Genomic DNA, 72,089 nt, shown 5'->3' with positions numbered 1-72,089 from the left:
TTGGGTATTCTTTTTACAGGAAAAATCTCAAACCCAAGAGACCTTAAAAGGATTCTTGAGACGGGCTCAAAATGAGTTCGGCTTAAGGATCAAGAAAATAAGAAGCGACAACGGAACGGAGTTCAAGAACTCTCAAATTGAAGGCTTTCTTGAGGAGGAGGGCATCAAGCATGAGTTCTCTTCTCCCTACACCCCTCAACAAAATGGTGTAGTGGAGAGGAAGAATCGAACTCTATTGGACATGGCAAGGACCATGCTTGATGAGTACAAGACTTCGGATCGGTTTTGGGCCGTGGCAGTCAACACCGCCTGCTACGCCATCAACCGGTTATATCTTCACCGAATCCTCAAGAAGACTTCCTATGAACTCCTAACCGGTAAAAAGCCAAACATTTCATATTTTAGAGTTTTTGGTAGCAAATGCTTTATTCTTGTTAAAAGAGGTAGAAGATCTAAATTTACTCCTAAAACTGTAGAAGGCTTTTTACTTGGTTATGACTCAAACACAAGGGCATATAGGGTCTTTAACAAGTCCACTGGACTAGTTGAAGTCTCATGTGACGTTGTGTTTGATGAAACTAACGGCTCTCAAGTAGAGCAAGTTGATCTTGATGAGATAGGTATTGAAGAGGCTCCGTGCATCGCGCTAAGGAACATGTCCATTGGGGATGTGTGTCCTAAGGAATCCAAAGAGCCTCCAAATGCACAAGATCAACCATCCTCCTCCACTCAAGCATCTCCACCAACTCAAAATGAGGATGAAGCTCAAGTTGATGAAGTAGAAGATCAAGCAAATGAGCCACCTCAAGATGACGGCAATGATCAAGGGGGAGATGCAAATGATCAAGACAAGGAGGATGAAGAGCAAAGGCCGCCACACCCAAGAGTCCACCAAGCAATACAACGAGATCACCCCGTCGACACCATCCTCGGCGACATTCATAAGGGGGTAACTACTAGATCTCGTGTTGCACATTTTTGTGAGCATTACTCGTTTGTTTCCTCTATTGAGCCACACAGGGTAGAGGAAGCACTACAAGATTCGGATTGGGTGGTGGCGATGCAAGAGGAGCTCAACAACTTCACTAGAAATGAGGTATGGCATTTAGTTCCACGTCCTAACCAAAATGTTGTAGGAACCAAATGGGTCTTCCGCAACAAGCAAGACGAGCATGGTGTGGTGACAAGGAACAAAGCTCGACTCGTGGCCAAGGGTTATTCACAAGTCGAAGGTTTGGATTTTGGTGAAACCTATGCACCCGTAGCTAGGCTTGAATCAATTCGCATACTATTAGCCTATGCTCTTACCATGGCTTCAAGCTTTATCAAATGGACGTGAAAAGTGCCTTCCTCAATGGACCAATCAAGGAAGAGGTCTATGTTGAGCAACCTCCCGGCTTTGAAGATAGTGAGTACCCTAACCATGTCTATAAGCTCTCTAAGGCGCTTTATGGGCTCAAGCAAGCCCCAAGAGCATGGTATGAATGCCTTAGAGATTTCCTTATCGCTAATGGCTTCAAAGTCGGAAAAGCCGATCCTACTCTATTCACTAAAACTCTTGACAATGATTTGTTTGTATGCCAAATTTATGTTGATGATATCATATTTGGGTCTACTAACGAATCTACTTGTGAGGAATTTAGCAGGATCATGACACAGAAATTCGAGATGTCTATGATGGGGGAGTTGAAGTATTTTCTAGGATTTCAAGTCAAGCAACTCCAAGAGGGCACCTTCATTTGTCAAACGAAGTACACTCAAGACATTCTAACCAAGTTTGGAATGAAGGATGCCAAGCCCATCAAGACTCCCATGGGAACAAATGGGCATCTCGACCTCGACACGGGAGGTAAGTCCGTGGATCAAAAGGTATACCGGTCGATGATTGGTTCATTGCTTTATTTATGTGCATCTCGACCGGACATTATGCTTTCCGTTTGCATGTGTGCAAGATTCCAATCCGACCCTAAGGAATCCCACCTTACGGCCGTAAAACGAATCTTGAGATATCTGGCTTATACTCCTAAGTTTGGGCTTTGGTACCCTCGGGGATCCACATTTGATTTGATTGGTTATTCGGATGCCGATTGGGCGGGGTGTAAAATCACTAGGAAGAGCACATCGGGGACTTGCCAGTTCTTGGGAAGATCCTTGGTGTCTTGGGCTTCAAAGAAGCAAAATTTGGTCGCTCTTTCCACCGCCGAAGCCGAGTACATTGCCGCAGGCCATTGTTGCGCGCAATTGCTTTGGATGAGGCAAACCCTGCGGGACTACGGTTACAAATTAACCAAAGTCCCTTTGCTATGTGATAATGAGAGTGCAATCAAAATGGCCGACAATCCTGTCGAGCATAGCCGCACTAAACACATAGCCATCCGGTATCATTTTCTTAGGGATCACCAACAAAAGGGGGATATCGAGATTTCTTACATTAACACTAAAGATCAATTAGCCGATATCTTTACCAAGCCTCTTGATGAACAAACTTTTACCAAACTTAGGCATGAGCTCAATATTCTTGATTCACGCAACTTCTTTTGCTAGATTGCACACATAGCTCATTTATATACTTTTGATCATATCTCTCTTATATGCTATGACTAATGTGTTTTCAAGTGTATTTCAAACCAAGTCATAAGGTATATTGAAAGGAAACTGGAGTCTTCGGCGAAGACAAAGGCTTCCACTCCACTCTTCTACTCATCCTTCGCCGTCACTCCGAGCATCTCTCCAACTTTGGTATAACCTTCACTCATTTATTTTATGACCAAAGGAGGAGAAAGTACTTTAGAGGGCTCTAATGATTCCGTTTTTTGGCGATTAATGCCAAAGGGGGAGAAAGTAAGAGCCCAAAGCAAAAGGACCGCACCACCACCAATTTCAAAAACTTAGTGTTTTCCAAGAGTATTTATCAATTGGTATCCTATTGTGTTCAAAAGGGGGAGAAAGTAGTATTTCAAAAATGAAATATCAAAACCCTCTTGAACACTAAGAGGAGGATCTCTTTTAGGGGGAGTCTTGTTTAGTCAAAGGAAAAGCATTTGAAACCGGGGGAGTAAATTTCAAATCTTGAAAATGCTTCTTAAAAACGTATTCATTTGCCTTTGACTATTTGCAAAAGAACCTTGAAAAGATTTACAAAAGATTTTTGCAAAAACAAAACATTTGGTGCAAGCGTGGTCCAAAATGTTAAAAATGAAAGAAACAATCCATGCATATCTTGTAAGTATTTATATTGGCTCAATTCCAAGCAACCTCTGCACTTACATTATGCAAACTAGTTCAATTATGCTCTCTATACTTGCTTTGGTTTGTGTTGGCATCAATCACCAAAAAGGGGGAGATTGAAAGGGAATTAGGCTTACACCTAGTTCCTAAATAATTTTGGTGGTTGAATTGCCCAACACAAATAATTGGACTAACTAGTTTGTTCTAGTGTTTAAGTTATACAGGTGCTAAAGGTTCACACTTAGCCAATAAAAAGATCAAGAGTTGGGTTCAACAAAAGAGCAAAGGGCCAACAGAAGGCACCTCTGGTCTGGCACACCGGACTGTCCGGTGTGCCACCGGACAGTGTCCGGTGCACCACCGAACATGTCCGGTGCACCAGAGGACTCCAACTCGAACTCGCCACCTTCGGGAATTTCCAGAGGCACTCACGCTATAATTCACCGGACTGTCCGGTGTACACCGGACAGTGTTCGGTGCGCCAAGGAAGAGCGGCCTCAGGAACTCGCCAGCTTCGGGAATCGCCAACGGCTAGCCCGCTATAATTCACCGGACATGTCCGGTGTGCACCGGACTGTCCGGTGCAACTCCGGAGCAACGGATACTTCGCGCCAACGGTCACCTGCAGGCGCATTCAATGCGCGCCAGAAGCGCGCAGAAGTCAGGCACGCCCATACTGGCGCACCGGACATTGAACAGTACATGTCCGGTGTGCACCGGACATCCAGGCAGGCCCACAAGTCAGAAGCTCCAACGGTCGGAATCCAACGGAACTGGTGACGTGGCTGGGGCACCGGACTGTCCGGTGCGCCATCGAACAGACAGCTCCACCAACGGTCAAGTTTGGTGGTTGGGGCTATAAATACCCCAACCACCCCACCATTCATTGCATCCAAGTTTCCCACTTCTCAACCACTTACAAGAGCTAGGCATTCAATTCTAGACACATACAAAGAGATCAAATCCTCTCCAATTCCACACAAGGCTTTAGTGATTAGCGAGAGAGATTTGCCGTGTTCTTTTGAGCTCTTGCGCTTGGATTGCTTCTTTTCTTTCTCACTTGTTCTTGTGATCAAAACTCCATTGTAATCAAGGCAAGAGGCACCAATTGTGTGGTGGCCCTTGCGGGGAAGTTTTGTTCCCGGCTTTGATTTGAGAAGAGAAGCTCACTCGGTCCGAGGGACCGTTTGAGAGAGAGGGAAGGGTTGAAAGAGACCCGGCCTTTGTGGCCTCCTCAACGGGGAGTAGGTTTACGAGAACCGAACCTCGGTAAAACAAATCCGCGTGTCACACTCTTCATTTGCTTGTGATTTGTTTTGCACCCTCTCTCCCGGACTCGATTATATTTCTAACGCTAACCCGGCTTGTAGTTGTGTTTATATTTGTAAATTTCAGTTTCGCCCTATTCACCCCCCCTCTAGGCGATTATCAGGGAGAGAGGGAAAGGGTTGAAAAAGACCCGTCCTTAAGTGGACTCCTCAACGGGGACTAGGCCTTCGAGGGCCGAACCTCGGTAAAACAAATCACCCGTGTCCATTGTGTTTATTGCTTGTGATTTGTTTGTTTTCCCTCGCTCTAAGTTTTCTTGCACCATTATTTGCTAATATCATTTGGTGTTGCTTCAAGTTAAATTCCCATTTAGTGAAGCAACACGTTGCAAGAAAGAACTTGTCCTAGTGCTCTTCTCATCTCAGGCTTCTTGCTTTGTTATTCTATAACTTATTAGTTGTATTGATTTATCTCTCCCGCATTATTTAGCAATACTCTTTTCAAGCAAGAACTTAGTTTGTATACTCCTATATCTGTATATCTTGTTCTAACCACTAATCAAGGGATCTAGTTGGGGGATAACGTTTTTAATTTTCAGGTTTCGCCTATCCACTCCCCCTCTAGGCGACTTTCAATTGGTATCAGAGCTAGGCACTTCATCTTGAGTCTAACAACTCGAAGTGATGGCTCGTAGAAGATCCCAAAAGAACAAGGAAACCCAGGAGAACAAGGAGGTAACTCTTGAGATATTACTTTCCAATTGTTCTAATTATGGTTCATGGTCTACTAAAGTGATAAATGCTTTTAGAGCGATAGACCCTCAATTAGAACAAATTTTAGACAAGAGTATTATTCCTCCTAACTATACTAGGGAAAATGCCTCCGAAGAAGATTTAAGATGTATACGCTTAAACTATCTAGCTTATGACATCTTAAGTAAATCCCTTAGCAAAGAAGATTATCATGCCTTCATAATAAAATATGACAAACCCATTTGTGATATGCATGATATTTGGACTAGAATTAAAAGCAAATTTATTAAGTCCAAACATGATAGTTCATTTTGTGCTTCTACTTCCTTTAGTATTTGTGATACTAACCCTTGCAAGGAAGAAGAAGAAAATGAACGGTGGAGACCAAACGATGAATCCACCTCTCCAAAAGGTTTGTCTTCCCATTTTGATTCCCACATGTGTTGTGTGGCTAATGCAAATGATAGCGGAAGCACAAATGAGGATGAGGAGGAAGAAAGAAGCTTTGTGCAACTCTACGCTCGCCTAAGCCAAGAATATAAGGCGGTCATGCTCAAACTTCTAGAAAGAGCGAGAGAGCAAGGCGAAGCTCGTCAAAGGCTAGAGAGTATTCTCTCAATGAAGATGCAATGCTTTGACAAGTTGACTAAAGAACATGAGAAGCTAAAATGCTCTCATGTTAATTTGGTCCAAAGGTATGAAACTATTTCAATTGAGCAAGATAACACTTTACATTGTATTGCTCAATTAGTAAATAGGAATACCTTGCTTAAGGACCAAGTAGAAAAGCTAAAAGTTGAAAATCTAGCTTTTCAAGAAAAATATGATATGCTTCTATGTTCTCATGAAAATCTTATGGATGATCATATCATATTGAATTTGACTCATGAGGTTGTGATAGAAAACTTAAAATCCCAACAACCTCACTCATGCACATGTATTCAAATTGATACTATATTACCATGTGCTAATACTTGTTGTCCGTCAACAAGCATATCTTCTTTTGAGCTAGAACTTGCAGGAACAAAAGATGATACATATCAAAAGCTCAAAGAAGAGAATGTGAGGCTAAAGATGAGCTTGACACAACTAAAAGGGAAATGCATTGCCCAACCTTCTCAAGATAACCGTGATCACATGGTGAAGAAGCTTGAGACGAGAACAACCGTGGCATGCACTACATCCCTTGAAGAAAATGTCAAGGATTTGAGGATTGCCAAGAGGAAGAAACAAAAGATGAAATTCAACACCTCCTCCAAAAGCCTCAACCATGCCTCCACAAAAGGTAACATCCAAGGTAATGATCAAGCCACACTTCACATTAAGAGGTGTAGTGAATGCTTTGAAGAGGGGCACTTGATTAGGTCATGTCCCTACATTAAAAATGGCTTGATTATTAACAAGGATGATAGACTTTGTTTTAAATGCTCCAATAAGGGACACCTGCTTAGATCTTGTCCCCATTTAAAACAAAAAGGCATAGGGTTAGAAAAGAAAGTTTTTACTAACCATGTAGCAGGCAACAAACAAGGAAAGAAGAAAACTTCAAAACTTGAAAAACGCCTATGCTACACATGCCGAAAGAAGGGACATCAATGCAAGGATTGTCCCATTGGTAACAATTCCACTCCTAGCTTGTCAATTAATTCTTATGTAACTAGGCAACCTAAAATTGCAACTTGTGCTAGAAAGGTAATGAGTTTACCTAATGCTAACACAAAGGACTTTTGGGTTCCTAGATTTTTGTTGACTAACCGTGATGGACCCATCAAGCGATGAGTACCAAAATATGCTTGACAAGCTTTGTAGGAAAAGGAGATGATATGAAGCCTTGGGGTGCTTGAGAGAGTCCATTCAATTTTTATCAACTCAAGCTATCAATCTTCAATGATCTATATTCGTGATTGACCCAAGGTTATTTTTCAAATTGCTATGTCTTAAAATCATATCATCTCGAGGAAGACATTATATGTTGTAGGAAATGAAGAAATATCATATGCGAAAAATCAAGGCCTACAACATGGAGGAAAACCAAAGGATGGTAATACTCATCTTTTAAGTACAAGTATTTTAGAATATCATTTCTTATGTGTCTTGTGTAGTCACATAGAAAAATTGAAGCACTTCAACGCCTTTAAATTTATATTACCATTCTTTGAAGAATTTCCTATCATATGGTAGATTGCATACTCATCATTTCCATCCTATGGCAATCTACATGCTTTAAATTGTTGAAAGTACCACATGGCATGTTTTTCGCTAAGTTATTCTATTATTGCCATGATTCTAGATATAGAGAGATATTTCAAGAATAAGGTGTCATGTAAGGAATTCAAATCCTTAGGACACTTTTAAAAGGAAAACTCTCTCTATAACTAGAATAGTGAGACTAATGATTTTATCTAAGTAATCCAAGTAGTCTCACTTGTAGAGAATAAGTTTCTCTTTGGAAGCGTGTAATCTAACATGAAAAGTAAAATCAATCCAGTGTTTTATGATGTATTTCTACTTGCTCAAACTGGATTTGATTCTTTCACATTTATCGCTTTCCATATCATGAATTAGATTTATTCCTATAAACTTAAAGGTTCATTTATGCTTGTTTTATGAGATAAAATTGAGCATAACATCATCTATAGGATAATCTAGTTCATGCTATGAAGTTTCCATGTTTTAGTAATCCATCCTTTCATTCCTTATCAAAATGGTTACAAAAATGGAAACTAGTGCTTGTGTTACTAACAAAGCATCTCTTGAGCTTACTTTTGAATATCTACAAAAGAAAGTGCACAAGCCTCATGGGTTGCTCTTCACCCAAAAGAAGAAAGGTAAAAAGCAAAGGTATGGGAACTCATCTCTTTAATATAGTTCCCATCAATGATTGTTTACTCTAAATTATGTCTTTGTGAAGAAATAGATTCTTTATTAAATTTAATTTGGCTAAGTTGTGCATTCAATCTCATTCTCATTAATGCACTTATTCATTAGAATCTATTCATACCTTTGCAATAAATGTTCTCATATTGACTTGTTTATGTAATAATTATTAAAGATCAATATGAAGAAGTAAATTCCTATGATTGATCAAATTTCAAAAATAGTGCATGTTCCTCTTTTCAAGTAAAAGTGCACTAATGTTAAGGATTTTACTTCATGTCTGTGTGACTTATGGGTGATGAATTGTGCTTATTTCCTATCTAAAAGAAATCATCCTTCATTATATACTCCCTTGTGCTATTAACATCTTTCTTGAGTATTTTCAATAAGTTTGAAAGGAAAAAGAAAACAACTACAAAGGGAGGACTCTCAAATGAAAGAGGAGGACATCAAGAACAACAACACCTACTTGGACAATAAGGTCTACAAAACAATCAATGGTGTGGTTGTGAGTATTCTAAATACTTTCATTATGAGAATACTAGGCTTAAGTTGTTTATTGCAAAATTTATGAGCCTTGATCAAGATGTATAATGCTTCTCCCTATTTGTCTTTATAATAAATACATCCATTCAACTCAAATACTCAATGCATATCTTTAGGGGGAGTCTATTCTTATATCTTGATTTTGTTGAGACTATTGCTTTATCTCAGTAATTTCATATAGTCTCTTGCATAAGAATAAGTTTCTCATGAAGTATGCTACTGTTTTTAAATTCTTGTCTTTCACTCTAAAGTAGCATATTTGCTAGATTCTCCTACTCTAAGCTTAATTGATAATCTAATGTGTATGTTGTTCTTTTGATCACATCTGTTATTTGTTTGATCATTGAATGACTTCAATCAACAATCATGCTTCTTGGTGCCGTATATACTATCAATCAATATCTCTTGATATGCACTAAGTTAAAAGGAGAATTCATGATACATTTATGCAACTTGTGATCCATTTGATATATGCTAACTATAACTTGAAAAGATCACTAGTTGTAGAACTCTCTCTTGTGCAAAATATTTCCATATATTGTCATTAAAAATAGGTCTTAAGCATCTAAGACTAAGGACAAAGCACAATGAAGAGAGCGTCCCTATGTAAAGGTACAAAAAGGTAAAACTACCTCCTTTCATTTAAACTTGTACCTAAATCTTCCTTTTCTATACTCTCTTTACATATCTTGTTTAAAAGGAAGAGAAAGCATGTCCATGCATATCCCTGCTTCATATCTAGTTTAACTTCTCAAAAATTCATTCATGCTTTAATGCATCTTTGTTGAAACTAGATGAAGTGATTTAATTGTCAAAGAGCTTAAAGCTTAATCTTGTAACGAGGATAAGCTGCCTTTATTCCAAAGGTGGATGGTCCTTAAGCCTCTTTGAAATCCTTAAGGGAAAATGCTTGAAATGTTTACAACATGCTTTCATAAGTGCATAAACTGTCATGAGCATCACACTTATAATATGACACAATGCACTTCACATTTCGTTTAATATAGATATGTTCTCATTAACCTAATTGTGTGCAATTGGCATTTAAGGCCAAAATATATGTTCCTCTTCATGCACATATTTAGGGGGAGCAATCTATGTTATATAGAATTATGATCATGCTTAATTTAACATATCCTTTTGATCATATCTCTTTTATGTCTATGACTAATGTGTTTTCAAGTATATTCTCATGCTTAGTCATAGGATTGAAAGGGAAATGGAGTATTCGGCAAAAACGACGCTTCCACTCAACTCCATCGTTGAATATTTCAATTGTTTGCCAAAGGGGAGAGGAAGAAAAGGGCCTATATTTCATTCCAAGTATCCGTTTTTGGCGATTCATGCCAAAGGGGGAGAAAGTATTGGCCCAAAGCAAAAGGACCGCACCACCACCCTAATTTTAAAAATTAATGATTTTCAATTGGTAAATTTCAAATTGATATCTCTCTGTGTTCTAAAGGGGAAGCAAGTAGTATTTTTAAAACTTGATATCTTAAAACCCTCTTGAACACTAAGAGGAGAATTTATTTGAGGTGGAGTTTTTGTTTAGTCAAAGGATAAGCATTTGGATCAAGGGGAGAATTTCAAATCTTAAAAATGCTTCTCAAATCTTATTCATTTGCCTTTGACTATCTTGCAAAAGGATTTTGAAAAGAATTTACAAAAGAGTTTGCAAAAACAAAAATTGTGGTGCAAGCGTGGTCCAAAATGTTAAAAACAAAGAAACAATCCATGCACATCATGTAAGTATTTAAATTGGCTCAATTCCAAGCAACCTTTGCACTTACATTATGCAAACTAGTTCAATCATGCACTTTTATATTTGCTTTGGTTTGTGTTGGCATCAATCACCAAAAAGGGGGAGATTGAAAGGGAATTAGGCTTACACCTAGTCCCTAATTAATTTTGGTGGTTGAATTACTCAACACAAATATTTGGACTAACTAGTTTGATCTAGTGTATAAGTTATACAGGTGCCAAAGGTTCACACTTAGCCAATCAAAAGACCAAGTATTGGGTTCAAACAAAGGAGCACGAGCCAACCGAAGGCACCTCTGGTCTGGCGCACCGGACTGTCCGGTGTGCCACCGGACATGTCCGGTGCATCAGAGGACTCGGACTTCAAACTCTTCGCCTTCGGGAATTCTCGGAAGCCGGCGCGCTATAATTCACCGGACTGTACGGTGTACACCGGACATGTCCGGTGCTCCAAGGAAGAGCGGCCTCCGGAACTCGCCAGCCTCGGGATTTCATTGAAGCAGCTCCGCTATAATTCACCGGTCTGTCCGGTGTACACCAGACTGTCCGGTGTAACAGTGGGGTAACGGCTATTTCGGCGCCAACGGCTACCTGCGACGCATTAAATGCGCGCGCTGCGCGCGCAGAGGTCAGGCACGCCCATGCTGGCGCACCGGACAATCTACAGTGCATGTCCGGTGCGCCACCGGACATCCAGGCGGGCCCAGAAGTCAGAGCTCCAACGGTCGGAACCCAACGGCTTTGGTGACGTGGCTGTCGCACCGGACTGTCCGGTGCACACCGGACTGTCCGGTGCACCATCGAACAGACAGCCTCCACCAAACGGCTAGTTTTTGGATGGTGGCTATAAATACCACCCCAACCGGCCACTTCAAAAGGAGGGAGCCCAAGCAACATTCCAAGTCATCTAGTTGACATACTCAAGCCCTCCCAACCACATATATTCATTGATCCATCCTATACACAAGATTTAGTCCACTACAACCAACACAAGTGCCACAAAAGAGAGAGCAAGCAATTGAGAGCTACTCAATTGAGTTTAGCCCTAGCGCCTTGTGAGATTCATTGAGAGATAGTGTGTGCCACATCTTTGTGTTCATTTGCGTGTGGAGTTTTGACTCCCATTCGAACTTCCTCCAAAGTGTTGGAGGCTTGTAAAAGCTAGCAAGAGACACCAAAGAGTGTGGTGGTCCTTGTGGGATCGAGAGTGATCCTTGAGAAGAAGAAGAGCTCGCCAATCCTTGTGTGATCGGGGGAGAGAGGGAAAGGGTTGAAAAAGACTCGTCCTTAAGTGGACTCCTCAACGGGGACTAGGCCTTCGAGGGCCGAACCTCGGTAAAACAAATCACCCGTGTCCATTGTGTTTATTGCTTGTGATTTGTTTGTTTTCCCTCGCTCTAAGTTTTCTTGCACCATTATTTGCTAATATCATTTGGTGTTGCTTCAAGTTAAATTCCCATTTAGTGAAGCAACACATTGCATGAAAGAACTTGTCCTAGTGCTCTTCTCATCTCAGGCTTCTTGCTTTGTTATTCTATAACTTATTAGTTGTATTGATTTATCTCTCCCGCATTATTTAGCAATACTCTTTTCAAGCAAGAACTTAGTTTGTATACTCTTATATCTGTATATCTTGTTCTAACCACTAATCAAGGGATCTAGTTGGGGGATAAATTTTTTAATTTTCAGGTTTCGCCTATCCACCCCCCCTCTAGGCGACTTTCAGATATTCCAGAACAATCATATCTAATCGCTCTTTCGCATGCTCTATATGTATTCTTTTAGGGAGGGCAACCATCTTTAGAGTAGCAATTAGCTGAACCTACCAAAAAATCTTTTTGTTAGCCCTGATTTGGGAGGATTTCCCCAAACCAGCCAATAATATTATATTGGTAAAATTAAAATAAAGTGGACAAGGAAAGGCGCCTTGTCAAGCAAAGAGAAGAGCTGAAGATAGGATTAGCTTCTATCTATATTGCAGAGTTTGCTGGTACCAGGAAACACAAAAGAAATACAATACTCCTATCTAGCACCTGTCTAGATCTCCTTCCAGAAAGAAACCATAGGCTGAATGGTGGGGCCACCAGCATAGCATGAGTATACAATGAAAGCAGATCATAACCACCAGCATTATAGCTGATTTTAAAAAGTAAGTGTTACTCTGAAAGTTTCTCCTTTTCAGGGTCACAAATGATTGGATTTTTTTGGTTATATACCATTTGTTTGCTTGTATTATAGTTGCTTTTTTGTGGTTTGAATCTAACATGATTTTCCTACTTTTGTTGTATTGTTTATTTTTTAGAAAAAAACACAGTAAAAATACGGGCCTCCAGTTTATAAACACTCGGCATGTAGACTAGCGAGATAGTATATAGATTAAACAACAGTCAATAAATGATATTAGGAAGAAGCTTGTGTAACATCGGTGGCCCTATGGGGGCATGCTATGTCAACAATGCATCAGTGGCCTTGTTAGCTTTATTTTGACCCCCTCAAGGCCTTGCAACCATTTCCCAAGCCACAGTATCCAAGAGATGGCAGTGTCACTCAAAGAAGCAGCTGTTCTTAGTATGTGATTTAGGAATTCAATGAATTATATCTATGTATGGTTACACAAGTCCTATGCTGACAATCTGTAACATGTGTATGCTTGTATTTGAACCTGAAACCTGTGTAGGCTGGTGTGAGATCTGTTTGTGGTGTTTTTGGTAACCTGAAACCTATTTTCTATGCTGTGTATGTTGCTTTTTGGTAACCTGAAACCTGTTGTGTATGGTGTGCATACTACTTCGTAGAAACCTGAAATCTGTTTTGTATACAGCAGCTTCTATGCTGGTATGAGATTGAAACCATAGAAGGTGTTGTTTTGTATGCTGCTTGCATGCCCAAGGTCCCACAAAGCTTCTATGGTTCAGACTAAAGAACCTACTGTTTTATATGGCACATGGTTCCACAAAGTTACCAAAGAAGTTGATGTTTTGTATGTTTAACCTGAAACCTGTGTTTGCACAAGGTTCCGACAGCATATTCCATGGTTCAGACAACAACTTCTGCATCAAATAGTTTTGTTCAGATTTAACATAGATTTATTCAAACTAAAAACTTTTTTCAACACAAATTCTGCGTTGTCCTAATATGGCGCCCGTAAGGGCGCCTCGAGTTCTAGTAGGGTTGGTTTCAGTCCCGTTCGTTTCAGGCATGATGGGTTTCAGGCAGGAAACAAATCAAGTAGCGTCCTTGTTTGACTTCAGCAACCTGATGTAAACACTTGTTTGACTTGTCAACAAACCAAGATCACATGTTTGACATCAAATAAAGGTCATTTCTTAAAAGCAACTTGACAGTATGCATTATTACCAGCTTGTTTGACAGTAAATATTTATCTACATGCATGAAAAGCATGGGACTGAATTGTCCAAAAAGTCTAAAACGGTAAAAAACTAGCTTGTGAAAAAGCTTAAGGTCTCGTTTGTTTCGGCTTGAACCAACCGTTCCATGTCTCTTTCCAGGTGGAAAAATTATCTAGTTTGGAATCTGGCCTGAGCTGTTCGTTTCAACCCGAAATAAAAACGAAAGCGGCCCGATTTGAAGTTTCCCCTTCCTCCACGGCCCGGTTCGAATCCTGACCCCTTACCATCTAGATCAAATCCTGGGCTAGATTGAGTGGTCCACTGTTTCCTGGCCTAGAACCGTTTCTGTCCTGGAAGCCTTCCCAGGCAATCGAACGAGGTCTAAGTTGTGCCAAACATGACAATGTGTGTCGCTTGGCGTAGCAACGTGTATCGAATACAACTAGCTAAGTGCCCGTGTGTTGCGACGGTATCTGTACACTTAAGATAGACCTTACTCAAATGGAATTAATGTTATCTGACTACGCGGGTGCAACACTGGTGTACGAGTATAAATGTCTAAATAAACTAGGCTTGATGAGTGGCATGTGGCCCGACAAAGTTTTGGTCGGCCCGAGCACGACATAACTTGGCTCTATTTTATTATTTCGTTGTTTTTCTATAAAATCTCTATATTAAATTTGAATATAGAGTATAAATCATAAAAACATGTGTTCTAGTGACTATGTGGATGTGAACGTGGGTTTAGAGCAACAATTGTGCATAATTTTTCTTATTTTTACCATTTGAACCCCACATCCGTATGAAAAGTTGTAGATGAGTCCGAGAATTTATCCATATTGCCAGTACATGGCTACGGTTGTTTCTATATATCATGTGTGATTATATTTTAAATTTTCTAATTATTAGTTCATATATTAACGATATCGACCTCTCTTAATTTTATTGCAATTATACAAGTGTTGCTATGGTAGAGGGCATTGGTTCGATCTCTACTCTCACTTAATATTTTTGTTGCATGTCTTGAATTTTGATGTAGACGCAAACACGCGTGGGGAGGCCTAGGATGCTCGCGCGGGAGTGCATTGACGCACGAAGAAATCGACAAATCTCATGTATTATATAATAGTAAAGATAAATATTTTTCTGTTAAGGAGCGGCGATCGTAGAACCAGCGGCTAGCAGGGCTGTTACGCCCCGCATGGGTAGGGGCGGGCGCGATATCGAGGGAAAGGGCATGCATGGTTGGATGACATGGGGCGATAGAACGGACGCTGCAGATGTGTGGATGGCAGAACGTTGAGTTCATTCCAAAAGATATAAGGGATTTTTTTTTGCAAAAAAACGACACGTGACGACCGTTGAAACTGATGCTTTAATATAGTAGAGATAGAGACAGAGAATTTAGGCTAGTTTCATTACGCAGATATGCTTAAATATAAAGCATGGGTACCCTTAGTATATACTACCTCCATTTTTTATTTGACGTTGGATAGTTTAATTTTATACTAACGACGACAAATAAAAAAATCGGAGGGAGTATATCCTTACCAGCTATTTTATTTATGGATTTTGTAGAAAAGATAAACTATTCTTAATTAATTTTGTATAAAAACATTTAAATAGGCAAAAAAATTATAAACACAAATACTGAGATATATGTATGGGATCTAAGAGAATATGTTTCCAAGTCTAATACTTATTTTTCATGAATTAAATCAATATACTCACTACCACAACCAACTTTCAGTAACTATTATTTATTACTTCCGCCCCGAAAGAATGTCGTTTGATTTTTTTAGAACAAGTTTGACCAGTTTGTCTTATTCAAAATATTTGTAAAAATATAGAAAAATTAGTTTGTAGTTATAGTAAATGATATGATAAAATAAACCAGAATGAAAATAAACAATAATTATAATTTTCTTGAATAAAATGAGCCGTTCAAACTTGCTTTTAGAAAAGTCAAACGACATTCTTTTTGAAGATGTAGTAACAACTTAATTATTAAGTAAAGAATCTAAATGAGAGACATAGATAGATTATAGTCCTCTAAGCTGAAGAATGCATATTTACGTATGTTATAATTGATATTGCTAAAAATATATCACGACTAATTTACCAAATACCGTGTCTATGAAGATAACAATATTATTAATAACTATAGCAAAAAAAAAACAATAGCACAACAGTTGACCTTTTGAAAAACTATACATCAAAGCTATAAAAAGCTATTGGTGCATCAGGAGTTATGAAACACTTAGGCCTCCTTTGGAATTGTAGGGAATTTCAACAAAAACTAGTTCATTTTTATAAAAAAAATGCAGAAAATAGGGGAAAATGCATTCCAAAGGGAGCTTTAACCGCTTTCACGAAAGAAGGAAAGCCCAGTCATAATTTGTGCAACAAATGGGCCATTACGGCGAGAATTACGGCCCATTAGGGTTCACTTCCAAACTCGGCATCTATAAACACTTCTCTCACGCCCCGCCGCCGCCTCCGCTCGCCACCGTCGTCTAAGTTAGGCTAGGGTTCGACCAGCTAGCGGAAATGGTGGCCTTCAGGGTGAGTCTTCTCTCGCTTCGTCTCTCGGACTTCGGTGATTAGAATTTGATCCATGGGTTTGATTCGCTGCCTGCTCTCGCACGTGTGCAGTTCCATCAGTACCAGGTGGTGGGGCGCGCGCTGCCGACGCCCGGCGATGAGCACCCCAAGATCTACCGCATGAAGCTCTGGGCCACCAACGAGGTCCGCGCCAAGAGCAAGTTCTGGTGAGCGCCGCCATCTATATGTGCGATTCCTTCAGGTTTCCTTGTTGAAGGATTATTTTCCCCCCATTTTCGATGCGGGTCGTCGATTAACGTACTGTTGTTGTGAGTGCGCAGGTACTTCTTGAGGAAGTTGAAGAAGGTTAAGAAGAGCAACGGCCAGGTCCTGGCCATCAACGAGGTACGTCTGTTTCTTCGATACTGCACTTCTTTTTAGCAGCACATCGAGCTGCTGCTACATGTGAACCTTGCCATCCCTGAGCTCTCTGCCGGTCGCCCAATCTCTGTGTCAATATCGACTTTTAATGTTACTAAGAGCGATTTCTATATGGAAATGAGTGTGAGGTTATTGAAGGCAGCTCATCGTCGCTGTTGTGCTGTTATATACTCTTTGCTGGGATTGGCAAACTAGTGGCATACCTTTTCACCAAATGTTTGGCCCGGTTGTGTTTTATGCAGCTCCAGCTAGTTGTGTACCGTGATACGATGCGAATAGTATTTCTGATCATTGCTTTATTCCTAAGAACAGTTTGTCTATTTGCGACAATCAGTTTAAAATTTTGTAGGGATATCAGAAAATGATTTCGTTTTCCTCAACTACTTCCAGCTTTGCTGTCTTCCTCGGTTGCTTATACCTGACCTCTGCCTGTCATAGTTCTGTACCGTTTTTTGTTCTCATTTGCAAGAATCATTTGTGTTCTTATCCGTACAAGTTCTGTATGCTGTATCAGATCTTTGAGCGTAACCCGACGACAATCAAGAACTACGGCATCTGGCTGCGCTACCAGAGCAGAACCGGCTACCACAACATGTACAAGGAGTACCGCGACACAACCCTGAATGGCGCTGTGGAGCAGATGTACAACGAGATGGCCTCTCGCCACCGCGTGAGGTCCCCCTGCATCCAGATCATCAAGACTGCGACGGTGCACTTCAAGCTCTGCAAGAGGGACAACACTAAGCAGTTCCACAACAGTGAGATCAAGTTCCCGCTCGTGCACCGCAAGGTCAGGCCGCCGACCAGGAAGCTGAGGACCACGTTCAAGGCTTCGAGGCCCAACCTGTTCATGTGATTTAGCTGTGGTCAGTGTATGCGATCATAAGAGTCACAAGTGTTTCTGTTTTTTTTTAAGTTTTGACTTCCTAATAGTAATACTTAATCGGTTTGATGATTCAACTCGTTTTGAAGCGAGCTTGGTGAACCAATCGACGTGTTGCGGGTTGTTCGCTCTCGGCATACTTGAAGTGGTAATGTTGATCTATTCGGATTCCTTACCTCAACTATAGCTTTTCCGTTACTGAATGAACAAACGGTACAGTCTCATGGAAAGAAGTTCCAAAAATCGTAAGGTCCATGGAGATCCAAAATTCCTCGAGGTGAGCGCTAGCTGATTCCACGGTAGATAAGCACAGGGCGCCGTTTAGTGAGAAATTTAATTTAAATTTTAAAATATATAAATTGGGAGAGATCCATGCACACTCACGAAAATTATTGCTAGCTAAATTCAGCTAAAAGCCCCCACGAGAAGTTTAAAACAAAAGTTACTCGAGGTGCTGTAGTACCACCGCATGTCTGGTGTAGGGATGAAATCGGTCGGAAAACACTAAAATCATTATCATTTTCATTTTTTATCGGAAACGGTAACTCCGAAAGAGAAACGATACGAAAAATACATCAGTATTGGTCGGAACCTAAAATACAATCGGTAACTATATCAATATGGAAATATCTCAATAAAAATTCACAATACAATAAAATTTACAAAGACCACAAGTTCACAATTCACAATATAACAAGTTGATCATTGAGATCATAAGTTCATAATATAACAAGTTGATCACACAGATCACAAGTTCACAATTCACAATATAACAAGTTGATCATTGAGATCATAAGTTCATAATATAACAAGTTGATCACACAGATCACAAGTTCACAATATAACAAGTTGACCACAAAGATCACAATATAACAAGTTGACCACAAAGATCACAAGTTCACAACATAAAAAGTTGATCACAAGTTCACAATATAACAAGTCCCAAGTTGGCAATAAGTACAGTAAGAAACATTCAAAGCATTCATGTCGCATTATCATCATCTAGGTCATCATCAACAAGCTTACAACGATGCCTCACGTCCATCATCATGATCATCATCTAGGTCTTCATCCTACATTTTGTTAAAGGAATATATGGTTAAATCATAGCTAATGTTTTATGCCAAAAATAGAATACAAAATAAAGGTAAATTAATCTCAAGTGAAAGATTTCTAGCAAGAGTCTCAAGTTCCTCCATTTCACAAACCATATTGGGAATAGCAACACTCTTTTAGCCTTGGAACATGGGAATACAAAGATCCATTAGTGCATTAGTAAAAATATAATGACTAATTAAATTGTAAATAAATATAAGTTACTTCTATATAACCTTTTCTTGCTCTAGTTATCCAATCTTTGGTGCAAACAAGTGCTTCTACCATGGTAGGGTCAAGGCGAGTACGAAATGGATCAAGTACACGATCACCAGCACTAAAAGCAGATTCTAAAGCTATCGTAGACACTTGCATAGCTAAGACATCACGAGCAAGCTGGCCCAAGATAGGATATTCTTCTTTGTGTGCTTTCCACCATGCTAATATGTCAAAAGTGTGATGATTACTTTTACCAACCTTGAATATTGGATCTGCCAAATATTTTTCTAAGTCACTTGTGTCAATACAATCATCATGACCATGACCTTGTCCATCAAATATGTAGCTATCAAGCTCATGTGACGTTGAGGGTGTAGTAGATGCATAACATTGATACATCTTTTTCATGACATCATTGAATTTATCCAGTTCACTTTGATATGTATATGGGTACACCTTCTTCAAGTAAAATTCTACAATTTTCCTCTTATATCTAGGATCAAGGACACTAGCCACGATAAGAGCAATATTTGACTTATTCCAGTACTTGTCAAACTTGACCATCATAGTGTTTGCCATGTTACTAATAGTGGAATGGATGCTATCACACCAATCAACAAGTAAAAACTTAATCTCACAAAACCCTCTAAAAGCAAGTTGGTAGTGGGATATAATGTACTGTAAAATAACGCAGTCAAGTCAAAGAATTTTCTCAAACATGGTAAGAGTCTTTGCCAAATCCCATTCTTCAAAGGAAGGTGCAATTTTCTCATACCTGTGACGTTCATATGACATAAGCCTTTCAAAGGCAGCCCTGTTATGTAGTGCATCCCTCAACATGCAATATGTTGAATTACACCTAGTAGCAACATCAATAGAGAGTCCAACCTTTGTGTCCACACCACATTCAGTAGCACATTTTTGAAACTCCTCCCATTGCAATGGATACCCCTTAACAGCTAGCACAAATGCTCTAATATTCTTAAAATTACTGCTAAACATCTGAAGTGGACTTCTTTGATTGCTTTTCCTTTGAAGAATCATCCCCATCAACATTACTTCCACCTTCTAGATTTTCACCTTGTTCATGAGAAGCTCTGGCAGCGGCAGGTGTGGGTCGTGGCTGATGATGCGGACACACCAACATTTTGGCTCACATTTGCACCTTCTTCATCACAAGGCAACTCCAACAACATATGCTTCCGTGAAGGTGAAGCATCACCATCGCTAGCCATTGTATTAGATCCCAGTGTGCAACTGTAAATAAAAATACGATATTCATTAATTAGTGACACATGAGCATATTCATCAATGATCAATTCACAGCCTAGTCATAGACTCATAGCCAAATATGGAATTTTGACACATGAGCATATTCGACCAAGTGCTATGCTTGTTGTTCATAGCCGAATACGGAATTGTATTTATATAATAGTAGTGTTTGTCTTATTCTCTCTCTATGGTTGATTCTTTACTTTTTGCCCATGAAGTTTGATGCTCTTCTCCGGCTTGCTGTTCAAAACTAGTAGCTGATAGAATGTGTGGAGTCAGTGTCGACTGTATGCTCGGTAATAATATTACAATTCTTGCGGAATAGCGCAATATATGGATTCCACCAAGTGCCCTACACATGTGCTTGGATACTCTTTTAGCCAACTACCTTGGCTCCTTGTCACTACCGAGCAGAGCAGGCTGGACGGACGATCCTTGGCTCCTTGCCACTGCTGAGCAGAGCAGGCCAGATGGACCAGCAGATGAGCAGAGCAGGTAGGCCAGACGGACGAGTTACCGCGATTTATCTTAAGACAACGGCGACTAACGTACTAAGCCATGAGCCATGGAGGACCGGATGAGGGAGAAGAAGCTGGGAATCAAGGTGATACATGGCCGGAAAAGGGGATGTGTCGCCGGCATTCCAGCTGCAGCTGCCGCCCCGCCACAAACCCTAGGAAGCCTGCCCTTTCCCTCTCACGGCGCCCACGGGCCACACGGAGTCTACGGCCTGGCTCTTGGCTGTGGGCAGTGTCGCAGTGGGCCTCCTCTCAAGGGCTCAAGGGCTCACTCGGTCACATCGGCCCACATGGTCATGGGCTAAGGACACAGACGACTGGGTTGTGTGGGCTGGAATGTGCTTTGGTATTTTCAGAAATTCTGACGGTTGAATCCGATAAAATTCCGATTAGAATCGATAACCGATGGAAACGGTCGGTAAAACGTCGTACCGTTTTCGATACCGATTCTGAATCCAAATTATGACAACTGATACCATTTCCGAAAAATACCGATACCAATAAATCTGATCGAGAAAACCGGAAATGGTTTCCGGAATTCTAAAAATTTCCGGAACTGATTTCATCCCTAGTCTGGTGGGTATCAAATTTGGGCCATCGAACAAGAGTGTCCAATTACGTTTGAGTGTAGCACTGATATATCTAATGTGCACTAGACAGGACACCTAGAGATCTTGTAGAGTTGGTCTTAGACACTTGTATTCACCGGGCGTATCCGATGTACTATGGGACATGTGAAAGGGAAATAAGGTCAAACCTTTTCCTAAATAATTTTGGTGGTTGAATTGCTCAACACAAATAATTAGACTAACTAGTTTGCTCTAGATTATGCATTCTACAGGTGCCAAAGGTTCAACACAAACCAATAAAAAGAACAAGTTAGGGTTCAAAAGAAAGGAGCAAAAAGGAAACCGAAGTGCTCGGACAGTGTCCGGTGCACCAGGGGCCATACACTCCAAACTCTTCAGCTTCGGGTTTCCAGGCGCAGCTCCGCTATAATTCACCGGACTGCCCGGTGCACCAGCGGAGCAACGGCTATCTGCGCGCAACGGTCGACTCTGACGGATGAACAGTGTAGCACAGTAACACAGCAGAAGTCAGAGCAGCAGGTCAGAGGGGCACCGGACTGTCCGTTGCCACATGAGAACAAAGCCTCCAATGGTCGACCAGCTCCAAGCCCTAACGACAGGGTGACGTGGCGGCGCACCGGACTGTCCGGCGCGCCCATCGCCAGCAGCCTTCTCCAACGGCTACAATTTGGTTGGTGGCTATAAATACCACCCCAACCGGCCACTTCAAGGTGTGGGAGCCCAAGCAACATTCCAAGTCATATAGTTGACATATCCAAGCCTTCCCAACCACCTATATTCATTGATCCATCCTATACATAAGATTTAGACCACTTCAACCTACACAAGTGCCACAAAAGAGAGAGCAAGCAAAAGAAAGCTTCTCGTGTGAGTTTAGCAATAGTGCCTTGTGAGATTCATCGAGAGAAAGTGTGTGCTACATCTTGTGTTCATTTGTGCGTGAAGTTTTGACTCCCATTGAACTTCCTTCAAAGTTTTGGAGGCTTATAAAGCTAGCAAGAGACACCTAAGAGTGTGGTGATCCTTGCGGGGTCTTAAGTGATCCTTGAGAAGAAGAAGAGCTCGCCGGTCTTGGTGATCGGTGGAGAGAGGGAAAGGGTTGAAAGAGACCCGTCCTTAGTGGACTCCTCAACGGGGACTAGGCCTTCGAGGGCCGAACCTCGGTAAAACAAATCACTCATGTCTCTTGTGTTTATTGCTTGTGATTTGTTTGTTCTCTCTCTTTCTAAGTTCTCTTGCGCTACTCCTTGCTAATATTATTTTGTGTTGCTTCAAGTTAAATTCTCATTTAGAGAAGCAACTCCTTGCAAGAAAGAACTTATGTTTATCTTCTTCTTATCTAAGCCCTCTTGCGTTATTCTCCACTACTATTTCTCGTAGTATTGCTATTGATTAAATTTCGCACTCTTTGAAAACAATACTCGTTGCAAGCAAAGGACTTAGTTTTATACTCCGATAATTGTGAATCTTGTTCTAACCACTAATCAAGGGATCTAGTTTGGATTTAGAATTATAATTTTCAGGTTTCGCCTATCCACCCCCCTCTAGGCGACTTTCAATTGGTATCAGAACTAGACACTTCATATTGAGTCTAACAACTCGAAGTGATGGCTCGTAAAAGATCCCAAAAGAACAAGAAGACACCTCCGAAGGAAAACAATGAGGTAACTCTTGAGATATTACTTTCCGATTGTTCTAATTATGACTCATGGTCTACTAGGGTGATAAATGCTTTTAGAACCGTAGATCCACAATTAGAACAAATTATAGACAAGAATATCATACCCTCTAGCTATAATAGAAAAAATATTTCCGAGGAAGATCAAAGATGTATACGCTTAAACTACCTAGCTTATGACATCTTAAGTAATTCTCTTAACAAAGAAGATTATCGTGCCTTCATAATGAATTATAATGAATCTATTCGTGATGTGCATGCTATTTGGACTAGAATTAAAAATAAATTTGATGAGTCCAAACATGATGGTTCATTTTGTGCTTTTACTTCCTTTGGTCCTTGTGAAACTAACCCTTTGAAGGAAGAAGAAGAAAATGAACGATGGAGACCAAACGATGAATCCACCTCTCCAAAAGGTTTGTCTTCCAATTTCGATTCTCACATATGTTGTGTGGCTAATGAAAATGATAGTGGAAGCACAAATGAGGATGAGGAGGATGAAAGAAGCTTCATGCGACTCTACGCTCATCTAAGCCTAGAAGATAAGACGGCCATGCTCAAACTTCTAAAAAGAGCAAGAGAGCAAAGCGAAGCTCGTCAAATGCTAGAAGATATTCTCTCCATGAAAATGCTAAGCTTTGACGAGTTGACTAAAGAACATAAGGAGCTAAAGTGCTCTCATGTTGATTTGGTCCAAAGGTATGAAACTATTTCAATTGAGCAAGATAACTCTTTACATTGTATCGCTCAATTAGTAAATAGGAATGCCTTGCTTAAGGACCAAGTAGAAAAGCTAAAAGTTGAAAATCTAGCTTTTCAAGAAAAATATGATATGCTTCTATATTCTCATGAAAATCTTATGGATGATCATATCATGTTAAATATTGCTCATGAGGTTATGATAGAAAACTTAAAATCCCAACAACCTCACTCATGCACATGTATTCAAATTGAAACTATTTTACCATGTGCTAATGCTTGTTGTCCGTCGACAAGCAAATCCTCCTTTGAGCTAGAATTTCCAGGAACAAAAGATAATACATGTCAAGAGCTCAAAGAAGAAAATGAGAGGCTAAAGATGAGCTTGACACAACTAAAAGGGAAGTAAATTGCTCAACCTTCTCAAGATAACCGTGATCACATGGTGAAGAAGCTTGAGACGGGAACAACCATGGCAAGCACTAAATCCCTTGAAGAAAATGTCAAGGACTTGAGGATTGTCAAGAGGAAGGAACAAAAGAAGAAAATCAATACCTCTGCCAAAAGCCTCAACCATGCCTCCATGCAGGGTAACATCCAAGGTAATAATCAAGTCACACTTCACACTAAGAGAAGTAAGAAGTGTAGTGAATGCTTTGAAAAGGGACACTCGATTAGGTCATGTCCCTATATTAAAAATGACTTGATTATTAACAAGGATGATAAACTTTGTTTTAAATGCTCAAAGAAGGGACACTTAATTAAGTCTTGTCCTTATTTGAAACAAAAATGCATAGTGTTAGAAAAGAAAATATTAACTAACCATGTAGCAAGCACGAAACAAGGAAAGAAGAAATCCTCAAAACTTGAAGATCGCCTTTGCTACATATGCCGAAAGAAGGGACATCAATGCAAGGATTGTCCCATTGATAATTATCCCACTTCTAGCTTGTCAATTATTTCACATGTAACTAGGCAACCCAAAATTGCAACTTGTGCTAGAAAGGTAATGAGTTTACCAAGTGCTAACACAAAGGACTTTTGGGTTTCTAGATCTTTGTTGACTAACCTTGATGGACCCATCAAGTGATGGGTACCAAAATATGCTTGACAAAGCTTTGCAGGAGAAGGAGATGATATGAAGCTTTAGGGTGCTTTTGAGAGTCAATTCAATTCTTATTAACTCAAGCTATCAATCTTCAATGATCTAAATATCCAAGATTGACCCAAAGTTGTTTTAAATTATTATGTCTAAAACTCATATCATCTCGGGGAAGATATTGATATTGTAGGAAATAAAGAATTATCCTGTGCGGAAAAATCAAGGCCTACAACATGGAGGAAAGCCAAAGGATGGTAACATTCATGCCTTTAAGTGCAAGTATCTTAAATTATCATTTCTTATGTGTCTTGTGTAGTCACATAGAAAGCACTTCAAATATTTGTAAATTATGTCACCATTCTTTAAAGAAATTCCTCTCATATGGTAGATTGCATATTCATCATTTCTATACTATGGCAATCTACATGCTTGAAATTATTGCAAAAACCTCATGGCATGCTTTACACTAATTATCATAGTATTGCCATGTTCTAGATATAAAGAGGTATTCCACGTTCTTAAAAAGAATAAGGTGTCATGTAAGGAATCTAAATCCTTAGGACACGTATAAAGGGAATCCCTCTTTATAACTAGAATAGTGAGACTAATGTTTTTTTAATCTAAGTAGTCTCACATGTAGAGATTAAGTTTCTCTATGGAGATGCGTAATCTAACATAAAACAAAAAGTCAATCCAATGATTTATGTTGATTTGCCTCTTGCTTAAATTGGATATGATTCTTCTACATTCATCGCTCTCCATGTTATGAATTAGATTTATTCCCATAATCTTAAAGAATTAACTATGCTTGTTTTATAAATTAAAATTGAGCATACATCATGGAATAATCTAGTTCATATTATAAAGTTTCCATGCTTTAGTAATCCACTGTTCACTCCTTATCAAAATGATTACAAAAAGAGAAACTAGTGCTTGTGTTACTAATGACATATCGCTTGAGCTTACTTATGAAAATCTACAAAAGAGTAAGTGCAAGCCACAAGCCTCAAGGGTTGCTCTTCGCCCAAAGGAAGAAAGGTAAAAGCAAAGGTATGGGAACCCATCTTCTTAAACAAATATAGTTCCCATCAATGGTTATTTACTCTAACTTATCATATTCTACCTATGTGAAGAATAAATTCTTTATTGGACTTAAATCAACTAGACGTGCATTCAATCTCGTTCTCATAAATGCACTTGTCCATTAGAATCTAATTCATGCTTTTGCTATATCTGTTCTCATATTGATATACTTTTAAGTTACGATAATAGATTCAATATGAAGAAGTAAATTTCCTATGATTGATCAAAATGTTTAAAGGTGCATATTCCTCTTTTCTAATAATATGCACTAATGTTAAGGATTTTACTTCATGTCTGTATAACTTATGGATGATGAATTGTTTATATTTCTTATCTAAATGAAATCATCCTTCATCTTATACTCCATTGAGCTATTAACATCTCTCTTGAGTATTTTCAATAAGATTGGAAGGAAAAAGAGACAACTACATAGGGAGGACACTCAAATGAAAAAGGAAGACATCAAGAATAACAACACCAACTTGGATAATAAGATCTTCAAAACAATCAATGGTGTGGTTGTAAGCATTCTAAATCTTTTTCATTGTGAGAATACTAGGCATAAGTTGTTTATTGCAAATTTTATAAGCCTTGATCAAGATGAATAATGCTTCTTCCTATTTGTCTTAAAAGTGAGTGCATCTATCCAATTCATTCAATTTCTTGATGCATATCTTTAGGGGGAGCCTATTTCTATATCTTGATTATACTAAGACTAATATTTTATCTTAGTAATCTCACATAGTCTCAAGTATGAGAATAAGTTTCTCATGAAGTATGCTACTACATTTCAATCCAACTTGGTAAAGTAATATCATCTTTATCAAAGATTGTAACTGTCACTGTTAAAGTAGCGTATTTAATGGATTCTCCTGGTTTAAGCTTATTTGATAATCTAATGCATAGGTTGTTCTTTTGATCGCATCTATTATTTATTTGATCATTGAATAACTTCAATTAACACTTATGTTTCTTAGTACCACATATAATTTCAACCGATATCTCTCTTGATATGCACTAAGTTAAAAGGAGAATTCACGATACATTTATGCAATTTGTGATCTACTTGATATACAATAACGATGTCTTAGAAAAGGATCACTAGTTGTAGAACCCTCTCTTGTGCAAAATATTTCCATACACTGTCTTGAATATATGTCTTAAGTAACTAAGACTAAGGACAGAGCATCTCTATGTGAAGGTACAAAAAGGGTAAAATTGCTTGGTATGCATATCCCTGCTTCATACCTAGTTTAAACTCTCAAAAATTTCATTCCTGCATTTATGCATTTTTGTTAAAACTAGGTGAAGTGATTTTATTGTCAAAGAGTTTAAAGCTTAACCTTGTAACGAGGATAAGCTACCTTTGTTTCAAAGGTGGAGGGTCCTTAAGTCTCTCTGAAATCTTTAAGGATAATTGCTTAAAATATTTCCAACATGCTTTCATAAGTGCATAGTCTGTCGTGAGCATCACATCTTTATTATGACACATTGCACTTCATAGTTTCTATGATATAGATATGTTCTCATTAACCTAATCATGTGGACTTGGCATGTAAGGCCAAAATATGTATTCCTCTCAAGGCACATATTTAGGGGGAGCAATCTATATTATATAGAACTGTTCAAGCTTAATTGATATATCCTTCTAACCATGTCTCTTTCCTTTGGTACATTTGCATATTTCCTATCTCTCTTGTGCCAAGGCTAAGACTAATATGTTTCCATAAGTATCTTGTGTATTAAGTCTTAGATTGAAAGGGAAATGGAGTATTCGGCAAAGACATCGCTTCCACTCTACACCATCGGTATTATCTATCCTTTGCCGGTATTCCGCCATCTCTCAAAATTGGTATAATCTTTCACTCATATTCATTTGTACCATTGGGGAGAAAGTAAAAAGGGCTCTAAAAACTCCGTTTTTGGCGATTAATGCTAAAGGGGGAGAGAGTATTAGCCCAAAGCAAAAGGACCGCACCACCACGCCAATTTCCAAATTTTTCGGAAAGTTGTTTTCAATTGGTATCTTTTAAATTAGTATTCCTCTAAGAAATTCTATCTCAATTGGTATATTTTAAGGAGGGATTTTTCAAAAATTGGGATCTAAAATATTTGACATTCTTTCAGTTGATAAAACCCTCTTGAACACTAAGAGGAGAATTTCATTAAGGGGGAGTTTTGTTTAGTCAAAGGAAAAGCATTTGAAACAGGAGGAGAAAATTTCAAATCTTGAAAGTGCTTCTCAAAATCTTATTTATATACCTTTGACTATTTGCAAAAAACTTTGAAAAAGAATTTCCAAAACATTTGCAAAAACAAAACAAGTGGTGCAAGCGTGGTCCAAAATGTTAAAAGAAAGAAAGCAATCCATGCATATCTTATGAAAGTTAAATTGGTTTAATTCTAAGCAACCTTTGCACTTACCTTATGCAAACTAGTTCAATTCTGCAATTTTATATTTGCTTTGGTTTGTGTTGGCATCAATCACCAAAAAGGGGGAGATTGAAAGGGAAATAGGGTCAAACTTTTTCCTAAATAATTTTGGTGGTTGAATTGCTCAACACAAATAATTGGACTAACTAGTTTGCTCTAGATTATGCATTCTACAGGTGCCAAAGGTTCAACAGAAACCAATAAAAAGAACAAGTTAGGGTTCAAAAGAAAGGAGCAAAAATGAAACCGAAGTGCTCCCTGGTCTGGCGCACCGGATTGTCCGGTGTGCCACCGGATAGTGTCCGGTGCACCAGGGGCCATACACTCCAAACTCTTCAACTTCGAGTTTCCAGGCGCAGCTCCGCTATAATTCACCGGACTGTCCGGAGCACCACCGGACTGTCCGGTACACCAGCGGAGCAACGACTATCTGCGCGCAACGGTCGACTCTGACGAATGAACAGTGTAGCACAGTAACACGACAGAAGTCAGAGCAGCAGGTCAGAGGGTCACTGGACTGTCCGGTGTGACACCGGACTGTCTGGTGCCACATGAGGACAAAGCCTCTAACGGTCGACCAGCTCCAAGCCCTAACGACAAGGTGACGTGGCGGCGCACCAGACACTGTCCGGTGGCGCACTGGACTGTCCGGTGCGCCCATCGCCAGCAGCCTTCTCCAACGGCTACAATTTGGTTGGTGGCTATAAATACCACCCCAACCGGCCACTTCAAGGTGTGGGAGCCCAAGCAACATTCCAAGTCATATAGTTGACATATCCAAGCCTTCCCAACCACCTCTATTCATTGATCCATCCTATACATAAGATTTAGACCACTTCAACCTACACAAGTGCCACAAAAGAGAGAGCAAGCAAAAGAAAGCTTCTCGTGTGAGTTTAGCAATAGTGCCTTGTGAGATTCATCGAGAGAAAGTGTGTGCTACATCTTGTGTTCATTTGTGCGTGGAGTTTTGACTCCCATTGAACTTCCTTCAAAGTTTTGGAGGCTTGTAAAGCTAGCAAGAGACACCTAAGAGTGTGGTGATCCTTGCGGGGTCTTAAGTGATCCTTGAGAAGAAGAAGAGCTCGCCGGTCTTGGTGATCGGTGGAGAGAGGGAAAGGGTTGAAAGAGACTCATCCTTAGTGGACTCCTCAACGGGGACTAGGCCTTCGAGGGCCGAACCTCGGTAAAACAAATCACTCGTGTCTCTTGTGTTTATTGCTTGTGATTTGTTTGTTCTCTCTCTTTCTAAGTTCTCTTGCGCTACTCCTTGCTAATATTATTTTGTGTTGCTTCAAGTTAAATTCTCATTTAGAGAAGCAACTCCTTGCAAGAAAGAACTTATGTTTATCTTCTTCTTATCTAAGCCCTCTTGCGTTATTCTCCACTAATATTTCTCGTAGTATTGCTATTGATTAAATTCCGCACTCTTTGAAAACAATACTCGTTGCAAGCAAAGGACTTAGTTTTATACTCCGATAATTGTGAATCTTGTTCTAACCACTAATCAAGGGATCTAGTTTGGATTTAGAATTATAATTTTCAGGTTTCGCCTATCCACCCCCCCTCTAGGCGACTTTCAACATGGCATCAGACTTGATACTTATAGAAGTTGTAAACTGTGTCTAAAATGCCGAGTACTCACAAGAGGTGTCCGCTGTAGATGGCTGCGCTTACCAAACATATCCGGTGTGGCACTAGTGTAAGTACCGGATACCAATATAGTAATAACTGGTTTAAAAACTAGTCGTTGAGAGAGCTTGAACATGTCCGGTACAGAGACTTGGTGCGCACCGAATATGTTCAATGCATCAGACTATGTTGAGTTGGATTGTAACTACTAGTTCCTTTTTGGAGGCTATTTATACCTCCATCTCGACCAAATGAGATCTCGTTCCCATTTTAGCCGCTGAAGGAACCATTTGAGAATCAGGAAGAGCCTTTGCCTAATGAGGGATTTAAGAGTTTATAATCATGTGATTAGCGACCTCATCTCGACGAAATGCTCGCCTACTAGCGAGCACATGCCACACCACCCACCAGCTCGCCTGCTCACGCTCACGCTCTACCGCTGCCTACCCCATATTTGCTTATGCCTGCTTGTGTCCCTGTGCTCGCCTATCACTTCACAATGCTCCTAGACAACACCAGCAACCATACCCTATTTTCCAAACCCTAATCTTTAAACTTCGACAAACCATAGAAATTCCATTCACTGAGCTCCATGATACCCAGTTCCTCGCAATTCTCCAAAACCCTTAATGTCTGCCATATTTTGTGATTCCCACCACTCAATCGGCCTTTCAACATTGTTACTTAGTGAGTGTCCCTCCCTTTTTCCTATCGATGTTTGTAATAATCCTTCATTTGTGAATTAATAAACTAATTTGCTCACTCTCATTTGTCTTGCACTTTCAGTTGCTGATCTGGTCCATGTGACTCGACCATTTTGCTTTCGAGTGCTTGTCGGTCGATTCAGATGTAGCAAAGCCCTTGTGATTCCATACTTATCTGATGTATTTGCTCTCGTACGACTTACTTATCTCTAGTGATATGTTTCTTATATACTCTTTCTGCTTCTATCTCATACGACTTACCTCTAGTGATATGTTTCTTATATACTCTTTATGCTTGTATCATGCACTGTGTCAGTGACTACTGAACTCGAGGCCAAGCCCACAAGTAAGGATTGATGCCAAGCCTCGAGATGTGTCAGTGACAGTGACTACATAACTCAAGGCCAAGCCCACGAGTAAGGACAGATGTCAAGCCTCGAGAGGTTCTATTCAAAGAATCAAGGGGAGTTTAGTGAATTGGTTCTCTTTAGAACAAAACATAAATGACTAGGACCAAGAGGTTAGGTCCACCCCGATCGGGTGAGGACGATGGCTAAGAGACATATCACCCGGCCAGGCCTGATAAGGGCAAAGCAGTGATAATCGAGCAACAACACAAGCGAGATTGAGGGTGTGTTTGGTTTAGCTGTGAGTTGTGTGCTGTGAAAAAGCTACTGTGAGAAAAAAAAGCTAAAAGTTGTTTGGTTCAAACTACTATGAGTTGTCCACTGTGAACGATCTGTATATTGTTTATATATAATATGTTTAACTATGGGTCTGTTTGATTGGGTTGTGGCTGTGAAAAAAGCTGTTGTGAGCTGTGGGAAAAACTGATGTGGGTTGTGAGCTATTAAAAAGCTAAAAACTGTTTGGTCGAAACCACTAAAAATCATTAAAAGTTCTTCGATATATGTTTTCAGAGTTCCATTTAGAAGACACTAAAAGTAGGTCCAAGAGTGCTTTAATTTTTGCACTGCAAGAAAGTCAGCTTTTAGAAAAAAAAAACTGCTTCCTGGATTCAGCCCTTTGGTTGGGCTTTTGGTTTTTAGGGGATAAAAGTCAAAGCCAAAAGTCAAACCAAACACACCTTGTATCTCTTATTCAATATATCTAATTAGAAAAATAGATTTACATTTGTCCTAGTATTTTTACAAATAAATCATTTCTTATTTCCATTTGTAATATTTTTTTATAAAAAAAAAATATTTAGTTCATTATTATAATACTTAATTATTTTAATCCTATTTTAGTTTTAATTTACTGTATCTTTATTAATATAACGATCTTCGATAAGTAGCAAAAACAGGATTCATTTTACTTTCAAATTTGTACCCAAAAAAAGCTACTTTTTTTTAAAGTAACTACAGAAAATTTAAACCTCTTCAGTTTAGGGTAGAAGCAGGTTTCACAAATAGAACCAAACATACCCCAGCCGTGCAAAGTGACTAGATTGAGATCAGCATGATGATAGCTATCGCAAAAGCACGCTAGTGAGAGGGATGGGAGAGGAGGTTCTATTCAGATGCACCTCCCACTCAAGCACCACAGACAGAGCTACTCCACTTCGTGTCCCCATATACCCTAGAAATCCAAAATGTCACAGGTGAACCACACGTGCACTGGCTGCACAGTTCTGTGACCGTAAATTTCCATGGACATGTATTCACACTGAGGTTAATTCTTCATACATACAACAGAGCAGAAAACAAATAAATAAATAAATTGCCGGTCTGTTCAAAACATCGAGGTGCACATCCGGGCCTACGACAAAATCACGTTGATCAATATGCTCCTTGAAAGGATAGCCGATCCCGCAATGTATCGAAAATGGAGGCGGCAGCACTGCTCTGTGCAAGTGTAATCTTTAGGCGGCCAAATAGCTCATCACTATCTTTAGCTTGTGAGGCTGCATCTTGGGCCTCCTTCGCCATGCCCATCCGAGCATATGCCTACACAAACAATCACAACGTTGTTACTGGTTCTCAACTCCACTTTCTGAAATCGGAAGTCATGTTAATCAAATATCTGGTTATGCCTTGGTTTAAAAAAAACATTTGGTTTCATCCGTCAACTAAAGTAAGAGACTGTGTTACATATTGGGCATCATCCATTTCATTTATCAGGAATCAAAATTTTATCATAGAAATCCTTGTGCAGTATGTATCCTGCACCTGATTTATATTTGTAATGCAGTTTATCAATATCAATGTTGTTGAACAGCTTTGCATTCTCGTAGGCATGTTCTTAGGTTTTTACACAGAACAAGCAAGCATATAGTTCTACTTCCACATAGTATTACCAAGTAGCAACCAAATACATAAATAGCAAAAGCTAAATATGTAGAAAAGATAAAATGTCTTATAATTTGAAGGGGAGGGAGTACTTGCTCTCTCTCTCTCTCGTTTTCCACTCAGACCCCGTTTGGATCCTTGGAATTTAATTACATTCTAATAATTGTTAATTTGGTATAGATCAATTAAGCCAATATAGTTTTATACAGAATATATTTGTTGGCTATATGGGAGAGATATTTATATGCTATATTGTTACTATAGAAGAGCGAGACAAAGAGCGTGTTATAAGTTGCAGAGTAGAAACATAGACTTATGATATATAAAATCAATCTCCACTCGTCATCCTATGAATTTAGGATAAGCTTATATCTAAATGGAAAGTGATGGATTATCAAATTCCAAGCCAAATCTCTACTATTCTATATGAGTCTAACGAGGGCGTCCACCATGCCCCCGCCCCGACTGTCGAGTCCTGCAATTTCAGCCGTGTAGGTCCTGCCGCGTCTCGCGATCCCAGCTACCCCACCAAGCCTGTCCTGGGTTTCTGCCGCCGGCTGCCATCACGCGATGGATCCCCTCTCCCTCCTGCAGCTCCCTCGTGCCTCGCGCCCACCGCTGCCCCTGGCCGCGGCCGCCGCGCCATTGGTCTCCGCGAGGCTAAGCATAAGCGGCGGGGTGCGCCCCGTTCGGAGGTGGCGGCGGCGCTACGCCGCTCGGCTGTCGGTGTCCTCCGTGGCGACCGAGACGCCGAGGAGCAGCAGTCGTCGCCGTCCGGGGAGGAGCGGTTCGACTGGCTGGACAAGTGGTACCCGCTGGCGCCCGTGTGCGACCTCGACCCGCACGTGCCGCACGGCAAGACGGTGCTGGGGCTCAGCATCGTGGACTGGTACGACCGTGGCGCCGGCGAGGGGCGCGTCTTCGACGACGCCTGCCTGCACTGCCTAGCGTCGCTCTCCGAGGGCCGGATCGACGACAGGGGGCGCCTCCAGTGCGTATACCACGACTGGTGTTTCGACGGTGCCGGCACCTGCAAGTTCATCCCCCAGGCACCGCCCCTCGGCCCACCGATGCACACGAGCAGCAGGGCGTGTGTGGCGTCATACCCCTGCGTGGTGCAGAACAACATCCTGTGGTTCTACCAGAGGGCTGACCCTAGAGTACAGGGACGTGCTGCAAAGGAAGCGCCCGCCGCTCATTCCGGAAATTGACGACCCGGACTTCGTCACCGTGTATGGCATCAGAGACCTTCCTTACGGGTAAAGGATCCATGGTTTTTTCTTATGAGTTTTGATCCTCGGATCTATCCAATATCCAGTCGCATGCCTGCAGTGCACATTTGGACATTCGCAGTTCAGTCATGATTTGTGGCATTGTTGCATTGTATTGCAGGTATGATATTTTGGTTGAGAATCTCATGGACCCTGCTCATGCCCCGTATGCACACAAGGGGATCATGCGGGGCATCCGCAAGAAGGAAGATCCTGGAAGATTCTCATGGACCCTGCTCATGTCCCGTACTGTTCCCAAATTCACTGGTAAATTCTCTTTTGGCGAGCCTTACATGGATGTTCGTACGCCACAATGCAGGCGCACAAAAGAGTTGTCGATAAACCAATTACTGAAGTCAGAGAAGCGGAAATATGCATGAGTGAAAATTCTTTCTATGTAGACACAGTGCGTAGGTCAGTCCAATGCTTACTATATCCATATTCCTCTTTATTTTTGATAGCATAGACATATGAGTATATGACATTGGTTGTCAATACGTCTACATGGTAGTTTTTCATGGAGCAAACTGCAGCTCTGTTTTTTACTAATGATTTAGTCATTTAAATGGACATGCTCTAAATTATTCCCTTAATTTGATAATCTAGATTTCGTGATAGAAGATATGAATACAAAGGTCTTAACGAAACATGGAAAGGAAAACTCGCAGAAGCGAAAGCCAGTGGAAATTCTATGAAAATTCAGAAAGCGCAGGTTTGATTGTGCGCTACACATAACACAGCCTCATTTCATGTTTCAGGCATCTGAATTATTTTCCTTCTCTAACTTTTCTTTTGCAGGATATGCTTGTTCTATATGATTCTTTGCAACTTGCTCACAAGTGCATATTGAATTTTTTTATGGATATGTTATGCGCAAGTATGTGAAATTTAAAGATAGCATGGTTTTCATTTGTATTCATCCGATATGATTAGCTATGTAATAGTCTCATACTTTTTTTTTGATTTAGGGGAGCAAGATGGTACTCTATGGAAATGGCTGGTGTTGTAACATATACTGGTGCAAAGATTATCCAAAATGCCCGATTACTTGTAGAAAAATTGGAAGGCCACTGGAACTGGATACAGATGGCATTTGGTGTGTTTTGCCTGGCTCTTTTCCAGAAAACTTTACTTTCAAGACAAAGTGAGTAAACTACATCAATGAGAAGTAATTTTCAAACAAGTTGTCAGTTGTCTTGTTTTATTACTGTGAAACTCTCCTATAGTTGCTGCCACTAATTCAAGGCTGGATTGTCTGCCTAGACATTTATGTTGAAATGATTGCCTGAGTTGGGTCTTGAGAGTAGTATTTGCTAGATTGCTTTTAATCCTTGTGGTTTCTAGCTTTTCAGTATGTGCTATTACTTGTGATTTGATCAAGGATTTTGAGCATTAAATAAATGCAAACCCAGCATAATTCCATAAGTAATTGCCGTTTTTACTGTACATTGAAGATTCTAAAGGCACAAGGCAGAATTTTGATTACTAATTCTCATCACAATAGTTAAGAAAAATCAATAAGACGACATAAGAGTGATGCCATGAAAGAAGTTTTTTGTGCTTCCGCTACTTTTATTGATGGCCAAAGCGGATGTTGTGTATATTCGAATCATAGTGCTTGTGTTTTGGGCTGGACATAGCACAAAATATCTACTGAAACTATCTATTATCAAGTGATTCATTTGCAGTTTTTTCAATCTGACACTCACTGGTTATATTTCAGAGCTGGGAAGAAGCTAACGATATCTTATCCATGTGTCATGCTTAATGCTGACGTTGCAAGGAACAACACTAATGATCAATATCAAGTAAGAGTAGTAGAGTACATGTCCTTCTGAAAGTTATACTTCAAATCATTATTCAAGTTCTATGTTGTCATGGTTGATCCTAATGTTATTGATTGCTTGGTTTATTTGTTCTATTAGACATTGAAAGACCCAGTAAACAAGACATATACAACACAGTGAGCGTTCCATTGAGTTTGAGGTTGATGGACCTTACAAGGTGAGTACTTAAATGGTATTACTGTTTACTTTACTCTCTTTTTGTAGTAATTATGTTCCTTGGTCCGAATATTTACTATAAAATACCGACCAATCCTACTTAGTTAACCTTGCAATACATCTTAACATAACAGGCCATGATCTTGCATGCCTCTAAAGAGGAAGGGATTCTGATAAAGAAGAGGTATGCTGTCTTCAATGAAGATGGCACTTTGGCAGAACTTAAAGGTTTTGAAATCAAGCGTAGAGGTGAGCTGAAGCTCATAAAAGTTTTTCAGGTATATGCTTCCTTTCAACTTTTCAAGTTTCAACACCGGTTACGTCAACATTCACTTTATCTCTATACTACACCATAAATGCAGATGTGCAGTTGCATGTTGGTAGACTTTAACTAACTTTTATTGAATCTGGAACATGTCATGTTTTTCTTCTCTCCTGAATTTGTTTATCTGCATAACGGCAACAAGACGCTGACCCAGCACTGAGTCTCTTGCTAATAAGGCAACATATAATTGAGGAAGTTGTGGTCACAACTGTACTTAGCGACAACATATTTTGAAGTATTTTGCCGAAACAATCCACACAAATCTATGTGCAGTAGCATTTTTTCTAGATCTTTGTTTCCTTGTTTGTCCTGTTTGCTTCAATAAAAAAGTTGTTGATGCACCAGGTTTCACCTTTAATCCCAGAGCAGTAGCTTTCAAGATCCAAAAGGTATTATCTAAATCCAAATTTAGAGCTAAAACTTTGATTCCACGGTGCAACCAGAGTTAACTTTATTTCTTACTTTAAATGGGTCGCTTTGTTTTCGTTGAATCAATACTATTGTCTCCTGTCGTTCCATTATCAGGGAATATATGAAGAAGGACAGTGTATTGATGTCAATCTATCCACTTATATCACTGAAAATTCCCATCACCTTTCATACTACATGTGAAATGCTCATCGTCAAGGTTAGGTCTGTTTAGTTTGGGCAGAAGGGCGTCCTGTACTTGAACATGCCCCACTCCGCTCTGGCCCGCGTGCTTTCTCTCCCCGCTCTAGCGGATGACGGTGGTGCTAGCAGCCGGTGGCGGCATCGGTAACATCCTCGCTACCAGCGATAGGGACTTTTCGTGCAGTCCCTCGGCGGCACCATCGTGCCCGATAGCATCAGTTCGGACGAGGTATAGCGATGCCACGCTCGACCACGCTCGCCACTGCAGTGCATCCATCGATCCGATCCAATCTCACCATGCCCACCTGAATCCTACCTGATTTGGACACCCGCCTCTCTGCTCTACAGGACCTGGAGGACGAGCTTGGCGCGACAAGAAGGTCGGCGGCGCCAGGCGCCAAGCGCAGCTGCACCACCGAGGTGCACAACCTATCAAAGTTTATGTTATTTCTATTCTTGTTCAGTAGTTGTAGTTACAAATCAAGATTCTGAACATTTTCCTTTTTTGCTCTCTGTTCAAAACAACCTTCTTTTTGTTTCACGTATAAAAATATTGGTAGCAAGGTTAGACAGTAGAACTGCATAAGATCATATAATTGTATATGAGCATTGCAGTTCTAATGGATCTTTGTTTTCCCTTTCCATCTTCTGAAAAAATGCTTGTTTTGTTTTTCCTTTCGGCCAACCAATAGCAGTGTCGAGTGTGTGTGACTACCAATTCCCATTTTTACCATGTTTCAGCTTGGGGTAGTCCTAGGCAAAATTTTCATACGCAATACGGTAAAATTCACTAAAATAAAGGTAACCAAACAATTATTCAGTAGCTTGTCACTCATATTTGTTTCTCACATTATTCTTCACTAGACAATGCAAAGAGTACTGTTGATCTGACAGCAATTTACTAAAGAATCAGAGACCGGTGAATTCTCTATTGAGGTACTACCAAATTTTAGAAACATATTTCTTTTTTCAGGACAATTATTGTTGAATGCAAACAAAACATTGAGAAATCTGTATATGTAGCATGCTCTTGATATTCATTTTATTTTGATCTTAGATATACAAACAAATGAGTGCTTAGATAAAAATGGTGGCTGTTGGCAAGATAAGGCTGCTAAAATCACTACAATATTTATTTTGTACATCCTACAATACTTGTTCGGTTTATATACAGGATTCATGGAAGAGTTTGTGAGTGTCCAATTGCGATTTGTGAAGGTACATACAAAGCATTAGGAGATTCATCTTCTAGCATTTTCTTTGATCAGGTGTTAATAAAGCCTTATGGATTATAACGTGTATTTTTAGCTTCTGGATCTGCACGATGTGAAATTAACAGTTGAGGATGCTGGAAAGATACCAAGAATTGTGGGGCATACTCTACTTGTCTTTAAGTGTTAGTTGAGGTTTTGCTGTCCTTAAAAATGCCCTATTATCAGGAGGATCCTGTCCAACTTTTTATTAAGGAGTTCTTTAAAATTTGATATTTTGTTTATGAGTCTGCTATATGCTGGATGATGGTTGCAAATACCTAGATGGATTCAAGGGTGGCAGTAGGCACAAATGTGAAGGTAAAGCACATTTCCGAGGCCTGTCTTTCTAGAAGTGCTTGCATGTCCTCCGCAACTTTTGATGTAATGTTCTTCAGAGTTGTATTTCTCTCTTGAGCCATATTATATATCATTGGGCTTGTCACACTTCTCTTTTGTGAATGTAAATGTGAAACATGTTGTGACAGATATTGATGAATGTAAGGAAAGGATTGTGTCAATGCAAAGAATCCAAATGCAAAAACACATGGGGAAGCTATGAGTATGGCTGCAGTGAAGGCTTGCTTTACATGAAGGAGCATGATACATGCATAAGTATGTGTAACCCTCATACAGGTACACTATCAGCTTATTATTGAGTCACTCTTTTTTCATGTTGAATTAGTTAACCTTAGAGGTGGTAAGTTAGCAGAAGTTGCTAGCTCTACCTCACAACCCATTCAAGGCACATGAGTCATGATTTTGGATTTTTGCTCTAGCAACTTAACATTTCATATCTCAGAAGTAGCAACTATGTTGAACGTAGGCATGACCTTGACACTCAAGTGTTGCTAATTGGGCACTTATTGTACTCAGGCAAAAGTGGAGCATCATAATCTGGCTGGGGCTTCTTGTGGGTCATCTTCTTCAGTCTTGTCGCAACAGGAATTACAGGATATGCACCGTACAAGTATAGGGCCCGGGTAAGAAATAGTATATGCTGACACTTTTATGTTCATTACCTTCTGATAACTTGGGTGCATCTAATTTTGTTCTTGCATTGCATATGCCTACAGAGGTACATGGATTCAGAGATATGTGCCATCATGGCTCACTACATGAGCTGTACAACCAAGGAGAGATCCAAATCCATTCTCATCACATTGAGATGTGACGCAGTAGGACACAGACTTTGACGAAGGGAGACTAGGACTTGATCTATATTAAGTAATAGATCACTTACATCAGTTCTATTGTATTCTATTTTTATGTATGCTTTTTCATACACACTGTATGCTTTTCGTACGATGCAAGTGCATCGGTCCCTATTTCACACATACACTCTCTCATCGCTTCTTTTCATACTTCTCCTTTGGATGTACCATTGTAATATTTAGTGTTACAGTGATATTATGCTACACGGATTTTACATAACATAGTGATGTTTATCGTCCCGTATCTATGTTTTATACTAAGATTTTACTTCCGTGGCAACGTACGGGCACACACCTAGTAACATACTATATTAAGTAAATTTCAATTCCTTCAAAATGAAGGGACCCAATGTCCAAACAGCCCCTTAGACTTGTTTGGGAGCAAAGGGTTTGGAGGGGATTCATAGGGCTAGAATCCCTTACTATTTAAATTTGAAAAGTAAGAGATTCTAACCCCCCCCCCCAATCCCCTCCAAACCCCTTGTTCCCAAACAAGCCCTTAATGATGTGTTTGGTTTGAGGTCAAAGTAAGATGAGGCGGGGCGACACCGTCTTCTCGATTTTTTGGATCACCTCGCCATCAAAAATTGCCCTGGTGTTTATTTCGCCCCTGCGTGACTCTCATTCAAACACTATAAAAAATGTGGTCACCCATTTCCATCCTTTCTTGTCCATCCAACCAAACACACCCTAAGTAATAGCAATGTCTGTCAAGCTAGGTCTACACAAACATGATAGGGGTATAGGAGCAGCAACAGTTTCTCCAACAAATTTTATACTAACTCTTGTATATCTACAAGCAAATAACATACCTCAGATCTTTCACGAGGATCTGTTAACTTTGGAATATATTTGACAGCTTCATTTTTTTGACCAGCATCAATGCATGCTTCCACAAAAGGTTTATAGCCTGTACGTTGAAACAGAAACTTAATAGTTCACAATATTATTATCAATCTATCATTATAATGAAACATTATATTCTTAGAGTTCAAATTTAGCGAATGAAGATAACCCAATGCTGAGAACTGAGAAGTTTGCGTTTACTTCATTGCTGAAGGGTTCAGTTAGGTTTCAACTAATCAAACTTTTAAGCAGAAAGAAGAGAGCACACAAATGCTACTTTCCAAGGATAAGAAAATCTTCAGTGTAATGATTAACACGGCTCACTCACATAGAAGCATGGAATTAAACATCCATTCAGTATAAACTCAACTTTTCATGCAACGAATTCAAATCTACAAACTCACCTCCCGGTGGCCTTTTCTCCCTTGAAAATTTTTCCAAACCATCCCAGTTTCCAACTGTGGCTAAAGCGCACGTTTTAAGCCAGTACCACCTCTTATCAGGAACCTGTGTAGAAACAGGACCATCAGAAAGACTAAAATACAACATTGACTGAACAGGTCCACATGTTTCGAGGTCATTTGAATACCTTGAATTCGGACTTCACTCTGAGTGCAGCACGCTCGTTTCCCATTGCAATACAGGTTTTTATTGTATCACTAACACTAGAACCCACAAATATTGGCTGCTTTGTGGAAACTTCAAGTTCATGCTGTGATCTGGAATGAAGAAACAGAGTGCTGAGAGCAGCCATAGCATCGCGAGGTTTGAAACAACATTTTTTTCTCGAATACGTAGGAGAGCTGTGCATCATTATATTAAAAGAAGAGGGGAAAAGGCCTGGAGCCTGGAACAAACAAGATAAACACAACACACACCGGACGCATACACACCATACACACACCGGATGCACACACCACTCCAACACCACAACAAACAAAGAGGCTAAAACCTTCCTCTAACTAGGATCAAAAAGAGTACGCATGTTCTTGGCACCTTCCAAAAACCAAAGCTGCAGCTCATCTCTGAATCCATCCTCTAAGATAGTAAGGCAGGGCCGAGCTCCAATCAAAGACACCTATTTCTAAGCTTCCAAAGGCTCCAAGCTCCAAGGATGACAACACTATTAAAGCCCTTTCTTTTGCTTTTAGGAATCCTAGACGAAGCTTTCCTCCACCATTCAGCAAAACAGGAATCTCTTCTCTTAGGAACCACAATAGAAAGACCAATTGGAGCTAAAGATATGCTGCACAGTTTCATCTTTTTGGTTACAAAGAACACAATTTTCAGGATAATCAAGTCGTCTCTTTTGTAGTCAGCGAATTTGCAGAGATCAGTTCATAGTGAGAAGATTAGGAATTCCAAGGCTTCCCAAATCAATAGTCCTAGTGACTTTATCCCAAGCTATAAGACAATTGTCTCCTCTAGCCTCCTTTCTTCCTTTAGACAAAAAAAATCATTCTGATTTTGTCAATGGCTTTGATAACCCATTTAGGAACATTGAGAGCAATAAGCAGGTAAACTGGGATGGCAGAGAGGACAGATTTAATTAGAGTAATTCTCCCAGATAAGTTTAAAAATCAACTTTCCATCCTGGAAGTGCAACAGACAACTAGACTGTTTCATCAACAAAGATTATCTCGGTTGCTCCTCAAGCTTGACATCACCAAGGCCTTTGACTCGGTCTCCTGGCCCTTTTTAATTGATGTCATGCAGCAGATTGGGTTTGGACAGATCTGGAGGGACATGGTTTGTGGTCTTCTTGCTTCATCCACCACACAAGTCATGCTCAACGGGTTTCCTGGTCAACAAATTCAGCATAGAAGGGGGCTTAGACAAGGGGATCCACTGTCACCAATGCTGTTCATATTGGTCATGGATGTTCTTGGACACTTATTTATAAAGGCAGAAGAGGCAGGTTTATTGCAGCAGCTTGCAGCAAGAAGACAACTTCACAGAGTATCCATTTATGCAGATGATGTAGCCCTCTTCTTACACCCTACGGTGGATGAAATCTCCATCACTCTTGATATCTTGCAGCTTTTTGGCAGTGCCTCTGGTCTCAAAACTAATGTGCAGATATCCAATGTCTACCCCATACAGTGTTCAGAAGAAACTATCTTGGAAGTCCAAAGTATGCTACCGTGTGAGGTCGCAGTTTTTCCTTGCAAGTACTTGGGACTTCCTCTTTCCTTGCACAAGCTGTCCAAGCAACAGTTCCAGCCGTATGTTGATAAATTTGCTGACCAACTACCTAATTGGAAAGCTGATTTGATGACCAGAGCAGGCAGGAGAATACTAGTGCAACATGTGCTCACAGGTATGACTGTGTACCTGGCTATGGCAATTGATATACCCCACTGGGCAGTTGATGCTATAGATAAAATAAGAAAGGGTTTTCTTTGGAGAGGAAGAAAAGAAGCTAAAGGGGGCCATTGTTTGGTGGCTTGGGGCAAGGTGTGTCGCCCACTTCAGCTTGGTGGACTGGGTATCTCGAGTCTACCGGAACTTGGATGGGCCCTCAGGATGCGATGGCTGTGGCTACATAAAACTGACTCTAGAAGACCTTGGACAGGGCTTCCTATTCAGGTCCCAAGTAAAGCCAGAGCGTTCTTCAGTAAAGTCCTTATCTCGGTGGTAGGTAATGGACATAATACCCTCTTCTGGTCTGATAACTGGTTGCAAGGCAAAAGCATCTCGACCATTGCCCCGAGCCTATTTTCTGTAATCCCAAAGAAGATAGCTAAGAGTAGAACGGTCTATGAGGCCTTGTCAAACAACAGATGGATTTATGATATTCGAGGTGGTCTAACTGTGGGAGTTCTGGCAGATTATTTCAAGCTCTGGGACTGTCTCTCTGGTTTGGAGCTGCACCCCCTCATTGAAGACAGACACATATTTAGCATAGCCCCAGATGGAAAGTATTCAGCAAAGGCAGCTTACAAGGGTCTCTTCCTGGGATCATGTGCATTTGGACACTACAAGAGGGTTTGGAAATCTTGGGCTCCATCTAAATGCCATTTCTTCCTCTGGCTGGTGGCCCAAAACAGGTGCTGGACTGCTGACAGATTAGCAAAAAGGGGGCTCAATCATCCTAGCAGTTGTCCATTGTGTGATCAGGAACCTGAAACTATTAATCACCTGCTGGTCTCATGTGTGTTTGCAAGACTTTTCTGGTATAATCTGCTCAGAAAGTTCGGGTTGGATATCTTGGCCCCCCAGCCGGGCCTGACTTCCTTCCTGGATTGGTGGGAGATGATTTCTGAAACTGTTCAGGGAATGGTCCAGAAAGGTCTGAATTCACTGATCTCTTTGGGGGCCTGGATGATCTGGAACCACCGTAACAAATGCGTTTTTGATGGACAAACTCCCTGTCTCCCCTCTATCCTTCGGCAGGCTGATGATGAGAGAAGACTGTGGGCATTAGCTGGGGCCAAGGGCCTTTCTTTTTTGGCAGCTTCCTTAACAAATGGCTGAATCCTGCTGTTTCTATTTTAGTAGTTTTTTGAGTCTGGCTTTATTGGACTCTTTCACTTATAGGAGGTTCTGGCCTCCGTAAGGAGCTTATTGTTTGTAACCTGGTCTATTTTAGACCTTTTTTCCTCTTCTTAATATATTTTAAGGCGCAGTTCCCCTGCGCTTTCGAGAAAAAAAAAAAAGCTTATCAGCAGTTTTCTTAATCCAAGGTGACATCCCAAAGTTTGGACAGCCAACTCAAGAATTTCATTGTCACACACACCGAATTGGGTAGGAAAAACTTTTATGCAAATTAGCTTGGATACCAGAGGCAACACCAAAACCCCTCAAAATTTCTCTGACCACCTCTAAGTCTTCAGTATCTGTCTTGACAAAGACAGCAACACCATCCGTGAACATTGAGAGAAAGCTGGAGTGGTTGACCTTAAAACCCTAAACCCTGGACCGGCACATGATAGCCCCGCCATCACCAAGTTTTTCAGAAAAATCTGCAAGAGGTCTGATGCTCTACTACCAACTCCAAGACCCCCCCCCCTGGTGGCTACATCCAAGCCTGGAGTGCAGGCCCCCAGACGCAGCAGGCGTATTGCTGGTATTGGAGTCGAGTTTGACTTGCACAAAGAGAAATCCAAGCCTGCCAGGAGAGCTATGGTGGCCCTTAAATGCATATCAGAAAATGAAGAAATCAGCAATGTAACCTTACATGAATATGCTGCATTATTCAATCGTTGTCTGAACCAGGTCCAGGTGGAGGCCCTCTCTGCCTTGTTCGGCTGGACACTCCCTGCCGACCTGAAGAGTTAGTGCTCAGGTGACATCTTTTGATTGTGGTTGTTTGCTGGGGTTGTTTGATGGATCCTTCTAAAATTCTGATATGGAATGTTAGAGGACTGAATTCCTCTATTAGACAAGATGCTGTAAAGAGACCTTTTAGATTCCTTTCATGTGGATGTAGTCTGTTGCCAAGAAACAAAAATGCAGCAGATTACTCGTAGAGATATCCTCTCCATTCTGGGAGTTGAGTTTTCGGACTTTGTTTTCCTGCCTTCGATGGGTGCCAGTGGAGGATTTCTTGTAGCTTGGAAGAGGAATGTTGGTCACACAGGGTTAACAAGAATAGATGATCATTGTGTTTCTGTTCAATTCTGTAAAAATGATGGCACATCCTGGTGGTTAACTTGTGTTTATGGGCCTCAGTCAGATGCAGATAAAATTCTTTTCCTCCAGGAGATTAAGGAAATCAGAGTTGCTTGTGCTGGACCTTGGGTCATTGCTGGAGACTTCAACCTTATTTATAATGCTTCAGATAAAAACAACACAAATCTGAACATGGCAATGATGTCTAGATTCAGGTCAGCTATTAATGATCTGGCATTAAAGGAAATCCAATTGCATGCAGGAAATATACTTGGTCAAATCAGCATGCTAATCCTGTGTTGGTCAAGCTGGACAGAGTTTTTTGCTCTTCTGATTGGGAGGCTATTTTCCCAAATGTGTTGCTTCAAAGTTCTGCTTCTCAGGCTTCTGACCACTGCCCCCTACTCTTGGGGCTCCATGATAATTCATTTGGGAAAAACGGTTCCACTTTGAAGCATTTTGGCCAAAAATTGATGGGTTTCTTGATACTGTACAGTCTGCCTGGGACTCTGTGGGTAGTTCGCCTTGCCCCTTTGTGACCTTGGATAGAAAGCTCAAAGAGACCTCAAGAAGGCTGCACAGCTGGAGTGATAAGAAAGTGGGTCATGTTGCCTCTCAGTTGGCACTTGCAAAGGAGCTCCTCCATAAATTTGAAACTGCCCAAGATCACATAATGCTTTCACCGGCTGAGAATTGGCTCAAAAATAAGCTCAAGATGCAATCCTTGCTGCTGGCCTCCTTTAAAAGAACTATGGACAGGCTGAGATCAAGAATAAGTTGGCTGAAGGAAGGAGATGCTAATACCAAATACTTTCATATGCATGCAAGGCATAGAAAGAGGAAAAATTTGGTGACTAAACTTAAGGATGGGGATAACATCTTGACCAGTCATCATGAGAAAGCTGGAGTGGTTGACCTTTTTTACTCAAAACTTATTGGTCATGAGGTTGAAAGGGATAGATCCATCAACCTTGAAGCTCTCGAGCTTCCGGTGCATGACCTTGCTGATCTAGAGCTACCTGTTTCTGAACTGGAAATCTGGGAAACCATCAAGACCATACCTTCTGACAAGGCCACAGGTCCTGATGGTTTCACTGGAAGGTTCTATAAAGTTTGTTGGAATATCATTAAACAAGAGGTGATGAATGTTGTGGCAGCTTTATGGAACAGAAACTCCTTAAATTTGAGCAAACTTAATAGTGCTTATATCACTATGGTTCCTAAAGTGGAGGGGGCTGATCAGGTCAAGGATTTCAGACCAATTAGTCTGGTTCACATCTTTGCCAAATTAGTCACCAAAATTCTTGCCAACAGATTGGGAAAAAAGTTAAATAATATGGTTTCTCCGATTCAAAGTGCTTTCATCAAAGGCAGGTTTATCCAGGACAATTTTATGCTTGTTCAACAAACTGCAAGACTTTTTCATTCTCAAAGCAAGGCACGGCTCCTTTTTAAGTTGGATATAACTAAAGCCTTTGACTCTATTTCCTGGCCTTTCTTGATTGAAGTTATGAAGCAGATGGGTTTTGGAGATTTTTGGAGAGATATCATTTGTGGGCTTTTTGGTTCTTCCTCTACCCAGGTTCTCTTAAATGGCTGCCCCGGAAAAAAATTCAGCATAGAAGGGGACTCAGGCAGGGAGATCACCTATCCACAATACTTTTCATTCTTGTCATGGATGTCCTGGGTCTGCTTTTCTCTAGGGCTGAGGAAGCTGGATTACTTCAACAGCTATGTTTGAGGAAAAAACTTCAGAGAATTTCAATTTATGCAGATGATGTAGCTTTGTTCCTGCATCCCACTCATTCGGACATCTCCATTACTCTGGATATTCTTGAATTGGTTGGGGATGTCTCTGGACTTCATAATAACACCCATAAATCCAATATCTACCCTATAAGGTGCTCTGATGAGATTATCTTGGATGTCCAGCATATGTTGCCTTGTGACATTGCCTCCTTCCCCTGCAAATATTTGGGCCTCCCTCTATCTCTGCACAGATTATCCAACCAACAACTCTGGCACTTGGTGGATAAGATTGCTAATAGATTACCTAACTGGAAGGCTGACTTGTTAAATAGGGCAGGGATAAGAATTCTAGTACAACAAGTTCTCACTAGGATGTCTGTTCATACTGCTATGGCCATTGATTTCCCTATGTGGGTCATTAAGGAAATTTACAAAATAAGGAAAGGTTTCTTATGGAGAGGCAGAAGAGAGGTTAAAGGGGGGCATTGCATGATATCTGGCATCGAGCTACAGCCGGAGGTTGACGACAAGCATACTTTCAGTATTGCCTCAAATGGTGTGTACTCAGCCAAAACAGCATATGAAGGACTGTTCCTAGGATCTGTGACATTTGAACATTATAAAAGAATCTGGAAGTCCTGGGCCTTGCCAAAATGTCGTTTCTTCCTTTGGTTGGTGGCCCATAAGAGATGTTGGACAACTGATAGATTGGCAAAGCGAGGCCTAAATCATCCTGAGAAATGTCTGCTATGTGACCAAGAGGAAGAAAATATAGACCACCTCCTTGTGCAATGTTCCTTCTCCCGAGAATTCTGGTACCTTTTACTCAGGAAATTTGGTCTTCATTCTCTTGCACCACAGCCGACTGCAAACTCCTTCCTGGGATGGTGGGAAGTGGTGGGAGGAGCAGTACATGGTCTCACAAAAAAGGGCCTTAACTCTCTCATCATTCTGGGAGCTTGGACTTTATGGAATCATCGAAATAAATGCATTTTTGATGGCTGCAACCCAAGTATGTCTTCAAGTCTCAGAGCTGCTGATGATGAAAGAAGAAGATGGGAAGTGGCTGGTGCAAAAGGCCTCACACATCTGGCTGCACCCTTGGTAGAGCCTTAGGAAGATTTGAGTAGTTTGATTTTTTGATCCCCTTATGGATCTATATTTGTATGCCTGTTTCTGGCCTCCGTAAGGAGGACTGTAAACCTTTTTGTTTTGTTTTGTTTTTTCTATTCCTCTGCTTAATATATAATGGGGCGCAGTTCTCCTGCGCGTTCGAGAAAAAAATTGCATGGTGGCTTGGGGAAAAGTGTGTAGACCCTTGAATTTAGGAGGTCTAGGAATTTCCAGCCTCACTGAACTCTGTTGGGCCCTTAGGTTGAAATGGCTATGGCTGAAAAGGACCGACCCTACCCGTCCCTGGAATAATCTTCCTGTTCAGGTCCCAAGCAAAGCTAAAGCCTTCTTCTCTTCTGTGCTTGTCACAGAAATTGGTGATGGTGCTAACACTTTTTCCTGGAGTGACAAGTGGATTAATGCCAGAAGTGTATCTGATATTGCTCCAAGGCTCCTCTTAACTGTTCCAAAAAGAATTGCTTCTAAAAGAACTGTTAGTGAGGCACTAACTAATAGAAGATGGGTCTGATATCAAAGGTGCCTTGACCTTGGGAGCTCTGGTAGATTACCTACATCTTTGGAATGCCATAACTGATGTCGTGTTGCAGTCTAATTCTGAAGATAAGCACATCTTTTCAATTGCTCCTAATGGACAGTATTCTGCAAGCTCGGCTTATAATGGTTTTTTCACTGGTTCTGTTGCTTTTGATCATTATAAAATGGTTTGGAAATTTTGGGCACCTCCTAAGTGTCGGTTCTTCCTTTGGCTGGTGGCTCATAATAGGTGCTGGACTGCAGACAGACTGCAAAAAAGAGGACTGAATCATCCTCCTAGATGCCCTCTTTGTGACCAGGAGCCTGAAACCATCAACCATCTTTTGGTTTCTTGTACCTTTTCCAGTACATTACTTTTAGGTCTCGTTTGTTTCCTTTCATTTTAAGGAATTGGAATCTTACTAATGGAATAGGCTAATTTTTTAGAATGTGACATTCCACCACTTTCCAAAGTTATCATATAAGCCTATCTCAAATTCATGGGGTGAGAGATGGAAATTGATTCTATAGATTTACATGCTATGTTTCCGATGTACAACTTATAACACACTATTCTATTTGCTTTGTTATAACATAAATATAGTATATAACTATCTCTCTCATATGATTTATAATAATATACAAATATCTTACATATATAAATATATGAACTTAATTAGTTTTGTCTAAATTAATTATTAAAATGGAATTCAATTCCAACGAAACAAACGGGGCCTTAGGAAATTTGGTCTCCACAGTCTTGCCCCTCTTCAGGATGACACAAACTTCTTGCAGTGATGGAAACGTATTGTTGTTAATGTGTCAGACATGACTAAGGGAGTGAACTCTCTTCTGATTCTCGGAGCCTGGATGATCTGGAAGTTCAGAAACAGAGTGGTGTTTGATGGGATCCCCCCAGTATCACTATGATTTTAGATGCCACTACCGAGGAAAGGGAGAAATGGATGGTTGCAGGAGCTAAGGGTCTTTCCTCTCTAGCTGCTCCCAGTACCATTGTCTGAGAAATGTTGTATCTTTTAGTTGTGCATGGATTGTTTTCTTTATGCTTGTTTTTGGCCTCCATAAGGAGGTCCTGTAATCGGGTCCTTTCTGGCCCTTTTCTTCCTTCCTACTTAATATAATGAGGCGCAGTCCTCCTGCGTTTTTCGAGGAAAAATGCCTAGGAAGGACTCCTTTAGGTATTTCGGATCGATGCTACAAAGAGATGGAGATATTGATGAAGATGTTAGCCATAGAATCAAAGCAGTGTGGATGAAATGGCATCAAGCATATAGTGTTCTATATGACAGGATAGTACCACAGAAGCTAAAAGGCAATTTTTATAGGACTATGATTAGACCTACTATTTTGTATGGGACAAAATGTTGACCTATAAAAAGACGACATGTTCAACAGATAAGTGTTGCATTGGATTTGTGGCCATACAATAAGAGATCAAATCCGGAATGATGATATATGTGATAGGCTAAGGGGGCACTAATTGAAGAAAAGCTTGTCCAACATTGGTTGAGATAGTTTGGACATGTCCAAAGAAGACCTCCAATTGCACAAATGCATAGTGGGATTCTAAGGCGTGAATGAGAAGAGAGGAAGAGGAAGACCAAAGTCGACATGGAAAGAGGCAGTAAAATGAGACTTGAAAGGATGGGATATACCCAAAGATTTAGCCTTGAATAGAAGTGCATGAAAAACATATATCCATGTGCTCGAACCATGACTAGTGGGTTCTATTGGGTTTTTAATTCTAGCATACCCCAACTTGCTTGGGATAAAAGGCTTTATTATTGTTGTTGTTGTTGTTGTCGTTGTCGTCGTGGTGGTGCTGATTGAATTGATAAACACTATCTCAAATAAACTGAGACATGCAATTCCATAATATGATCTAGTTGCATCACAAGATTTAGATTTTTCATGTAACTAATCACGCATTAACCTTGCTCAGAACCAAATTACTGTAAATTTTCATCATTTGAATGCCAACAAAGCAGCAATAGTATACTTATTAGGATATGTATCTATCAGGATCAATCAGAGCCTGATTAGCAATTGATTGTAATCCCCTAGATTGGCTAGTTGCCTTGTATAGACTAGGATTACCTTCTATCTATAGCCTAGGTCTGTTTCCTTGTACAGGGAATAGCCTTCCTTACATGTACCTTCCATGCATGCCTATTGGCTATATATGACAGGCTCCCCACCCTCAATGGGGGTGTGGTGATTCAATCCATTCTTCCCTCTTTCTACATGGTATCAGCTCTCTAGATCCTGCGCCCATCTCCCTGTTGTGCGCAGCGCCAACTCCTCCCTGCTGCACCGCACCTCCTCGCCCTGGTCACCATGACCGACGCCACCACTCCTGCCCCCGCTGTGATTGTCGCCCCCTATGCGACGATCAATGTCAAGAACCACATCCCGGTGACTCTTGAACTGGCAAAACCCAACTTCAACCAGTGGGAACCATTCTTCACCTCTCTCTGTGGAAAATTCGCTCTCCTCTCGCATATCGACGGACTGCAGGAAGCCCGTCCCACAGATCCTTCTTGGGGCATCGCCGATGCCTGCGTCCGCAGCTGGCTTCTCGGCTCGGCTGGGCCCGACGTCATCGGCCTCGCCGCGGCTCCAAACCAGACTGTGCGCGAGCTCTGGGTCGCCATCAAGCGCCTCTTCGAGGCCAACAAGGCTCCACGCGCCATCTTCCTAAGCCACGAGTTTCACTCGATGACTCAGGGCGACTCCTCCATCAATGACTATGCCCAGCGTATGAAGGCCACCGCCGACGCGCTCCGTGATGTCGGTCACACCATCACCGACGCGGAGCTCGTCCTCAACCTCCTCCGCGGCCTCAACCCACGTTTCGCCAGCACCGCCGACAACATTGCCGACTCCCACCCGCTGCCGGACTTCGCCACCACTCGCGAGAAGCTCGTGCTGAAGGAACTCTGCCTCGCCAATGAAGGCACGGTTGCGGCCCAGACGGCACTCCACGCATCGTGCGGTACCAACTGCCGCACCACCCCACCACCAACGGTGGCGGCTCCACTGCCAGTAGACAGGGCGGTCACGGCAGTAGCTCCAGCAGCGGCGGCAACCCAGGTGGTGGCGGCGGCCGCTGGAAGAAGAAGGGCAAGGGCGTCCCTCACTCTGGCGGCGGTCCCAGGTTCCCAGCCGCCCCCTGGTACTGCTACCCCCCTTGGACCGCCGGGGTTCATCAGCAGCCCTGGCGCCCGCCGGCGCCAACCCCTGCCTGGCGCAGTCCTGGCATCCTCGACCCCTTCACTCAGGCTCAGGCGCACACTGCGCTCGCCCCTGTTCAGTCCCCCGACAACCCTGCTCCACCTATGGCAGCGCAGGGCGGTTGGGATCAGGCTGGCCTCATCGCCGCACTGAATCAGATGTCCCTCCAGGGGTCCTCCCCTTGGGTCCTCGACACTGGCACCACAGCTCACATGTCTTCTTCGGCTGGTATACTCCTGTCCCACCTCCCCCCTCCTTCATTCGGCATCACCGTTGGAAATGGCACCACCATACCCATCACCTGCCGTGGCACATCTACACTATCCTCCCCCACCTCTACCTATCGTCTTAACAATGTTCTAGTTGCACCTACACTTGTGCGCAATCTTTTATCTGTTCGTCAATTCACTCGTGACAACTCTTGTTCAATTGAATTTGACGCTTATGGTTTTTCTGTCAAGGACAAACAGACGGGGCACGTGACTCTTCGCTGCAATAGTGGTGGCGACCTCTACACCTACCCCTCCACCACAACTCCCTCCTGCAGCCTCGCCACCACGTCGTCTCTGTGGCATCATCGCCTCGGCCACCCTGGTCCCTCCAGCCTCGCCAAACTTCGAAGCATGTCGGTCATTTCCTTCAATAAAAGCTCGCCATGCCTCTGCCATGCCTGTCAACTTGGCAAGCATGTGTGCCTTCCATTTAGTCACTCGACATCTGTTACTCATGCTCCGCTTGATTTACTTCACTGCGATGTATGGACATCTCCCGTGCTAAGCAATTCTGGGTTCAAGTATTACCTTATTATACTCGATGATTATTCCCATTACTGCTGGTCCTTCCCACTTCGTCACAAATCTGAGGTGCACCGCCACATGATTGAATTCATTGCATACGCTCAGACCCAGTTTAGTACCACACCTAAATCCTTCCAAGCCGATAATGGGACCGAGTTTGTCAACCGCTCCACCACTTCCTTCCTTGCTAGCCACGGCATCACTCTCCGCCTTTCCTGCCCCTATACCTCACCACAAAACGGCAAGGCCGAACGCATGCTCCGCACTACCAACAACACCATCCGCACCATGCTGCTCCATGCGTCCATGCCACCTCCATACTGGGCTGAAGCCCTCACAACAGCAACATACCTCCTCAATAGGCGCCCCTCCTCCTCCATACAAAACCAAATACCTTACCAAATTCTTCACGGCATACTCCCTGATTACGCTTCCCTTCGCATCTTCGGATGCCTCTGCTATCCGAACCTCACTGCCACCTCCCCTCACAAACTCGCCCCTCAATCCACTCCTTGTGTCTTCCTCGGATACCCATCCTCTCACAAGGGCTATCGCTGCCTTGACATGTCCACTCGCCGCATCATTATCTCGCGCCATGTTATTTTTGATGAGTCCGTGTTCCCATTCTCGGCTGCACCATCGGCGGCCTCCATGCCGTCGTCACTTGATTTTCTGATGCAGGACCTCACCTCCTCGACGGCTCCTGCAAACACCCATCCGTCGCTCGCTGCCAGCAGCGAGGATGATCTCCAGGTGTTCCTGGACCCGGCCATACTTCAGCTCGGCCCCCGGGTTCACCCTGCGGGCGGGCCACAACTGGGCGCTCATGGGCCCCAAGTGGGGCAGCCGGCGGCTCCCCCGACTGATGGTCAGCGCTCCGGCAACACCTACACCCGCCGCGCCCAGCCTCCAGCAGCACCGGTCACCGCAGAGGTGGCCCCTGTGGCTGCTGCACCTTCAGCGCCAACAGCAGCTGCACCAACTTTGCCACCAGCGGCTCCAGCAGCTCGGCTCCTCTCTACTGCAGCGAACCGGCCTGTGACACGCTCACAGACCGGCTCCCTTCGCCCTGTCCAGCGCTTCGGCTTCTCCGCCTCCGTCGCCTCGCCAATCCCGGCGAACTATCGCAGTGCCCTGGCCGATCTAAATTGGCGTGCTGCGATGGCGGACGAGTAGAAGGCATTGATCGACAACGGCACTTGGCGCCTCGTACCCCGGTCGCCTAGTGCGAACATTGTCACTGGCAAGTGGCTGTTCAAACACAAGCTCCACTCCGACGGCTCCCTCGCCCGGCACAAGGCACGCTGGGTCGTTCGTGGCTTCTCCCAGGAGGAAGGCGTCGACTACGACGAAACATTCAGCCCGGTCGTCAAGCCGGCCACGATCCGCACCGTCCTCAGCATTGCTGCGTCCCGAGACTGGCCCATCCGGCAGCTCGACGTGAAGAATGCCTTCCTCCACGGCAACCTCGAGGAGACTGTCTACTGCGAGCAGCCGAAAGGATTCATCGACCCCGCTGCACCTAACTCTGTCTGTCTGTTGCAGAAGTCCCTGTATGGGCTTAAGCAGGCACCACGCGCTTGGAATCAGCGCTTCTCCAGCTTCATTCGCAGTATTGGCTTCACCACCTCCAAAACGGATGCCTCCTTGTTCATCTACAAGAATGGAGACGCCATGGCCTACCTCCTCCTCTACGTTGACGACATCATCATCACTGCATCATCGTCGGCTCTTCAGCACGTCACCTCCCGCCTATCGTCGGAATTTGCCATGACGGACCTCGGGGATCTTCACCACTTCCTCGGCATCTCGACGGGACAGCAGTGGGCTGTTCCTCTCCCAGCGGCAGTACGCCGTTGATCTTCTCCAGCGCGCTGGCATGTCTGAATGCCACCCGACAGCTACTCCGGTGGATGCCCGGACCAAGTTGTCTGCCTCCGAGGGCGCTCCAGTCGCCAACCCCTCGGAATACCGGAGCCTCGCTGGTGCTCTCCAGTACCTCACTCTGACCAGGCCGGACCTGGCCTATGCTGTCCAGCAAGTCTGCCTCTTCATGCACGACCCTCGCGAGCCGCATCGTGCGCTAATCAAGCGCATCCTGCGCTATGTCAAGGGCTCCCTGTCCGCAGGTCTGCACTTGGGACCTGGCGCCGTTGATCAGCTCACAGCCTACTCTGATGCCGACTGGGCCGGCTGCCCCGACACGCGTCGCTCCACCTCCGGCTTCTGCGTCTACCTCGGCGACAATCTGGTGTCATGGTCGTCCAAACGTCAGACGACTGTCTCTCGCTCCAGCGCCGAAGCAGAGTACCGTGCTGTGGCCCATGCTGTTGCTGAGTGCTGCTGGCTGCGTCAGCTTCTACATGAGCTGCACATCTTCATCCCGCGTGCGACCGTGGTCTACTGTGACAATGTGAGCGCTGTGTACATGGCAGCCAACCCAGTCCATCACCGCCGCACGAAGCACATCGAAATCGACATTCACTTCGTCCGTGAGAAGGTAGCTTTGGGGCAGTTCCGTGTTCTTCATGTTCCGTCTACACACCAGTTCGCCGACATCATGACCAAGGGACTGCCCGTACAGCTCTTCACTGAATTTCGGAACAGTCTTTGCGTCCGTGATCCTCCCGCTCAGACTGCGGGCGGGTATTAGGATATGTATCTATCAGGATCAATCAGAGCCTGATTAGCAATTGATTGTAATCCCCTAGATTGGCTAGCTGCCTTGTATAGACTAGGATTACCTTCTATCTATAGCCTAGGTCTGTTTCCTTGTACAAGGAATAGCCTTCCTTACATGTACCTTCCATGCATGCCTATTGGCTATATATGACAGGCTCCCCACCCTCAATGGGGGTGTGGTGATTCAATCCATTCTTCCCTCTTTCTACAATACTCACATGACAAATTTGGCATCATAATCATAATAAAGCATCAAATACCTTAGCAATTTGGCATGCTCTTCAGAAGCTTTGGACTCAAAAACATGTTCCTTGGTTTCAGCAAAAAGTCTATGGGCCTGCTCAATGAGCCTCACTTGTGGACCATGGAGAGGAGACCCCTTGCTTGCCATGGGGTTCTTCTCCAATTCCCATGATTCCTTCAACAAAAGAAAGGCGGCATCCTGGAAGTGTTCTCAATAGTTTAGGCAAGTGATTTGTGAGGCAAAGTAATTTTAATCTTCCTGCACTTGTGAGACATTAAAAAATATCTGGTACATCTACCAGCAGATCTTGTTAAAGAATTCTACATGATGACGGAATTAACTGCTACAGTGTATGTGTAAAAAAGCAGAACAGCATGCCAGCAAGTACTGAACTGCAAACAATTTCAAGGACAGCGTCCATGATATATAACAACCAACAAATCGTTATGTATGCAACCTACTTGAAGTCTCCCAGTCGATAAAAAGAAGTCCTTCAATTCTTCATGCTTAGAATGTCTGCAAGCAAACTAGAGGCTTTCAACTATATGCAAGAAAATTTATAGAGTTCAGGTAGCAACCACGAACCAAAAATATGTATCACCTTGCATATGCCATAAACAAATCTCTAGCCACAGGCCTTGCATTTATAACACCAAAAAAATCCAAAGGAGCTTTCTGTAAAATAAGATAATTGTTACATAACATTAACAATGATACAGAAGCTAAAGAGGGATACTTCCAAAATTTAGATACATCGTAAGTCAAAGGATTAAAGGTGGCAAATTAGCAATTAATCATTCTTGATGTTGGATCCTTGAAAAATTACTAATAAATTTAAATTGGAAATATCAATACCTTAAAGAGGATATAGGAGATTTACCTTCTCTACAGCTACCTTCTGCCAAATATGGAATAGCACAAGGTACACAAGATCGGTATCGCCACTTTCAATTGCCTTTGATAATGCTTTGTCTTGTTCATCGATGCTGAGCAACAAGGGGATCTGTTAAGGTGAAAAAAGTTAGATGATTTTAAATGCATGGTTCTTTCCTGCTAGATATGAACTAACACCTTCCCTTTTCTTTCAAGCATGCTAGGTTTTCCAGTAACTACTAAAGAAGATCTCATATCCTACAGTCATGACCTACTGGCATTTAGAAAGATACTCCCTCCATTGACGTTTTGGCTTCTCTAGATGCATATCTTTTTCTATGCACCTAGATGTATATACTGTCTAGATACATAGTAACATCATTGTATCTAGAAAAAACAAAATGAATTATAATTTGGAACGGAGTGCAACACAAAACCATCTTAGTTATTCTAGGCTCAGAATCTCACTCAGGCAAGTCAACCATCAACCTAATTGAGTATAATTACTTCTACAGAAGGTTCGCATTATCAGAACTACTAGTTTATTTACTACTCCCTACATTCCAAATTGTAAGTCGTTCTGTTTTTTCTAGGTACATAGCTATTGCTTTGCACCTAGATATACATTATGTCTAGATACATGTTAAAACTTATATATATCTTAAAAAGCCAGAACGGCTTACAATTTGGTAAGGAGGGAACACATCCTAATAAGATCACTTCCACCAGTTAATCAGAAAGACACTGTAGAGTTGGCTAGACAATTTCATGTATGGTGCCAATACCTCAATATGTATATAATTAAGACAAATTCACTGAAGAAACCACATCTTTACTTTTTTAACACACCTTTTTTCATTAAACTTTACTGGAGAATATTGTATTTATGCCAATCATATATGCCTGAGTCACAAACACAGGAGCAAACTTGCCTGCTTAGAGGACTGTGACTCATGATCAACGAGCATTGCAGCCAACCTTCGTCGACCACTGTTATCTGCATGAGCTGCCACTGCAGCATATGATATCCCTTTACATAGCCTGAGCTGCGACAGAAAGAACATGTAATGATGTAAAATAAGGAGACATAATTGCAGTAGATGTGCGTTACCAGGTACTAATATCAAGTATAAGCCTGGTGTGACTTCGGCAAACACAAACCTTATCAAGCAGACCATCAAGAAGGACTGTATCTGGAAGAGTTGTTGATGCTGTTATCTTCTCACATGCCCAATGCATTATCACAACCTCCTATGAAAGGTTTAAGGTATAAATGGAAATAATATTGCTTTACCAAGTAATTTATCGTAAACCAGTGAACATTCCACCCTACTTTACAATATCGAGTTGGATTAAGTGAACCGATTTTTCTGAAAGTAACCTTGTTGTACATATGACAAGTAACTTAGAACAAAAATATGTAATGCTAGAACCTAACAGTGCCAACTTGCACTTCTATGTTTATATATATGCCAAAGGGAAACGGCAGTGTTTGCCCACAGCAAAGTAGATTTTTCCAATTAAAAAATGAAAGAGAAGAGAAGGGCGGACCCGGTGCAGTGATGAGAGCTGTCTCACTGAGTCACCAGGTCGCGGGTTCAAAGCAGCCTCTCCTCTTGCAGGAGAAAGGCTTGCCTCAGTTTATCCCTTCCTCAGACCCCACTCATGTGGGAGCTTCTGGCACTAGTTATGCCCCTTTAAAAATGAAAGAGAAGAAAAAAAGATGTTACCGGGTTCAGGTTAAGGTACTCAGAGATGCGAAGGGCCAAAAGGTGCTGATTAGCATTAATGAGACGTCCAATGAGCACCGATGTAGTAAGCAGCTAAAGAGAACAGCTATATCAATATACAGCAGGTAGCAATGATAATATGAGGTTCACCAAAGAATACAAAGGGTAACACAAACCTTGTACTGATGAATGGTCAGTGGCATCCCAATCTCAGGATCACGAACAGCATTTAGAACTCTCAACATTTTGCACATTTCTTGAAAGCGTTCATGTGGAAATCGACTGCCAAAGCCAACTGGGTATCAATGCCAAGTTCAAATATCAGCAATAAACTATTCTATACAGAGGAATAGCAGTACTCAAAAATAACAACTACAAGTAAAGTAATTGTCAAAGATATTGGTTAGTATAGCTCCAAACTTTGGTGGAATAAAATAATTGAGTTGAGTTATATAACAGTTACATACTGCAGCATGAGGTACCATACTAGCATGCAGCACTACAGCAGTTGCTGTTAGCCAGAAAGCATATGCTCAACTGGTCAACAAAGTTAGGGTCAGAAAAGAGCAATGTTATTTATGATCTGTTTGAGGTAATTTTTAAATTAGAGCCTTCCATAATCTTGACAAAAAAAAGCAAGCTACCACATAGCCAATAAGACAAAAACAATGGTATTGTAGCAGGAAAAACACCCAGTGTCTCCTAAACAAAATGTTTCCCCTGGATATTTCGAAGCAAAAGTCAACTACTCAGCTATCTTCTCATATGATTGTTTTGTTTTTCAACGCCTAACTATTGTTGCATTTCTATTCAAGATCAGATTTGGCTGAAAACCAAATAGTAGAACTAAAAGAAATCTATAAAGCATCACCCCTTTGTCTGCACCTATATGGGGGCTTGCCCAACTTCCCAGCGTTTAAAATCAGGAACCTCACTTGGCAACCTTCTTAGGAACTAATTGCACAAATTTGATGATATGTGGCAGTTCACATGAGTTCGACGATTAGTAGCCTGAACTCATAAAACTGCTTCACATGTTTACTCCAGTTGAGAGGATTAACTGTTTAGTATTGTTGCACAGTCAACTAATCGTTAGGCTTAAGGATGCAGCTTCTTCAAAAACTTTGTGGACCAAACCTTGGACTTGCAGAACTAAATTATACAACAAGTATTGGAGAACAAGCTCACATATAACTTTCTCTTGCATTGTTACTCTGAGTCTTTGACCAACCTGGTGATCCCATCTACTTGTACATACTCCTGTCCCAGAAAACATGTCACTCTAGGATTTAAAATTTGTTCCACAAAACACGTCATTGTGGTTTGTGGACAGCTAGTGGGGCCATCTGCATTAATTCCATCACTGATGCATGTGTGGGTAATCATATGATTTGCTTCTTTTCCTATGGAGTAGATCATGAATGTGTGTAGTTAACTAGGGAAGGTTGCATCCTTTCCCATTAAGTAGTGTGGCAAAGGGACCACAGGGGGGAGAAGAGATCCCCTGGGCTTTGTTACAAGGTGTCATGCTTCAAACATGGGTGCAATGAGAGTTTCAAATTCAATGACTCCTGGAGCTCAACACTCTAACCAGTTCACTGCAGGAATCTTGGCTAGTGTGGCAAACAATACAGAATAACTAAAATAATTAGGGGCAGGTAGGTAAATTATCTCGAACAGTAATCTTTCTTAGAATTGCCAGAGTGACATGTTTTTACTTTTTTGGGGATGAAGGGAGTACTTGGCAGGGTATAGATACTTAGAGCAAATTTTCTGCTGCATGAATATACTCTACATGTTACCAGAAAATAGACACTTGAAAGAAATAGTGGTCCTATACTTTATCTAAAACCACTGAATGTGTACCACAATACCAATCAAGTATACAAAGTATTCTCCAACAACAATTAATAAAATTAGTAAGGTAGAAAAAAGAAAAAAAACAATCAAACATGATGACTGACAAATATAAGCAAATTAATATTACTAATAAAGTGCTCAAATATAGCATCCTAAAGGCACAAAAGAGAACCTGCAGAAAGCTAGGCCATATGTAGCAGCTCTCAGCAATGTGCGCTGGCGTGAAACATCAAACTCATGGCCAGCAGCGTCGATGCAAGCCTCAATTGCCTCAGGCAATGAAGATGATATTAATTGATAGTTGTCATAAGCCTGCAAGTGTGAAATATTGTTAATGTCTTGTTCACAAGATAAGATGAGATTAATGTCCCAAATGACTACAAGTATTCCTATGGTACTCGTCTACTTGAGATATTGACAAACTTTGATATAATTTGCATGTAGCATGTGTGGAAGACCATAAGGTGAAGCATAAACAAACAGGTCAAGCTAATAAGCTATACTACAGATACATATGCTATCAAGCTGAAAATATGATATGTAGAATCATTAACATTGTACACAGTTAACACCACCTGCATTGCTACCAACTAACTTGCGTGATAAACTTTGATGTGCTGGTCTACCATTGAAAACCAATTTCAACTATGAGTAAAAAGACAAGTGAACAATGAGTAGATAAATGTGTCAGGGAAGGAAGTCATTTCCCAATCTGTTTAGTATTTTGTGTCGGAATAGCCATCAAGGCCAAACCAGTTGGTAGTCCATATTTTGAGGCAATATAAATTGGTTTCTTCCTGTTTTATTCTGTTTTTCAATGACCTTGTGTGTGAGAACATAAAAAAGGTCAAAGAAGAATATTCTCTTGATAATAACAGAAATTAAAAACCGAGGCATTTCCTAACTTCTTTTCAGTGTATCTAGAACAACTTAGAATTGTATCACAACCTAGCTCATACAATATGCATTTAGTGGATAAAATGTAGCATGCAGAAGGTCCTAATCACTAAGCCAGTAACAAGTGTCTAGATGTATCCTAGTACTCTTATAAGACAAACAAAGTACAAGGTGAAATGATGTTTACCTCCACCCATAATTTATTCACATGGGAAAAGGAGCTAAAAAAGTTCCTTGAATTATAGAAAGTACCTTTGCACTTTGCCTGTCATAGTGATCACGAGCATCATACAGTAATGCCGCTGGGGACATGCTTCCAATGCCAAAAATTGACGTGGTAGAGTCTGAGACTCGGTGTAGAAATTCCATACTTGAGTTAGATAGGATCCTTACACCATCGCACTCAGGAATCAGTTTTATGGGTTCATCATAATTGTATTGGACAGGATCTCCATTTGGACCAACCATCAAAAGCACTTCAGGCCAGTAGACGAGTACACTGTCTAGTCCACACCAAGCTATTTGCTCTGGTGGCAATGCAGACTACAAGATAGCCAAAAAAAGGCAGTTAAATGATGAACAAATGTACAAGACAGTGCTAAAAACAACATAAAGGGCAGAAACGTATCTAACCTAGAGTACAATTCAGTAACTATTTCTCTATTGATTAAAATGCACAGATATAGTTCAAAATGAAGGCTAGGGCAAAAGAAAAAAAACCAAAAGAGAAGAGAAAAGTTCCAAGTAAAGTTATATTTCTCTTTTGTTAGGGATCTGTTAGGTGCTAGGTATGAATGTGGCACCGACCACCTACATGCTCTATTCTAGAGCAGAAGTGGGGATTTGGGAACTAAGAATTCAAGTGGTAGCAATAAACACAATGTTCATCATAGACAGAACTATTTGCTTACTTAAGTCTCCAACAGTGACCAATCGACAAGAGACGTAACTAAAACTGTTGCTTCTCAGACACAAGACTGTGAAGCATAAATTAGCCAAAAAAAACACATTCAGTGCCATTTTTATGTAGGACAAATCATCAATCAGAACCTCCCAAACCATTCATTCAGCTAAATGGCTTGATAATTATCTAATTTCAGAGTTTGATCTAGCAATTCATGCTTGGAGGCTCAACAAAAGCACCGAGTAAGCTCAGACATTGACAGCACAGTGCAGTAGAGCTAAATAACTTACTTCGCACTCATACTCGAATATGATCCTAGAGAAATCGGTGGGAATAACGAGAAGGCGACCATCATGTGCAAATGCTGCGAGGAGCTTGCCATTGGGTGAAACTGCCATCTTCTGCACGGGTCCAATCTCCAGCTCTTCCCCAAGCACTTGTACGCCATCCTCGTCAACCGCAATGACCCGGTCGCCAACAGCAAGCAGCACTTCTGGGCTCCCTGACATGACAAACTGTGCCTCCACCACGGCCATACACAGAACATGTTCCTCATCACCGATGCCTGGGTCGGCGAGGTGACGGGGGTGAGGATCGTCGACCTCGATGTCAGTGGCCACCACGACGCGGTTGTCTTCCGTGAGGATGGCTACACCGCCGCCCCAGAATAGAGCGTCGGCGACGCCGCCGGAGGCCGGCGGGAGCAGGGGAACGGGACTGGAGCAAGGGCTGGGTTGCAGATCGGGGAGGCGGAAGCGGAGGAGCGAGCCGTCGGAGAGAAGTGCGAGGAGGCTGAGGGAGCTGGAGAAACCGAGCGAGTGGAGGCGTGGGAGAAGGGGTGGCCAGGGCGCGGAGGCAATTGGGTGGCCGGAGGAGGAGAAGAGGAGGACGCGGCGGCGGGATGGCTCGGAGTGGAGCTGCACGATCTTAGAGTCGTCGCGGACGGCGGCGATCGGGCCTCCAAAGGGCGCGGCGGCGACGATGTGGGTGGACAGGTCAAGGCGACCGATCACAGCACCGCTGACGCCGGAGGAGGACGAGGTCGCGCCGGCCGCGGCTGGGGTGGACCATGGGAGAGGTGAGTAGAGTGTGAGCCGGCGGTAGAAGCGATCGGAGAGGAGATCCCACTCTGCCGCAATGGATACGGAGGAGGACATCGCCGGGCAGACGTGGGGTCGGTCGCCGACGGCGAGGCGAGGCGAGGCAGGAGCGCGGCGGGGTCGCCGGGCTGGGTGAAAGAGGTGGACTCGGGGTCGGGGCGGGCCTCGAGTTACGACGGGTTTGGCGCTGACATGTGGGAACCGGGCGTGACCACTGACCAGGCCTAGTGCCACACGTCAGTGACTCAATGGTAGGAGGTAACTGCATGATCTCGTTGCCGACGAGGCTAGTCCACCATCTTTTATTTACCATTGTTTCGTTTTACTCTTAATACATGTGGACCGAGTGAAATTAAATGGATTTAAATTCTAAATAAATAAAAATATTTCGTAATTTTTCAATCATATTTAATCTATATAGGATAGAAATAATCGAACATGGTTTTACTGTGTGTTTTCATTTATAGCTGACTATAGTGTATAAAATATACTGTTATACTAGTATCATGCTTGCGACGGTACACAATCACGAAAGTAAAGAGTTTAAAACATAAATAATCTTTTTGTTTTTTTATTTGTCGTGATATAGTTCAAAAATGAATTAATGAACGATAAATATTTAACAACAGAGATAGTATATTTTTTAGAGTATGAACACTATTAAATATGGAAATACATACCATGACCAAATTTGTATTTTGTGATTCTAGCCTCTGAGAGAATAGTTGGAACAAAATAAGAGTCCTCTTCATTAGACAATAAATAATCCGAGTAAGCATAAACCTTTTCTAGTTCACCTAAATGGTCCGATGTTTTATCCTTGTACACTTGCACTTGATCAACAAAGACGACGATAACTCATCCAAGATATTCTAAATAGAGATGGCAATGGGTACGCGCGACCCGATATCGATGGATATTTACTCCATTAGGGTATGTATGTGGGCTAAATATTCTACTCGTGGGTCTGCCCAATGGGTAAACGGGTATTAGAACGTTTCGCCTTCACCCATACTCGTTAACCTGTGGGTATAAAATACCCAATATAAACTTAGCCCAAGCATGAACTTGGACTTTAGTCATCCATCTTTTTACTATTTAATAACCTTTTAGGCCATAATCTCTACTACTTATTAAGTCAGTAAAGGGTAGGCTGTCATTCCGTGTTCTGTCATTCTCATTCCCCCTCCCCGCATGTTTCCTTTCTTATTCCCCCTCCTCACAAAGATCATTTTCATTCCCACGTACATCACACGTTTAGCTAAAATTTAATTAAAAAATAAGCCCCAAGGGGATTCGAACTCGTGACCCCTCAAGAAAATATGCTTGTAGGTACCACTATATCATATGTGTGTTTATGTCTATATCTATTATAGTATACTACATCTCTCCCGAAGACCACCTACTACCTTTGCACAATGTGTAGTAGTAGATAAGTATCACCGAGATTATTAAATTATATTTTTGGATTGAGGGAGTAGTATTTGAAGAAGAGTCTTGCATGCAATTTGTTTTGTTTGAATAATGTTTTCAACTTAAATTCCTTTTTTTGCATGTGTGACATTTATTCTCTGTAATATTTTTTCATGGATCTGACTTATAAGTCATTTTCATAAATCAATGCCAAAGATGAATTCATGTTTCTTACTTGCAAACCCCAAACAAACACCACTAGCACGAGGCGCTCGCGTTGGTGTCGCTCATCGACGACGAGAAGAAGCTTGGCGACTGCCGGTTCGACCTCTGGAAGCAGTCCTATGTGGCCCATGCGTCGCTGTGTACGGCAAGCTCCGGCGCAGCCGTCGCTTGGACGCGGTCCAGAGTGGCTGCACCACGCTGTTCATCGTCAGACATGGGGACCTCATGGTCGTCGCCAATGCCGACGACTCTCGGATTGTTCTGGGCATCGCAACTGACGACGGCGCTATCACGTCGTCCAGCTCATCATCCACCTGAAGCCCAACCTGCCACATAAGTCGCTACTGACCGGCCATGAATTCTTGTGCGCTGGGATGACGACCATTGTTGCTGTTGTGTGAGTGTCCTCGAACAAGATATATGTAGAGGAGTAGCACATCCGGTGGTGCAACGACCATGTGTACTACCTAGCCCGGGGTGCACTTCATTTGGCAACCCAGCGAAGAGTCATCGGTACTCACCATGTCGCGCGCGTTCGACGACTATTATATCAAGGATTGTGGCGTCATCTTGGCGCCGGAGGTGAGCAGAGGAGGACCGACAACAATGACCACTCGCCATCGTCAGAGTAGCTTTTGTGCCGGTCTGCCTTTAATTCTCTTTGCAAACACACACTTACCTTTTTGTTTAAGCAAGCGTGTATGGTGGTGCGTGTCTGATGACTAACAATGTACGACGGAACTTCTACCGACAGGTGTGACACGTGCTCTCCAATGATGAGACCATGCAAATCATGACATATATCGAAGTCTGCATGATACTGATGGTTGCAATGTAGTAGTGAAACAACTAAATTAAAATAACAAAATTTATGTATGGCTAGGATCACAAATGAATTATGAAACATTTTCTTATAACAATATAAGACACATTTTATATATAAGTTATCATAGTATTATATGTTCCCGTTGCAACGCACGAGTACTCACCTATGTCATAGAAGGCTTAACGACAATTTAATGACCATGTAATGAAACATGTAATGTGCTATGTAGTACTATCCTATTGTTACTACTTTATCTAATTATCTTTGGTGTGTTGAATGGATGGTTAAATGATGCTAGAAATTCTGTAATGGTATTTATATGGATATACTTGAAATTTGTATAATATAATATTTTTATAGATGTTTAATTTTTGTGGGTACGGGTGAGGTATGGGTATGGGGGTAAATCCATACCCACCAGTGTATATGGGTGACTCGATGGGGTTATTTTTGTGTCGTGGGTATGGGTATGGGGTAGTAATACCCAGTGGGTATTTACCCATTGCCATCTCTAATTCTAAACCACCACCATGACACACTTCAGCAATCAGAGAGATCTAGGCTGGTAACAAAGGGTCTGTTTGGTTGAGATGTGGCTGCAGGAAAAAAACTGTTGTGGGCTGTGAGCTGTGGAAAAAGTTATTGTGGATTATGAGCTATTGTCGGCGTTTCGACCCCGGGGGGGTCCCTGGACCGACGAGTAAATTGTCGCTGCGTGTCCCAGCCCAGATGGGTCGGCGCGAGATGGAACACAAGGGGGAAAAGCCGCGGCTCGTGTTATCCTGCGCCCAGGGCGGATGCGCTTGCAGTAGGGGGTTACAAGCGTTCGCGAGGGAGAGAGAGAGAGAGACTGTCCGTCAGCCCATCCTCCCGCGCGGCCACCTCCTCGTACGAGGGCCCTGGACCTTCCTTTTATAGATGTAAGGAGAAGGCCCAGGTGTACAATGGGGGTGTAGCAATGTGCTAACGTGTCTAGCAGAGAGGAGCCAGAGCCCTATGTACATGCCGACGTGGCTGTCGGAGAGGTGTTGTTGCCCTGTTCATGTGATGTCGTGGCCGTCGGAGGAGCACTTAAACCTGTAGAAGTACAGTTATCGGGGCTGTCGGATCCTTGCTGACGTCTCCGTGCTTCCGTAGGGGGCTGAGAACCGCCGTCGTCATGGAGCACGCGGGGTGCCATCATTACTTGTTTACCGGGGCGAGCCAGATGGGACGCCGGTCTTGTTCCCCGTAGCCTGAGCTAGCTAGGGGTAGGGTAATGATGTACCCCCCTGCGGCGTGGTCGGTCCGAGCCCGAGGTCGGGCGAGGCGGTGACTCCTCCGAGGTCGAGGCTGAGTCCGAGCCCTGGGGTCGGGCGAGGCGGAGACCGTCTTTCGAGGTCGAGGTGGAGTCCGAGCCCTGGGGTCGGGCGAGGCAGAGACCATCTTCCGAGGTCGAGGTGGAGTCCGAGCCCTGGGGTCGGGCGAGGCGGAGACCGTCTTCCGAGGTCGAGGTGGAGTCCGAGCCCTGGGTCGGGCGAGGCGGAGACCGTCTTCCGAGGTCGAGGTGGAGTCCGAGCCCTGGGGTCGGGCGAGGCGGAGCTTCCTATGGCGCCTGGGGCTGGATTCGGCTGCTGTCAGCCTCACCCTGGCGGGTGGCACAGCAGTCGGAACAGGGCAGGCGGCGTTGTTTCCCTGTCAGGTCAGTCAGTGGAGGGGCGAAATGACTGCGGTCACTTCGGCTCTGTCGACTGAGGAACGTGTGTCAGGATAAGGTGCTAGGCGATCCTTGCATTGAATGCTCCTGCGATACGGTCGGTTGGCGAGGCGATCTGGCCAAGGTTGCTTCTCCGCGAAGCCTGCCCGAGCTGGGCCTCGGGCAAGTCGAAGGTGCGCCCGTTGCTTGAGGAGGCCCTCGGGCGAGGCGTGAATCCGACTGGGTCTACTGTTCCTGCCCGAGGCTGGGCTCGGGCGAGGCGAGATCGTGTCCTTGGAGTGGACGGAGCTTTGACCTGTATTGCGCCCATTAGGCCTTTGCAGCTTGTGCTGATGGTGGTTACCAGCCGAGTTGAGGAGTCTTGGGGGTACCCCTAATTATGGTCCCCGACAGTAGCCCCTGAGCCTCAAAGGGAGTGTTGGTACTCGCTTGGAGGCTTTATCGCACTTTTTTGCAAGGGGACCGGCCTTTCTCGGTTGCATTTCGTTCCGGTGGGTGCGCGCGAGCACACCCGCCGGGTGTAGCCCCCGAGGCCTCGGAGGAGTGGTTCGACTCCTCCGAGGTCTTAGCGCTTTTCGTGACGTCTCGGCCGGTCTGGTTGTTCCCTCATGCGAACTGGTCGTAGCCCGGGTGCATGGTCAGGTTCCGAGTTCTCGGGCTGGTATGTTGACGCCGTCAACGGTTTGGCCGGAGGCGGGTTTGCGAGAGCAGCCCCCGAGCCTCTACACAGAGCGAGAGGACGGTCAAGGACTGACTCGGCTTTTATCATACGCCCCTTCGTCGCCTTTCCGCAAGGAGGAGGGGGGGAAGCGCCATGTTGCCCTCGGAGGGCGTCGAACATGGTGTCTCCAATGAGTTGCTAACGGGTGATCCGAGTGGACGCCCGTGCCCCGTTCGATAAGGGTCGGCTAGTGGCCCAGAGGCGCGCTCCAAAAGTACCTACAGGTGATTTGTCGGACCCGGTCCCGTTTAATAGGGTCCGAGGGCTCGATGCCTCCCTCTAATGGGATTCCATTACAAAATCGCTCCTGCTAGTCTCGGAAATGTCCTAGGGTACCTCGGGAGCGTAGCCCGAGCCTCGGCCATGTATCGGACGTACCCAGAGTCATCCCTCGCTCTGCGTGTTCTGAGGCGGTTGTCGAACCCTTCGGGGGACCAGCCTTTGAACCCCTGATCAGTAGTGGGCGCGGAGCCCGAGTGGCCTGAGGCGGCTGTCGAACCCTTCCGAGGGGCCAGCCTTCGAACATCTGACCAGTAGTGGGCGCGGAGCCCGAGTGCTCTGAGGCGACTGTCGAACCCTTCCGAGGGGCCAACCTTCGAACCTCTAATCAATAGGAGGGCTCGGGGCCCGCTTCCTTCGCGGGGAAGGATCCCTTTCGGAGTATCCCCTTTCCCGGTCCCTGTAGCAAGAGAGAGAAAGGGGAAGAGGAAAAGGATACGAAATTGAACGACGTGGCGTACCTTTTTGACTCGGTCATCATGGCGGAGGTGAAGCGTCGCCCGCTTCGCCTGCCAAAGGTGTCGCCTGCCCTGCCGTGGAGTTAATGCGACGGGACGAGAGGTTCGCGGGGCAGCCGTTGCGCGAGCCGTTCGAGGAACGGGCGTTTCGCCTTCGAGTTTTGAATTTCGCGGCGGGTTCGGGCGAAGTGTTGAACAGGTCTTGCTCGGGCCTTTATATATTCGGAACAGGGACCGGTGGTGGTTCTTTACTCTGCCGCTCGCCTCCTGCTTAGGTTTCCGCAACCTAAGGGAATAGCCAGAGAAAGAAAACCGCGCACCTTGTCCGCTCCGCCGCCACCCCCTTCGCTTGGTGATGGCCGACCGGGTAACCGTCGTTCCGCCGCGCGACCCGTGGCCTTTCTCCACCGTCACGGTGGACGATCTGGAGGCCCTTGTTGCCGATGGCTTGCTTCGTCCCCTCTCCGGTGACCCACAGCCGGAGTGGATGGCTCCTCCGAGCGGAGCCGCCCCGTCCCCGCCGTCGGGGTATGTGCTGAGTTTCGTCTCTTTCCATGAGCGGGGGTTTGGAGTGCCAGCAAGCCGTTTCATGCGGGCGATTCTGCATTTCTACGGGGTGGAGCTGCACAATCTCAACCTCAACTCCATCGCGCAAGCAGCCATCTTCGCGGCGGTTTGCGAAGGATTTTTGGGGATTGACCCCCACTAGGATCTGTGGACCCATCTCTACTCCGCAGAGCCTTTTGCCTCGACGACGGGGGAAAAGAGAGTCCGCATGGCGGTGCGGGCCGGTGGCTGCATCCTCCAGTTAAAGCAGGCGCGCGCGCAACAGTACATCCCCGCCATCCTTGTGTCTTCAAACAAGGGGTGGCAGCGCAGGTGGTTTTACCTCCGGAACGACGATGGGAGGCTCCCGTCGTTTTCTCAACGAGTGGTGACTGCCGCCGGCAGCAACTGGCGCTATGGGGCCCCGCGCGAGAGACAAAAGAATCTCCAGCCCCTTCTGGAGGCCTTGCAGGAGCTGCGAGACGGAGGGCTTACCGCCGCGGGGGTGGTTGCCGCCATCCATCGCTGGAGGGTGCTTCCTTTGACGGAGCGGCGGTTGCTGCTTTCGGAGATGACACCGAGGGTCGACTTGGAGGGCTCGCAAATGTCCTCTGTCCCCCTCTCCGCCGATGACCTCCACAAGCGGGTAGCTGGCACGGTAGGGAGGCTAGACGTCGGCGCCCTCACCCAGCCCCCAATGCGTCCCGAGCGCGGGTGCATGTCCCTGGTGAGTGTCCGTTCCTTCTTCTTTCTTATGTCAGATTGTCCTTGGTTCTCACAGTCGAGATTTCTGTCTGTCTCCAGGAGTTGGGGTTTCACAAGCCTTCCCTGCCACTGGTCCCGGAGGACGCGGTGGACCGAGTCGCGCGAAGGGTCGCTGCGGAGAAGAAGAAGGAGAAGAAGGACGCGAAAAAGGCTCGGTCCCGCGAGCGGATGCGGGCTCGGGACGCCTTGGAGAGGCGTCGTCGGAAGCAGGAGAGGGACGGGCTCCCGAGGGAGCCATCGCCGGAGACGCCTGACGACGACGACGACGATGATGACGAAGACAACGACATGGTGGCCCGCCTTGCCCTCAGCCCAGATCTGCGGCTGGGCCAGGGGTCGTCGAGCCAGCCCCCGAGTGGGCTGGCGCCGTCGGTATCTAGGGCCAGGACATCAGGGTCCCGGTCCGAAGAACAGGGGCAGGCCGATGGGGTACTTGACCCCTTGGCCGAGGTAGTTGAGGTGACCCCGGGGAGTTGGGCCGACCCGCCTGTCCCCCAAGAGTCGTCGCTCGTGCCGGCCGCACAGGAGGTTGATCCTCAGGTCGTCGTGACTGCGCCTGGGCGGACCGTCCCTTCGGCGCCCCGGGTGCCCGAGGCGGGGATGGTGCTGAAGCCGGCAGCGGGGCAAACCTTGGTAGTGCCCGCAGGGACCGCGGCTCGAGGGGCCTCCCCGCAGGCACGATTGGTCGTGGTCCGGAGTGGGTAAGTATCTGAGGATACCTCTGTCCCAGCTCCTTTTTCGTGTGTCCTGATCCTGCTTTTCCTTTTCTTCCCAGCAAACGGAGGCACGATTCGACCGGTCTGGCTCCCCGGAAGGTCCTTAAGACGACGCCGGCTTCTGCAGTTGGTGCCGCCCCGGGCCACGCCGGCCGGCTGGCCTCCACACAAGATGCCCCCAAGCAGGGGGCTCGGGCAGCACGAGTTGCCGTGGGGCGAGCTCCCGAGGCTGACCCCTCCGTCGAGGCGGTCGTCGTGCCGAGGGAGACTGCTGGCGCAGGCGCGGCCTTGAGCTCACCTGATGTGTTGCCGACGCCGGCACCGACTTCTGCCGAGGCTATTGTTGTTCTGGCCGTGGAGCCACCCGTCGTCGCCAATGCTGAGATGGTCGAGGCACCGCTACTCGAGGCCGGCGATCGAAAACCTACCCCCTTAGCCGAGGAGGTACCCGATGCGCCGACTGCAGGGGGTGCCGACGCCTTGGAGGAGGGGGGCGCAGAACCGCGGCCTGTTCTGGGGAGCGGCGACCTTGTCCTCGCGCGGCGCGATCCCAATGAGCGGTGTGGGCAGGCGTTCCAGTTCTGGACCCGTGGTGCTTCGAAACCCCTCTTCGTTCTTGACGATGAGCGGGAGGAGCAGTCTCGGGACGAGCTTCGTGAGTGTGCCGAGGCAACGATGTGGTTGCTTCGGTCGACCATGGAGGTCCTTTCCAGGGACGTTCCCAGGATCCTCTAGGTAAGGATTTCTGGCATACCTTTCACGTGATCAAGGCATTCTTTGTGACGCCTTGCTTCCCTTCCTCAGGATCTGACGGATCTGAGCACCGCCAAGTCGTCGTTCATCCGCCGCGAGGCCAACGTCTGGGGTTCGCTGTGGTTTCTGAGGGTTGCGCTTGCCGAGGCTACCGAGCGCCTCTCCCAACGGAGCGTCGAGGCGGCGGACCTTCGGATGCTTTGTGACGAGCTGGGGGCGGAGGCAGCGGTGGCATGCGTAGAGGCGCAACGGCGGCAGTCAGAGCTTGGCCAGGTCATCGGTGAGCGGGACCGATCTCGGAACCAGGCTGCCGAGGCTGAAAGCCGGGCCGAGGCCCTTGGGGGCCAGCTAGCCGAGGTGTCTGCTCGGGCCGGAGCCCTTGCAGAGGACCTGGTCGTGGTCGTCAGATCTGCCCAGTCCGCCCACGCCGCAGCCTCGGAGCAGCGTGCCCGGGCTGAAGGTATGTCTTGGCCGCTTTGAGAGTTTGATTCAACTTCATTCTTCAACTCGTGTTTGAAGAATTCTGTTTTGGCTGTTTGTAGAGTTCGAGTCTGTCCTTAACGAGTCCGCCAAGGCACTTGCCCAGGTGGCTAAGCAGAAGGAAGCCGACCGCGTGGCCATGTCCGAAGCTATCTCGGCCTTCTGCCAGATCTTTGGTCTTGACGACGTCCCCTCGGGAACCCCCCCAGAGTCGTCTGCAGGCCTTGGGCGGTCATGTGCGCGGCAGACTCCGTGAGGCGCTGCATCACGGCGTTAGGCGGGCCTTCGCCGTGCTCGCTTCCCACTATGATGTGGATCTGGAGCGGGTCAGCGAGGGGTATTGTCTTCCCGACGAAGATGAAGCTGCCCTA

At 43.6% G+C, this 72,089-nt stretch overlaps 2 protein-coding genes and 2 long non-coding RNA genes across 6 annotated transcripts; 2 read left to right on the top strand and 2 right to left on the bottom strand.

Annotated features, from left to right (window-relative positions):
• Positions 1-16,292: 16,292 nt before the first annotated feature.
• Positions 16,293-17,813, top strand: LOC100285865 (60S ribosomal protein L18a). Its single transcript, NM_001158755.2, has 4 exons — positions 16,293-16,348; positions 16,439-16,554; positions 16,669-16,732; positions 17,283-17,813. The coding sequence occupies exons 1-4, from the start codon at positions 16,334-16,336 to the stop codon at positions 17,622-17,624; spliced, it is 537 nt and encodes a 178-aa protein (NP_001152227.1). The 5' UTR covers positions 16,293-16,333; the 3' UTR covers positions 17,625-17,813.
• Positions 17,673-20,960, bottom strand: LOC103636150 (uncharacterized). The gene is made up of 3 exons (XR_557814.3): positions 20,849-20,960; positions 19,741-20,222; positions 17,673-18,724 (listed from the first exon to the last, which is right to left on the bottom strand). It is a non-coding gene; the product is annotated as an uncharacterized lncRNA (long non-coding RNA).
• Positions 20,961-32,174: 11,214 nt separating this feature from the next.
• On the bottom strand, positions 32,175-63,114 carry LOC103636149 (protein VACUOLELESS1). Of its 2 annotated transcripts, XM_008658504.3 has the most exons (15): positions 62,031-63,114; positions 61,089-61,379; positions 60,112-60,251; positions 58,256-58,361; positions 58,080-58,172; positions 57,511-57,600; positions 57,282-57,395; positions 56,357-56,479; positions 56,078-56,151; positions 55,938-55,992; positions 55,493-55,674; positions 41,078-41,207; positions 40,893-40,995; positions 40,455-40,552; positions 32,175-32,625 (listed from the first exon to the last, which is right to left on the bottom strand). In XM_008658504.3, the coding sequence occupies exons 1-15, from the start codon at positions 62,895-62,897 to the stop codon at positions 32,458-32,460; spliced, it is 2,634 nt and encodes an 877-aa protein (XP_008656726.1). In that variant the 5' UTR covers positions 62,898-63,114; the 3' UTR covers positions 32,175-32,457. The 2 variants fall into 2 exon arrangements, with proteins under 2 accessions (XP_008656726.1, XP_020397927.1); XM_020542338.2 differs by lacking the exons at positions 40,455-40,552; positions 40,893-40,995; positions 41,078-41,207 and having other exon boundaries at positions 62,031-63,001.
• Positions 33,720-39,856, top strand: LOC103636148 (uncharacterized). 2 transcript variants are annotated; one of them, XR_002263959.1, is made up of 3 exons: positions 33,720-35,382; positions 35,962-39,411; positions 39,505-39,856. It is a non-coding gene; the product is annotated as an uncharacterized lncRNA (long non-coding RNA). The 2 variants fall into 2 exon arrangements; XR_002263958.2 differs by lacking the exon at positions 39,505-39,856 and having other exon boundaries at positions 33,729-35,382; positions 35,962-36,046; positions 36,164-36,999.
• Positions 63,115-72,089: the final 8,975 nt, after the last annotated feature.

This window comes from Zea mays, chromosome 8 (assembly GCF_902167145.1).
Source record: "Zea mays cultivar B73 chromosome 8, Zm-B73-REFERENCE-NAM-5.0, whole genome shotgun sequence".
Classification (NCBI taxonomy): domain Eukaryota; kingdom Viridiplantae; phylum Streptophyta; class Magnoliopsida; order Poales; family Poaceae; genus Zea; species Zea mays.
This window is presented reverse-complemented; position numbering and strand designations above follow the sequence as displayed.

Bases quoted from the DNA above. Each gene is read 5' to 3' on its own strand.
- LOC100285865 (NM_001158755.2), top strand. The intron at 16,555-16,668 runs GTGAGCGCCGCC...GTGAGTGCGCAG, and splicing joins CGCGCCAAGAGCAAGTTCTG to GTACTTCTTGAGGAAGTTGA. The intron at 16,733-17,282 runs GTACGTCTGTTT...ATGCTGTATCAG, and splicing joins AGGTCCTGGCCATCAACGAG to ATCTTTGAGCGTAACCCGAC.
- LOC103636149 (XM_008658504.3), bottom strand. From the start codon at position 62,897: ATGTCCTCCTCCGTATCCATTGCGGCAGAGTGGGATCTCCTCTCCGAT. The intron at 61,380-62,030 runs GTAAGTTATTTA...GCTATCTTGTAG, and splicing joins TATTCGAGTATGAGTGCGAA to TCTGCATTGCCACCAGAGCA. The intron at 56,480-57,281 runs GCAAGTTTGCTC...TCACCTTAACAG, and splicing joins AGTCACAGTCCTCTAAGCAG to ATCCCCTTGTTGCTCAGCAT.